Source organism: Ahaetulla prasina, chromosome 4 (genome assembly GCF_028640845.1).
Source record: "Ahaetulla prasina isolate Xishuangbanna chromosome 4, ASM2864084v1, whole genome shotgun sequence".
NCBI lineage: Eukaryota > Metazoa > Chordata > Lepidosauria > Squamata > Colubridae > Ahaetulla > Ahaetulla prasina.
The window spans coordinates 39,184,114-39,235,974 of NC_080542.1; the positions used below are offsets into that span (position 1 = coordinate 39,184,114).

At 42.7% G+C, this 51,861-nt stretch overlaps 1 protein-coding gene across 1 annotated transcript; it reads left to right on the top strand.

Annotated features, from left to right (window-relative positions):
* The first annotated feature begins 8,670 nt into the window (after positions 1-8,670).
* SOCS7 (suppressor of cytokine signaling 7) lies at positions 8,671-35,029 on the top strand. The gene is made up of 10 exons (XM_058181984.1): positions 8,671-9,907; positions 13,884-13,948; positions 18,475-18,579; positions 21,266-21,370; positions 21,546-21,676; positions 22,223-22,391; positions 22,634-22,762; positions 27,106-27,241; positions 27,976-28,132; positions 29,042-35,029. Exons 1-9 carry the CDS (start codon positions 8,814-8,816, stop codon positions 28,094-28,096), a joined length of 2,055 nt encoding a protein of 684 aa, XP_058037967.1. The 5' UTR covers positions 8,671-8,813; the 3' UTR covers positions 28,097-28,132; positions 29,042-35,029.
* Positions 35,030-51,861: the final 16,832 nt, after the last annotated feature.

The following is a 51,861-nucleotide window of genomic DNA, read 5'->3' on the forward strand; positions in this document are numbered from 1 at the left end:
ATGGTATTGAATGCTGAGCTGAAGTCTATAAAGAAGACCCTTGCATAGGTCTTTGGAGATTCAAGATGTTGTAGGATGTAATACAGAGCAGGGGTGGGTTCCTCTTACCTTTACTACCAGTTTGCAACAGGAGCATACACGCATGCTTCTGCGCATGCGCAGATCACCCATGATGATGTCGGGCGGGTGGGCGGAGCCTCCCACCGGTTTTACTACCGGTTCTATAGAACTGGACCGAACTGGGAGCAACCCACCACTGGTGCAGAGTCATATTAACAGCATCATCTGTTAATCTATTTGCTCAGTAGGCAAATTACAAGGGGTCTAACGGCAGATCCATGATGGTTTTCAGGTGGGCCAGCACTAACATTCCAAAGGTTTTCATAACTACAGATATTAGAGCAACCGGTCTGAAGTCGTTCAGTTCCTTGATGGAGGGTTTCTTCGGCACTGGGATGATAGTAGAGCATTTAAAGCAGGAAGGAACATAGTAGATCTCTAGTGGTTTATTAAAAATAAAGGGCGAAAATGGTCGGCACAAGGCTTTTAAACAAGGAGTTCTCTTGTCTGGGCCTGGTGCTTTTCCTGACTTTTGTCTGTGAAATAGACCTTGCATCTCATTTTCTGTAATCACCAGAGGTGGTGGGCCCAATGGGATAGGATCAGTTGCAGGAGGCTTGGCTGTTGTTGGTTTGTCTGAGGTGGGGATTGTGGAGATAGGTGGCAGTAGTTTTCTTTCAAATCTACAGTAAAACACATTCGGGTCATCTGCCAGTTGTTGATTTCCTTTAGCATGGGAAGGAGGTTTGCTGTAACCGGTGATAGATACATTTGCTTCTTTAAAAACTAGGAGCAAGCTAGGAATGCAAAATATCTTTAAGCCGTGGCCTGGTCTTCAAGAGAATGCCGTACAGGCTAGAGGTTTCTGTTTCTACTTTTCTACTGATGTTGTATATATTAAAGGATTATATATTGCTATGCAGATTAGATTTGTGTAGGTTGGATGAGAAAATTTGTACTTGCTGGTGGACATGTTCTTTCCAGTTTTAAGGCAATGGATTTTCCTTGGAAACAGCAGGACAAAAGGAAATAATTAAACTCTTCCCTTTACTTACCATGGTCATTATTCTGATTGAAAACACACACCTGTTATTTTGTTACTGTTAAAAGTCTTTTTAGCTGAATTAGGTTTAAATTAGAATTAAAAACAATCTCTGGTTATAGTCCATAAAGAAAATGTTTGAAGTTTCTGAATTTTACTGTACCATATGTTGCTGGCTTTAAAATGTATAGTTAGGGCAGTGTTGGTGAACCTTTTTGGCAGTTCCCTGGTCTTCGTGCGACGTGCTGGGAAGCTGAGCTTTCGGTTTCTGGCATGCACATTCGCACAGGTCACCTGGTCTTCTGGTTTCTGGTTCTCCTGTGCGCGCGAAGGCTAGCTGACCCGCGCACATTTATTTATTTATTTATTTATTTATTTATTTATTTATTTATTAAATTTTTATACCGCCCTTCTCCCGAAGGACTCAGGGCGGTGTACAGCCAAAAGATAAAAACATAAGAAATTAAAATTAAATACAATTAAAACAACAATTTAAAACCGAGCATATTAGAAAAAAGCCAAATAAAAGATTTAAAATTTAAAATTAGAAACCCTAAAATGATAAAACCCAGTTAAAAGAATTTTTTTTTTAAATTTAAAAATATTAAAAATATTAAGCCAGTCCCGCTTGAATAAATAAATGCGTTTTCAGCTCACGGCGAAAGGTCCGAAGATCAGGCAATTGACGCAATCCAGGGGGAAGTTCGTTCCAGAGCGTAGGAGCTCCCACAGAGAAGGCCCGTCCCCTGGGGGCCGCCAGCCGACACTGTTTGGCGGACGGCACCCTGAGAAGACCCTCTCTGTGTGAGCGTACGGGTCGGTGGGAGGCATGAGGTAACAGCAGGCGGTCCCATAAGTACCCGGGCCCTAAGCCATGGAACGCTTTAAAGGTGGTAACTAAAACCTTAAAGCGCACCCGAAAGACCACAGGAAGCCAGTGCAAGCCGCGCAGGATCGGTGTTATATGGGAGCAACGAGTTGCTCCCACTATTACCCGCGCAGCTGCATTCTGGACTAGCTGCAGCCTCCGGGTGCACTTCAAGGGCAGCCCCATGTAGAGAGCATTGCAATAATCCAAACGGGAAGTGACAAGAGCGTGAGTGACCGTGCATAAGGCATCCCGGTCAAGGAAGGGGCGCAACTGGCGAACCAAGCGTACTTGGTAAAAAGCCCTCCTGGAGACGGCCGCCAAATGATCGTCAAACGACAGCCACCCATCCAGGAGGACGCCCAAGTTGCGCACCCTTTCCGTTGGGGCCAATAACTCGCCCCCGACAGCCAGCTGCGGCTGCAGCTGGCTGTACCGGGGTGCCGGCATCCACAGCCACTCTGTCTTGGAGGGATTGAGCTTGAGTCTGTTTCTCCCCATCCAGACCCGTACGGCCTCCAGACACCGGGACAGCACTTCGACAGCTTCGTTGGGGTGGTTCGGGGTGGAAAAGTACAGCTGCGTATCATCAGCGTACAGATGGTAACTCACATGTGCATGCAGAAACCCAGAAGAGCAATGGGCGATGGCTGGCGTGCCTGGAGAGATGACTCTGTGTGCTACTTCCGGCACACATGCCATAGGTTCGCCATCACTGAGCTACGGGCTAAATGAATTTGCTAAAGACTATTTTTCTCTGAAGTTCAGGTATTTCCTATTGTTATGTATTCATGTATGTACCTTTAAATATTTGGGCGGGAAATCAGCACGTTGCTGATTGGACGAAGCCGCCAGTAGAACTGTATAAAAGGAGAGGTTTTCCCCCAGCCTGTTGCTGGGTTCACCCTATATTAAAGAGCTGTTGTCACTACCCTGGTCTCCAGCCTCGTTACTTCCAGAACATAACACTGGCGACGAAGGTGGGATCTCGAGGCTAAGGAGAACCAGAACCGAGCTGAAGCACGATAGACCCGAACCCAGCAAACACAGGGCAGAAAAGCGGAGATGGCCAGTTACACTCCGCCCGCACCGTTTGACCCGGCTAGAGAGAAATGGGGAACGTATGACCCGCTTCAAAGCTTAGAAGCCAACGAACTGCAAGGAGTTCCAGATAACCGCAAAAGGGCTTATTTCTTAAGCCACTGTGGTCCGGAGGTCATCGATATCGCTGAAGCCCTGGCAGAGCCAACGCCGATACAATCGGTATCGTGGCCAACTCTGCAAACCTTACTAAAACCACTTGGCCAACGCCGTCCAAATACGTGCGGCGGTTTGAATTCGGAGAGCGAAGACAGATGGAGGGCGAATCCATTGGTGGCTACATGGCCGCCCTAAGGAAAGCGTCCAAGGACTGCGGATACCGAGACCTAGACGAGGTGCTGCTTGAGCAACTCATCCGAGGGGTCAGAGACATCCGTTTGCGGCGACGGCTGCTAGCAAAGAGCAACCTAACGCTGGCCAACGCTCTGGACGAAGCCAGAGCACATGAAATGTCCACCCAAGCGGCGGAGACACTGCAAAAGCCTCTTCCACCAAAGGCGAGCACAAAGCCAATTCCAGTGCACCAGGAGGAGGTTCAGACCGAATCCGACGGTGAAGATGAGGAAGGGGTCTGCCGAACCGAGAAACGCGACAAAGAGGACCGAGATGAATGCGGGAGCTGCGGAGGTCAACACCAGCGCCAACGCTGCAAGTTTAAGGACGCAACATGTCGGCGGTGCGGAAAGAAAGGGCACCTAGCTCAAGTCTGTCGAGCGGCCCAACCTTCCCGCCGAAAATTCAAATCGGCCAATCAGAGCGCGGGATCGGAAAGGCGACCCGCGATTGGCTCAAACAAGAAAGGCGCGAATTCGAACCAAACGACTGTAGTCATAGGCCGCGCCTCAACCCGAGTGGAGAAGAAGATCTTCACCAAACCTAAAATAGAAGGAGTAAGGTGCCGACTCGAAGTAGACACCGGGTCAGCGATCACCATCATGTCGTGGGACACTTTGGCGAAGTCACTGCCATCAGTCGCGAAGCGCCACCTGCAAACTCAACGGCTACGGGTCCACGACTACCAGGGGAATCGAATCCCTGTTCGAGGGACCACCTCTGTCCGCGTCGAGTACGGACCTCACAAGAAGACCCTGCCCATCACGATCGTCGAGGGGACTCTGCCTAGTTTGTTAGGACTAGACTGGTTTCGTGCACTGGGCATGGGAGTGACTGGCATCTACAGAAGTGACTGTAACCTGAAAGACATTCTCTTGAACGAGTTCGAAGATGTCTTCAAGGACTGCCTGGGCAAGTACAAGGGGACCCCTATTTCCTTCAACTTAGACCCCCAGGTAGCTCCCATTAGGCTTAAAGGCGAGGAGAGTCCTTTGCCCTAAAACCAAAATTGACAAGGAGCTAGATAAGCTCATAAATCAGGGAATTTTGGTCCCAGTCGATCACGCAAAGTGGGAGACGCCAATCGTCACCCCAATAAAACCAGATGGGTCAATTAGAATTTGCGCTGACTACAAGGCGACGCTAAACAAAGCCTTACAGAAAAGCGCTTACCCGGTTCCCGTGGTACAACATTTGCTGCACTCTTTGGGGCAAGGGCAGGTCTTTGCAAAGTTAGACTTGGCCCAAGCCTACCAACAACTGCCCGTGAGCGCCAAAACACCCGAAGCCCAAACGATCGTAACTCACAGGGGTGCATTCAAGTGTACCCGATTACAATTTGGGGTGAGTGTGGCACCGGGGCTGTTCCAAAACTTAATGGAACGACTTCTGCAAGGGCTCCCAGGGGTAGTTCCCTACTTCGATGATGTTTTGATATCAGCGGAAAACGTAGAGGAACTGGGGGAGCGGTTGAGAAAGGTTCTGGGCATTTTCCGGGCAGCCGGACTAAAGGTTAAAGTAAACAAATGCCAGATAGGGGTCGAATCCGTCGAATTCTTGGGCTACCGGATAGACAAGAAAGGAATTCACCCCACTGAGAGCAAGGTCAAGGCAATCAGAAAGGCTCCAGCGCCCAAAAACAAAACAGAGCTACAGGCATTCCTGGGGCTAGTGAATTTTTACGCGGTCTTTTTAAAAAACAAAGCGACCGTTGCCGAACCGCTGCATAAGCTTTTAGGGAAAAATACTGTTTGGTCTTGGGGAAAGTCGGAAAATAGGGCTTTCGAAGCAGTAAAAAACCTGCTCTCGAGTGATAGCCTGCTCATCCAATATCATAACTCATTGCCCCTAGTGCTGGTTTGCGATGCCTCCCCTTACGGGGTGGGGGCTGTACTCAGCCATAGACTTCCAAACGGCACAGAAGCCCCTACAGCCTTCTACTCTAGAACGATGTCCTCCCCAGAGAGGAACTATAGCCAATTAGATAAGGAAGCGCTAGCAATTGTGTCAGGGGTGAAAAAATTCCACGAATATGTTTTTGGGCGGGATTTTGAAATTGTGACTGACCACAGACCGCTGTTAGGGATACTGGCTGGCGACCGCCCAACGCCTGTGGCACTTTCGCCACGTTTGACTCGATGGACTATCTTCTTAGCCGCTTATTCTTACAAGCTGCAGCATCGACCAGGAAAAGAAGTGGGGCATGCGGACGCGTTAAGCAGATGCCCACTACCAGGGGCGATCGAAGACCCCACGCCGGGGACGCCCATCCTGCTTATTGACTCCTTGGACTCTGGCCCAGTCACATCTAAGGAAGTGGCTCGGGCATCATACCGGGACATTATGTTAAGGACTGTACTCAGTTGGGTACAAAGAGGGTGGCCCGCCGGGCTTAACGTTTAAGGAATTTGTTAAAAACGTGATGAGCTCTCGCCTCAAGGGGGGTGCCTATTATGGGGCGATCGTGTGGTAATCCCGGATAAATTAAGGGGAAAGGTACTGGACCTCCTCCACGAGGGTCACCCAGGGATCGTAAGGATGAAGGGGCTAGCAAGAAGCTATGTGTGGTGGCCACTCATGGACTCAGAGATTGCTGAGAGGGTAGGGAAATGCCAGGCTTGCCAAGAGTCCAGACCCCTACCCCCAACGGCCCCAGTCAGGGAATGGGAAAAACCCCAAGGGCCCTGGTCAAGAATCCACATTGATTTTGCTGGCCCTTTCCATGGCCAAACCTTCCTAGTGGTGGTCGACGCATTCTCTAAATGGTTGGAGATAATACTCATGAAGTCCACTACGGCCGAGGCAGTAATCGCAGCCCTGCGCCACCTATTCGCAACCCACGGGTTGCCTGACACTCTGGTGTCCGACAACGGCCCGCAATTCACGGCAGCCCAGTTCGAAGAATACTTGGCAGAGGAAGGCATCCGACATGCCCTCTCTGCGCCTTTCCACCCTGCGTCGAATGGCCTTGCAGAGCGTTCCGTCCGGAGCGCTAAGGAGGCATTGTCCAGGCTCAAGCCAGGTGACTGGCAAACAAAGATAGATTTCTTTCTGGCCGTTCAGCACAGAACCCCAAGCACTGCTACAGGCAGAAGCCCAGCCGAATTATTGATGGGACGGAAACTCCGGTGCCCACTTGACCATTTGAATCCCCATTACACACCAGAGGGTTACAAGGGGGAAATAGACAAAACAAGGGAATTGGGCATAGGCGACCGAGTGTGGGCCTGCAACTATGGGGACGGCCCAAGTTGGCTCGCAGGGCAAATCATAAAAGCAACCGGTCCAAAGTCATACTTGGTCGAATTACAAGACAACCGAGTATGGAGGCGCCACATAGATCAGATAAGGAAACGAATAACTGAACAACCCGAGCCAAATGAAACAGATCATGACCACTCCTTATTTGAACCCACAGCTGACCATGACCCGGGGGAGGCGCAAGACTTAGCTGAGGTCCCGGAGGTCCAGCGATGCCATCAGGTTCCCGAGGGAAACGGCAGGGAAAATTACAAAAGTAATCCAAGGCCGGATGGCCAAGAAAAAGAGTCTGCAAGTAATCCAGGGCCCGTTGGCCTAGAGAAAGAGCTGGGAGGAGAAAACAGACTCTCCGAACAGCTCAAAACACCACCCAGGACTGAACCGCGCAGGTCTGAAAGAATTAGGAGACGCCCAGGTTATTTGCGTGACTACGTCGAAAAATAACATGTAAATAATATGTAAATAGAGGCAAAGTGTTTTCTGGGAGGGGAGGAGTGTTATGTATTCATGTATGTACCTTTAAATATTTGGGCGGGAAATCAGCACGTTGCTGATTGGACGAAGCCGCCAGTAGAACTGTATAAAAGGAGAGGTTTTCCCCCAGCCTGTTGCTGGGTTCACCCTATATTAAAGAGCTGTTGTCACTACCCTGGTCTCCAGCCTCGTTACTTCCAGAACATAACACCTATACATAGTGACTTTCTGAGGTATAGGTCTGAATTAAAAAACGGCTTTTTGTGTGCTATGAATTTAGATGCATAATTTCTTGGTAGAAATGGATGGTATGTGAAGTTACACTATGTTATTAAAATCATATTTTATCATGATTTCATCCTGTCTCTTAGAACTGTCCTGGGTACTCCAGGACCTAAGGAAAGGTCTACAACAACTCACCACGGCCAACTTCTTGTAGCCAGCTCACCACAGCCAACTTGCCACAGGACAACTCGCCAACAAGCCGCAGGACAAGAGTTACTCTAATATTGAAGAAATAGTGGAATAGAATAATTAAAGGATGCCAAAGGAGGGACAAAATGAAATGTGAATGACAAAAATTAAAATAGTTTTAATTATTATATAGAATTAAATTGAATTGTTGAATTGTCCCATGGTGAGTTGGCCATAGCTAGTTGTCCGGTTCCATTAAGGAAAGTTGCAGATCATACTCTTCTCATTGTGTCTTAATGTTATTTGAAAGCCACATCTATGCTTTAGGCAGGAAAGGGAACTGCTAAAAATCATTACATGACCACTTGATATTTTTTCCCTTTTAATTGTACTGGGACAGGAACAATAATATATAATCAGGAGATGTATTTTTATTTATTTATATTCCACCTTTATTACTTTTTTAAAATAAATAATTCAAGGGGATGAACATTATCTAATACTATATTCCTTCCTGCTTCTATTTTCCCACAATAACCATCCTATCAGGAGAGCTGATATTTCTTTCAATCTTTATTACATTGATCAGATATTCAAGACCTCTGGCCCTTAAAAAGATGTTCTAAACATGTCCTTTATTTCAAGAACATGTTCACACCACACATTAAATCACAAACCAGCAAAGGACAGCACAGCTCCTCAGCTGTGGAAGAGCTTTTAAGTCCTTGCTTCAATGTACTTTGCAAAAAGAGTATTCCAGCCAAACGTTATATTTTCTGCGCATTCTGCCACATAAACCCTCCGGTCCGTTTCTTAAAGCAACTTTTAAGTAAGGGGGAAAAAATCGAAAACATGATAACCCATTGCCTTCTGAAAGGCCAACCATGTGTAAGCATCCGAAGTTTGGGATAGACTTGTTAAAAAAGAACGGCAGGTGGAAGCTGAGCAGGAAGATTCTACCCAGATGCTGTGTGAAAGCGATAGGGGGCGTGGCTGAGCCCCTTTCGCTGAAAAAGAACAGCTGGGAAGGAGACGGGCTAGGGGGAAAGGCTGTGCAGTGCAGAGAGGGTTGGACGCCTTGGAGCTCGCATCATCGGCGCATCAGCGGAAAGGGAAGTCGGAGGGCGTGCACACCCCCTGCTCGGGCGGGCCCCTAAGCAAGCAAGGTGGAAGGGAAAGCTTTGAGCTCTGGATAGCCGATCTGGACCAGTCGGCCTCCCAGTCCAGGTTGCTGGCTGAAGACGCCTAGTCTTTTGCTCCATGCAATGCACCGCCTCCTTTAGCGCGATGCAACGGGCCGGAGGAGGAGGAGCGGCCGCAGCAGCAGCAGCCGCCGAGCCCGGAGGAGGCAGTGGGAGAGGAGGTGACAACGGCGGCGAAACGGTTGCAGCAGCGGCGGCCTCTTATCGGGTGCTGAGCCGCTTGCTGGGGTACGGCGGACCAGAGTCAGCCGCAGCCGGCTTGGGGCTGAGCAGAGCTGTTGGAGAGACTGCCGCTATTGCAACTCGGGATCGTGGAAGGGCGGGCGGGTTGCGGGGCTCGCAGCTTCTGGTCTTCCGCCCTGGAGAAACCGGAGAGCCCTCGGCAGGGTCCCCAGCCGGCTGTCTGCCTCCGCCGCCGCCGCCACTGCCACTGCCTCAGCCACCCCCGTCGGAGCTCCTGTGCGCTAGGCATCGGTGTGCTCTCCTGGATGCTCCGAAGGGCGAGCCGGGAGGGGGACGATGCTGGAGCGGAACGCCGGGTGGCTTCATTTTCCCTCCGGGAGCCGGCCTGGAGTTACAGCTGGCGGCTTTGGGGCTCCATCAAGCACCTCCGACGGTGCTAGGAGGGCTGGGCAAGCCTTCCGGCGATTGCTCCTGCATGAGCCTCTTGCCTCAGCCGGCGATGGCCCCGCCGCCCACTCTGTCCTTGTTGCCCCCGGGGGAAGAGACCAGCGACGCCCTGCTGGTGCTGGAAGCTCTGGGCCCTGACGAGGAGGATGAGGAAGAGACGGCTGCAGGGCAGGCCGAGCCCTCCAGTACGGAGAGCAGCCTCGTTCAGTTGCCCGCTGCAGCCGTCCCGGAGTTCGCTGGTGCTCCTCCTCCTCCTTCGGCAGGCCCGGCACCCGCAGTTGCTACCCCCCGTCCCAGCTCTTCGGCCCCCTCCAGGAAAGGTTCCTTGAAGGTTCGCCTCAGCCGCCTTTTCCGCACCAAGAGCTGCAGTGGAGCATCCTGCAACGCCGGGGCAGCCGCTGGAGCACGCCGGATCGGGGAGAGGGAACTTCTACATGCCACTGCTGCCCCAGCCCCCTCGGGCACGGCAGGAAGCCTCCCCGATGTGTCTCAACCTGGCTACCGGGAGCAGGACTCGAGCAGGTGAGGAAGTGCTGGACCATTGGAATACGGATAAAGGAAGGAGAGTTGAGCAGGCTGGTGTTCCGCTGCATCAATCTGGTATTAGGGGTGGGCAAAGTGAATACGGAAACTGCTGCCTTGCAAGCATCTCCATCCCGCTTGCCTTGTGCCTCAGTTGTGGAATTGTCAAATACTTGGAGAAGTGTTTGATGCCTTTTTTAAAAAAAAATTCAACTCAGTCTTTGAACTTTGAGGCTGCACCTTCAGATCTTTTGGTCTGTAGCCCCAGCTAGCATGGCAAGTCCTCAGTAGTGCAGATCTTGAAGGGAAAGTATTTCAAGGCTTCTGTATTTTTTACACCATTTTATCCAGAGTTTGAAATTGAAAGGATCCAATTGGTATTTGTGATGTATTCTCAAGCCTGTTGGAAGGAATTCACTGACCATATTCTACCATCACTTCTCATTGGTAGACATACTTTGCCTTGTCTCATATTCAGTCTTTGGTATCTCAAGTTAAAAAGATTCAGATTGCCCATAGTGCATTAGAGGATTTACTTGGGATTTTGGAGTATTGCTATTAATCAGTGTAAATAGCTTTTACAATTTAGTTGTCCAGTTGTAAAAAAAAATAGTAAAACCTTATAAAGCTTACTGCCTTACATTAAATTAAATAGAAAAATGGATAGTTACGACTCTGCATCTGAACACCAATTTCATTCTTGATGAAGTTTTCTGTTTAATCCTGTTCAATTCTTGGAGACTTGCCTGGACAAGTCCTTACAGTTTTCTTGGCAAGTAATTTGCCATTGCCTCCTTGGTTGAGCTGAGAGAAAGTGGTTGGCCCAAAGTCACCCAGCTGGCTCTGTGCCTAAGGCAGGACTAGAACTTTTCTTGTTTCTAGCCTCATGCCTTAACCTTTACACCAAACTGGTACTTTGGTTGCATGTTCCTTAATCCTTAGAAAATGGTCAGAGCCACTTTTCCCAACTGTATATAGATGTTGTCCTTGAGGGACTTAATATAAAAGAAATAGGAACCAGATGTTTTACCACCTCTGCCTGTGGGATTGTGAGTGCAGTAAAACTGTAGACTAGAGGACTTTTTCTTGCAAATTGCAGTATGTGTATGATACAAATCAGGGTGATAAAAAAGATGGTGAAACATATGTCATCACAGTTCAAATCAGCCCTTACATTGGGGATGTATACATAAGTCAGGTGGTTTATAACATGCATTTTTTTGTTATTTGTTACCTTCTGCAGATATCTCTAAAGTGTCTGAAGTTGGCTTCTTTAATAGAAGGACCTTACTGTGACAATTTTTAGTAATTTTTGGAAGGATTTGTGTTTCTGAGCTTGCTTTTTTTTTTTTAAAAAAAAAAGCATTCATTCAGAAAAAGTGTTTTGCTCATTATGTCTATGTCTGGTGCCTTCCACAGCTCTGAAATGTCAATAGATTAAGATTACTATTTCTACAGGATTTCAGATGGATTTTTTTCATAGATTGACTTTGCCTGGTGACATAGTATTGGTTAGTTTAATCTGTCTACTTTACAGATTGGCACTTACAGTTCTGTATTTTTGGAGGGAGCCAGGCTGGCAGAGACTGCAGTGTGTTTACATAAAATATTTTTGTTTTGTTTAGCCCTGATTTGATCTGATTTGTAATCATGCTGATTTGAAATAGGGTTCAACCTGCATCTCCCACATTAATGCTAAATACTTTGGCCCACCAGATTCATAAACTAATGTTCAAGTGCAAGAATTTGGTTATTGTGGCTGGTTAATGCACATTCAGGCTGGTCCCTTATAATTCACTATTAAATATATTTTACATGCAGAAGATCTCAGGAATTTCTGATCAGGCACCTGACCAGTACTGCTGTAGTGGTCAAGAAACCTATAGCTGAGTCCTTCTTGAAGAATTATTTCCAATTATGGCAGAAGGGATTGGGGAACAGCGGACTTGGGTAGCTCCCTTCTACTCCAGTCAGCATTGCCTGTGTTTGGAGCAGTGGTGGGTTGCCCCCGGTTCGGACTGGTTCTGTAGGACCGGTAGTAAAACTGGCGGGAGGCTCCGCCCACTGATCCAAACATCATGAAAAGTGATCTGTGCAGCAGAGTGTGCGAGCAGAGCGGGCACAGGGGCACGATGCAAACTGGTTGTAAAGGTAAGTAGAACCCACCCCTGGTTTGGAGGTGACAAGAATGATAAGCCAGAACCTCTTAAAAGAACCCTTTCCCCATATTGAGGAAAATGACCAAAGGGTTGCTGAGGTAATAAACTGACTTTGAAGGGACCATACTGCCATTCCTGTGACCCAAGATCTTTTTCAATTCTTGGTTTCAAGAATTGAAACAGGGACTGGCCCTGGTATAATCTAAGACACATAAATCTACCATAACATGGTTAGGACAAAAAAAAAATCCTGGTAAATTAATGCTGCAAAAAAGGCTATTTTCTTAATTGTCCTCACTTGTGTTTCAGTTCCCTTAGTCAATGACCACATTTATGGACATGCTAAACTATCTGATTACTACATCTAGCACATTGCCTGGGTTGTGGCTCAAAGATAGTTTACTCATTTCATTCTGGGGTGTTATCTGGATCTGAATTAGGCCTCCATTCTCCTTTCTGGACATAGAAGTTAGGAAGTAAAGCAGCTATTAAATGAATCTGTTACAGCCTTATCTCTTTTTCTTCTATTTCCTTTTTCTGATCTATCTCTCTGTCTCTCCCTCCCTGTGTATGTGTATAATATGATTAGCAGAGGCAAATTGACCTTGGGTGTTTTGCCTTTTTGACATGGATGTCATTTCCTCTTTTTTCTTAGATAGCGAAATATCTTGGGCTAGCAGTTTTGACTCAGAAGGCTTAGTGTTAATAAAAGTTTAAGCACTGGCTAAATAAATAATTTTTTAATGAAATCATCTATTAATAAAGCCATGCTTCTCTCTGAAATTGGACTTCCAGATTAGCTAAACCCATGGGTCTGTTCACCCACGACACTTTTTGGCTGTGTGTACAGGTCATATAAAAGTCTAGCAAAAATATTTAGTGTTTGTACAACCTGCTAAGTTTATCTTGTTTTTTTTTTTTTACTATAATTGTTTAGTGCTTGGGTTAGTTCGTAGCTTAGTATAACTTAGTCTGGCAAGCCTAAAAATGAATTAATTCTTAAAATGTGTTGTCTGAGATACTGAATTGGTAGATATTGTATTGGTGAAGAAGATATTGTCTGAGATACTGTATTGGTCGATATTGTATTGGTGAAGAAGATTCCCTCATGGAGCATTCCTTAGTAATCAAAATTACTAAGGTAAAAGACATGTCTCCATCTTACCAAAATCTGTTTTCTAGGGGAATGAACTGGATGTATATATTAGGAAAATGCATTTGTTCTGTCCTTTCTAGTTGAGGTGCTGTATCTCAGATGACATGTGAAGAGTGGGCAATATTATTTGGCCTTAGGTTTAATTATCTTAAAAAGTTTATATTTTTAATAGATAAGATGTTGAAGCATAGCTCCCATCCTTTTTCTCTTGAAATTCAGCAGTGCGGTGTTATTCATTTGTGATTTAACCTGGGCTTTTTTGACATTTGAGGGAGCTTAAAAATACTGTAGACTATACAGAGAAAAAAAAAGCCGCTTTTCAGTACATATGCTCAATCCACCCTTCCTCTCTCTCTGCATTATAGAGTTGGTGTTTTTTTTTAAAAAAAGTTGTTCTATAGGTTTTTCACTTTTTTTTTTTTTTCCTCTTTGGTGATAATAGAAAAATGGAACATAAATTGAAATAATAAATGGGCAGCCTGATGTCCAAATAATTGATTCCTTCAGAGCTAACCTCCTTCATTCTTTTTATAGACCAAGGGGAAATAAAGCGAAGAATTTATGGTATAGTTGAATCAGATCTTATTGTGGATACAGATAAGAGGAGAGGTAAATGCAATCATATCTTTATTTATAGACTCTTTTGTCTGTATTTTTGTAGAAAACAAAGACTGATGCGAACACAAAGTGCCTTTTCTCCAGTTGCTTTTGGTCCCCTCTTCACAGGTAAGTGTTGAACCTGATTCTTCTCTTTCTTTTCCACTATCATTGAAGGAAACCCTATAGTTTTACTCAATTTTGCATACATAATATATTGCTATTAGACCAGAGTTCCCCAACTTTTTTTGCGAGCGGGGGGGGGGGAAGGGATGATTTTATGGGAGGGCCAAGCGCATGTGTGTGCGTGCACGCCTGTGATGTTCATGGCGTATGAATTGGGCCACAAATGTCTGCAACGAGGCTCACTCAAGTGGGACCATGAGCACCCACAAAAGGCTTGCATGAATGAGGCCACGAGCACCCTCAGCAACGTTTGCACAAGTGGTGCTGTGGATGCGCACCAGCCACTCACACGGCCTGGTAGCAATTAGACCATGGCCTGGTAGTGGGCCATGTCCCACAGGTTGGAGACTCCTATATTAGACTATGAGTAATGGTGTTGATTTAAAAAAAAACAACCCTAGTTTTGGAGTGATTCTGATTTTTGAACAAAAAAAAATACCATGAATATATTATATATTTTCACATCCCCAATCAAAAAAGTCTTCTATAGACTAGCTTTCCCAGCCAGGTAATATTCATGTGTTAATCCTCATGTTTGTTAATCCTCAGATATCATAGGAAAAGCTTTCTCCTAAGAAACCTATCCTGGTGATCAGAAGGTTCACAGACTAAATTGAATGAGAGATTGTCTAACTGTCCATCATAAAATAGAAGAACATTAGTAGCTGTTGCTATGTATTGGATTAGGTCTCTTTCCTTAGAACCCAGAAGAGTCTTGTTGGCCAAACTCTGGTAGCAACCTCTCTATTAACATCTGATTTCTAATTAAGCAAGTCTTTGTTTTCAGCTGAAGACAAAAACCTAATTCTGAAATCAGCTGAGATTACACGGAATCCGTTCAGATTAAAATACATATACTAGTGTCTTGAAGACGTTAGCTTTTCCCATAGAATCCCAAATCTGCCATAGAGTTAGAGCCAAGGAAACATGAGAAAGAAATGTTATTTCTAATTTCTAAGTAATAAAAGCAAGCAGGGCATGTCTTAGTGAATTTGCAGAAAATTCCAACAATTTTAAGGTGAAGATTTTAAAAGTCTCTTTTCCTTTTGAACAGATGACATAGTTGGAACAGAGAGCATACTATAATTCCAGATCCTAGGGCCATGATGGCGAACCTATGGCACGTGTGCCGGAAGTGGCATGCAGAACCATTTTTCTGGGCATGCGAGCTATTGCCCAACTCACCTGCAGCTGTGCATGTGCACGTGCCCCAGCTGGTGTTTGGGCCTCCAGTGCGAATGTGTGCAATTCAGGGGACCAAACTGGTCTTTGGAGCTCTCCTGTGCATGCATATGCGTTAGTGCATGTGTGTGAGAGTGCTGGTGCACAGCATGCACATCCGCAGATGGTATTCACCTGTGTGCATTGCGTGTGTGAAAACCACATGCATGCACAGATGGCGCGATTGCATATGCAGTGCATCGGGGAGCAGCACGAAAGCTGCACGCATGCGCAGATGGTGCGATTGCATGCACAGCACACGGTTGGGCACGCATGCAAAAGCTGTGCGCATACTCAGATGGTGTGGTTGCACACACAGCGCACGGTCGAGGCAGGCACGGATGCTATGTGCATGCACAGATGGTGCAGTTGTGCACGCAACACATGGGGGAGGAGCCGTGCATTAGTGCGGATGGCACGCGTGTGCACAAAGCACGGACCTGTTCAGCACTCAGTGAGTAAAAGGTTCGCCACCACTGTCCTAGGACATGATTTGGTCACACAGTTTTGCATAAACAGCACACATTAATCTTCCCAAGAAACATTTTTTAAAAATGAATCAAATCTCACTGGATTTTGTTGTTCTCATTCTGAAATATCACAAGAATTTGATGCATTTAGCTGAAAGCTCACAAGATGTTGATATATCTGGGCAATATTGAGACCTGGCTTTGAAATTTGGAAGCTATCTGCCTTCTGTCTGTTATCCATTTAGCTATGGTTGTTCTTGAATCTTTCCTTCAGCTTTTGCATATGTCTGAGGACTTGGGAATGGGGAATTATGGTTAGGATGCTTGAAGTTTTGTACCTACTAAGTAGGGGTGGGTTTCACTTATCTTTGCCACCGATTCACTTGCGCACGCATGCGCAGATCGTATTTAATGACATCCAGGCGGGTGGGCGGAGCCTCCCACCGCCGCTGCTACCGGTAGCAACCCACCACTGCTACTAAGTATTTGGACCGCAGACATAAATCCAGAATCTGTTTTCAATATTGGACACTTTGCTATACCATATGACAGGAGTATCTTTTACTCAGTGTGAGGTAGAATACTATATAGGTCAGGGTCTCCAACCTTGGCATCTTTAAGCCTGGAGGACTTCAACTCCCAGAATACCCCAGCCAGCAGCTGGCTGGGGTATTTTGGGAGTTGTTATTATTATTATTATTGTTTCGATTTCTATACTGCCCTTCTCCCAAAGGACTCAGGGCGGTTTACAATCAAAGTAAAATCAATTAATACAAAGGAAAATTTAGAATTGATTGAAGAACTTAAAACCAATAAAACCCCTTATTAAAACCCCACTAGGCCAGTCCTGCACGGTGAAACAGAAATGTTTTCAGCTCGCGTCGAAAGGTCTGAAGATCAGGGAGTTGACGGATACCTGGTGGTAGCGTGTTCCAGAGGGTTGGTGCCCCCACAGAGAAGGCCCTCCCCCTGGGTGTCGCCAGCCGACATTGACTGGCCGACGGCACCCCAAGGAGAACCTCCCTATGGGAGCGCACTGGTCGATGGGAGATCGCTGGTAGCAGCAGGCGGTCCCGTAAGTAACCCGGTCCTATGCCATGGAGCGCTTTAAAGGTGGTAACTAACACCTTGAATTGAAGTCCTCCAGGCTTAAAATTGCCAAGGTTGGAGACCCCTGATATAGGTAGTTCTGGATTTACAATCACAATTGAGCCCAACATTTCTGTTGCTAAGTGAGATAGTTATTAAGTGAATTTTGCTCCATTTTACGCCATATGTTAAGTGAATCTGACTTTTGCTTGTCAGAAAGTCACTAAAGGTGATCACATGATCCTGGGACACTGCAACCATCATAAATGTGAATCAGTTGCCAAGTATCTTAATTTTGATCACAAGACCGTGGGGATGTTGCATTGGTTGTAAGTGTGAAAAATGGTTATAACTCACTATTTTTAGTGCTGTTGTAACTTCAAATGATGACTATCGTTCTATTGTAAGTCAAGGATTACCTGTATTTTCCCAGCCCAACTCACAAAGGCATTTTGTTTGATGTACAGAGGATTGACTTTGATATTTGTGGTTGTAAACAAAAATTTACTCGTGAAGACTGTGTTCTTTGCTCCTTAAAGGTTTTGGAGACAAGCTGTGGATATTCACAAACATGTATGAAATACAACACTGTTCTGTGCCTTCAGATACAGATTGAATACTATTTCATAGTGCAACATTTGGCCCAGATATTCCTTTAGCAAAACTTGTTTCAGCAAGTTTGAAAGTCAGCTGAATTCTTAAGTTTAATTATTCATAAGCAATGGAAGTGACCCTACTTATATAATGGCTTTTGGCTCTAAAAATGACCCACAAGATAGCTCATGAGACAAAGAGTATTAAAAGATAACGATCTTTTAAGAGTTCAGCTGAGTTAAAATCTTCTGTTTTCAGTTAAATTTCTTAAAAATGAGATGACACATGTGACTGTCCAAAATCAAAGTAACTTATTTTCCATTGGAAGGGAATTTCATAGTCATTGTGCTACCACAAAAAGGCTTTGTTTTATATTTTTATTTATTTATTTGGTTGATATAGACAGGTCTGTGAAAGATGATCAACTTCTTAAATCACTATCATCTGAAATACATACTCCAGAAAGAAATCTGTTTGCCACTCATTTAACTGTTGATAGTTTTGGAACACTTTTCTTTTTAAAAAAAATAATAATATTTTTTAACCAAAAAAAAAAAACACAAGACATAATAAACACTAACATAAAACATATACTCCTTCTTTACATCAGCTTTGTTTCGGTATTTCTCTATTATTTACATTTTTTCCCTTCTCGTTTCCTTTAATTATACTTATCTTTTTTGTCCCATTATCCCTTATTTCTGTATATATTCCATCATACCTATCATTATAACAAGTCATTTTCTTTCATGCACTTCCCTTTTTTGTATGTGTATATGTGACCCTTTCCCCTTTTTCGTCATTTACCATTTCTAATTTCTATCCAATTATACAATTTATTCCATACTATATAATATTCCGTATCTTCCTTTTCTTTTATCTCCTTTGTTAATTTATTCATCTCAGCACAGTCCAGGAACACTTTTCAAGAGTAGCCCATATGTCTACATTGTAACAAATTTAATTAGGAATCAATCATGATATATGCCTGGGGTCAGAGCATATATCAATAATGCTCAAATATGCTAGGTGAAGTTACATTTGTATTAGGCTCCAAAGCATTTTTTCTTTCTTTCACTCTTTCTCTCTCTCCAGGTGAGACAGTATCTCTGGTAGATGTTGACATCTCTCAGCGTGGCCTGACTTCCCCACATCCTCCAACACCACCACCTCCTCCACGGCGAAGCCTCAGCCTTCTGGGTAACTACTTGCTTCTTCATCTGCTTTCTTTCCAAACTGTATTTCCACTAGCTTCTTTCAGCCGAAGAAGACAATGGCCGTCTTCTTCAGCCTTGAAATAATACTTCTAAATACAGGTAGTCTTAGTTTAGCGACCACCCCAACGAAGCGGTCGAAGTGCTGTCCCGGTGTCTGGAAGCCGTACGGGTCTGGATGGGGAGAAACAGACTCAAGCTCAATCCCTCCAAGATGGAGTGGCTGTGGATGCCGGCACCCCGGTTCAGTCAGCTGCAGCCGCAGCTGGCTGTGAAGCAGTTATTGGCCCCGACGGAGAGGGTGCGCAACCTGGGTGTCCTCTTGGATGGGCGGCTGTCGTTTGACGATCATTTGGCGGCCGTCTCCAAGAGGGCCTTCCACCAAGTACGCTTGGTGCGCCAGTTGCGCCCCTTCCTTGACCGGGATGCCTTATGCACGGTCACTCATGCCCTCGTCACTTCCCGCTTGGATTATTGCAATGCTCTCTACATGGGGCTGCCCTTGAAGTGCACCCGGAGGCTGCAGTTAGTCCAGAATGCAGCTGCGCGGGTAATAGTGGGAGCAACTCGTTGCTCCCATGTAACACCAATCCTGCGCAGTCTGCACTGGCTTCCTGTGGTTTTCCGGGTGCGCTTTAAGATTCTGGTCACCACCTTTAAAGCGCTCCATGGCTTAGGACCCGGGTACTTACGGGACCGCCTGCTGTTACCTTTTGCCTCCCACCGACCCGTACGCTCTCACAGAGAGGGCCTTCTCAGGGTGCCGTCCGCCAAACAATGTCGGCTGGCGGCCCCCAGAGGTAGGGCCTTCTCTGTGGGAGCTCCTACGCTCTGGAACGAGCTTCCCCCTGGGTTACGTCAAGTGCCTGATCTTCGGACCTTTCGCCGTGAGCTGAAAACGCACCTATTTATTCAAGCGGGACTGGCTTAAAATTTTAGTGGGTTTATTTATATTTTAATGTTTTAAATGTTTTAAATTCGGCCACCTTATAATATGCTTGTTTTAATTTCTTTTAATGTTTATATTGTGACTTTTACATGGCTGTACACCGCCCTGAGTCCTTCGGGAGAAGGGCGGTATAAAAATTGAATAAAATAAAATAAAATAAAAATAAAATAAAATAAATGATGGCTTAGTCCCAGTCACTAAACTGCCACCGTGTTTATGATTTTACTTCAGCTTTCTTTTGCTTTACAAACTTGAGAAGGTTGTAAATGGAAGTTGTAAAGTTACTTTTTAATTACTGTCATAACTTATATGGTGGCTATATGAGGCAGTCACCGAATAAGGACTACCATTAAGAGGATTTCCTTGGAATTCTTTATACCATCTCCTTTTTTAAAAAACAGAAATTATTTCAAAGCAGTAACTTCTATATGTTCTCAGTTGTGTAACCATTCTGTTTTCTTTTTTCCTAGTCTCAAATCCACATTCAGAACTAAATTCCTCAGCTCCATAAATCATGTGAATTCGCATATTTTCCATAATTCTGTTTCTGCTAGCCATGGGAAATATGGCACGAAGGACTCTTTTACTTTCCTTTCTGAACGTTTGGCTCAGTTCTCCCTTTGGTTCCTCAGATTCCGTCTAACATTTTCTTTGTCTTTTTTTTTAATCCAATGTGAACAGTAAGAAGATCTGCTCATTTATGTCTTATGGTGGTTAATTCTGCGATAAAGTTATGTAAAGTGAATTATTTGTAAGCTTGTGCTTCTGCCTTTAACAACCTTCATTTCTGAGCATTTGAAGCCACCCAGGGAACATTATTTACTTATATTGGAATAGACAAACTTTTATAACTAGAGGCATCAATAAAATTTGGTTTGCCCAGAGTTATAGAAGCAGTAGAACTGGAATTACTCATTTTTTAAAAAAACATTTAAGGTAGGTAATGTAATGTAATATATTAATAATATAATATGTATATTATAAAATATTATATGTAGGTCTTTGGTTATTCGGGTTTTCTCCCGCGTAAAATTGGAAGTGTCTTGGCGACGTTTCGACGAAGTCTCATTCGTCATCTTCAGGCTAGGTGTTTACAGCTTCGTGCTTCTGGGAGCAATGTGTGATTGCAGCTGTTTCTTCCTTTTTAACTGCTAGTGGGGGTTTGAACTGATTGGGTGGGAGCTTGGCTGTGCTCTGATTGGATGGGGGTTTTTTTGTGCTCTGATTGGCTGGGTGTGTGTCCTGTTTATTAAATATTATAATATATATAATCAAATAATATATTTATTATATCATACATTTCATATAATATATAATATTATATAATATACAATAATTTATATTATATAATAATAATTTTATAATAATAATAATAATAATTAATAATATTATTTAATAATATAGTACAGTACAAATACAAATACAAATACAATACATAATCTAATATTCAGAATAATTTTTTATCGTGCATATGTTGATAGATGTAAGTAGAAGCAGCAGTGACAATATTTCTTTTTGAATGGTGGCATTTAACGTGATAGTCGGCAACTAGGTATGAATTACTTCCATAGGACTGTCTATGTGTATAGTTGTTTTGATGTTGAAGCCAGCAAAAATGGATGTTCAGGTGCTCAGAGAAAGAGCCTTTTATAAGCTGCCTTTTGGTCTGTTGCTTTGTGTATCTTCTGGACCGCTTAACCTTTTTGTTCCTTCTGTTTCCTAGACGATATCAGTGGGACACTGCCTGCATCTGTCTTAGTGAATCCGATGGGGTCTTCATCGCTCCAGTCTTTTCCTCTGCCTCCACCACCTCCACCACATGCCTCTGGTCAGTTTAGCTTTGCTCTTCAATTTTTCCTGAATTTCCATGGTAAATGTTGCCAGTTGCTGGGCTTTTAAACTGATTTGCTGAATTTGGGGACTCAAGACAGCATCCACAGAACAGAACACATAAAATAATTCCATGAAATGTCAAACTAAATACATTTTCTTTCCTTTTCCAGAGGCATTTCCCCGGATACTGCCCATCAGAGCATCCGAAGCAGTACACAGTCAATCTGCACAGCACCTTCAATGCCCCCTTTATCGGCCTGATTCAAGCAGTTTTGCAGCTAGCTTACGAGAGTTGGAAAAAGTAAGGCTTTTATTTATTTATTCAATTAAAAGTGCTTAAACTGCTTTTTCCCCCTGATGATGCTTGATCTCTTTGAACACAAAGAGGTAAAGCCAAGAGGACTGACAACTGAATGGATTTGCAGGATATGCCCTACTGGTATGCAAAATAAAAACTGGTTTGAATGGATAAACTACACATTGCCCTGTGGTTTTGCTGTTTATTTTATTTTTATTTTGTTTAGTACAAAAAAATTGCATATTCACATCAGGCAATGTTAGGTCAATGAATCTTGCTTCATTATAAAAATCTGTTCTGAAAAATAGAATGCTGTGTTTCAAAATGTCAAAGATGATTGTTAGTTTTTTGTCATCTGGAAGGATGTAAAGGATTACCAGTTGCCATGCTGGCTTGAAATTCTGGCAAGTCAACAACAGGTATCAGATTGGATAATTAGGCTATAGTTTAACATTCTGAGCATCTGGAGTTGATTCTTTCAAAAAAATTGCTCCAATGTCGGAATCAGATTCTCAGATAAATTATTGAATGCATATTTTCTTAAATCAGTGTGGATGGTACTGGGGCCCTATGAACTGGGAAGATGCCGAGATGAAGTTAAAAGGGAAGCCGGATGGATCGTTCCTGGTTCGTGACAGTTCTGATCCTCGTTACATTCTGAGCCTCAGCTTTCGATCACAGGGTATTACCCATCACACTAGAATGGAGCATTACAGAGGTGAGTGGAGCACTGGGCACCAAATTAGGGTGGCTTCCTACTTATTTTGAAAGGGAAGGATTTGCTTAGGCTTATTAAATGAATAGTTGCGGAATGTGATTTTCCCAAACCTGGATCTCTCAAGGCCAATATTGGGTCTGGTAGTTATCTTTTATTTAAGTAAGCTTGTGCAGTCTCCATAAACCATGCACTTCCACCCATATACTACCTTGTTCCTTAATGCACCTTTCTTTTTGGCTCAGGAACCTTTAGTCTTTGGTGCCATCCGAAGTTCGAGGACCGTTGCCAGTCTGTGGTGGAGTTCATTAAACGTGCTATCATGCATTCCAAAAATGGAAAATTCCTTTATTTCCTGCGATCAAGAGTGCCAGGTAAGTGTGTGTGTGGGTGGGTGGGTGGGTGCATGTGTGTGACTTTGTGTGTGACTTTGTGTGTATTGGCCCTGACTCAGGCAGCTCTTAGATATTCTTTTGTGGCATTTATTAATCAAGATCTAGAATGACCAGCAATTATTTTTAGCTTTTGTTGGAAAAAACATACCCCGCTAACAGTAAAATTATTCTGAAATATCCAACAGAATTGGTCAGAATGCTCTGATTTCCAGAAGAAATTATTCCAGGTAACAATTAAGTAGATGGAATAGAATTGTAAAGTAAAAGTGCTTCAGAGTGCTTGGAGATCTGTTTTATCCTATTCCTGAAGCTATTCTATCATTCTCATACATGCATTTCCATTGGACATTTTCAATTGGTCTGCTGGTTAAAATAATTTGGGAATGTGGAATTGTACAGTAATTCTTCTTCATTTGCTTCAAAGGCTGAAATATAAGTCAAGGATGAAGCACTTTTGGCCCTTCAATTGTTGGCTTACAGCTTTCATTCTCCTTGGCAATTGGCTACATTGCACTTGAATGGAAATTCCTCCAAATAACAGTGAATTAATCTACACCTTTTGACACAGAAATTTTATGTGATTCATTGACTCAAAAGTTGTTCTTCCAATTCATCTATAAAAATTGGCATCATAGACAGCTCAGATTATTCATTTAGAGAAAGGTGCACCAAGTAAGCAAGTTTCACAATTGTAAAGAACTTGAATGTGCAAGGGGAAAAGAGCAAAAGTCAAATTCACTGGATCCCATTTTATACATTTAAGTTCTCAACTTAAAACAGTTCATTTAGTGATTGTTGGAAGTTGCAATGGCACTGAAAAAGTGACTTTTTTCACACATGACTGTTGCAGCATCCCCATGATCACGTGATTTGCATTCAGATGCAACTGGTTCATATTTGTGATGGTTGCAGTGTCCTGAGGTCATATGACCATTTTTTGCAACCTTCTGACAAGCAAAATCAATGGGAAAGACAAATGCACAACAACCTTGTTACTAATTTAACAACTGCAGTGTTCACTTAACAAATGTGGCAAGAAAGATCATAAAATGAGACAAATTTCTCACTTAGCAAGATACATTCTGGGCTCAATTGTGGTTATAAGTGAAGGACTACCTATATTTAAAAACCATAATGCTAATAATAATAATAATAACAACATGACAGTAGCAACAGCAAATGCCACTTACACAATGAGAAAGATGAAATAGTGGATTACCTTATTTATCAGTGGCTGTAGCAAAATCTCACAAATTGATTATCTACAATGTCATGATCAACTTTTCAAAATCATATATTGGAAGCTTTGCCAGAAGTTTGGATTCGAATACAGCAAAAATTACTGGGAACACCAAATTGACAAAGCTCTTGAAAAAGAACAGGTCAAGATGTTGTGGGACTTTCAAATCCAAACAGATAGACATCTGGCCCACAAAACATCTGACATCACTATTGTGAAAAAGAAAAAAGTCTTGTTTCATTGATATTGCAATATCAGGTGATGCATGTATTGAAGAGAAACAACTAGAAAAACCAATAAAATACCGCGATCTGTAAATTGAAGTTGAGCAATTGTGGAAGAAGAAATAATATCAGTAGTAATAGGAGCTGTTGGAGCAATACCCAAAGGGTTGCCTAATTACATGGAAATTTTGAACTTATTAGACCTGAATATTCTGCCTTTGCAAAAAAACAACAAAAAAACAACCTTACTCGGAACTGCCTATAGAATAGAATAGAATAGAATTTTATTGGCCAAATGTGATTGGACACACAAGGAATTTGTCTTGATGCATATGCTCTCAGTGTACATAAAAGAAAAGATACGTTCATCAAGGTACAACATTTACAACACAATTGATGGTCAATATATCAATATAAATCATAAGGATTGCCATCAACAAGTTATAGTCATACAGTCATAAGTGGAAAGAGATTGGTGATGGGAACTATGAAACGATTAATAGTAGTGCAGATTCAGTAAATAGTCTGACAGTGTTGATGGAATTATTTGTTTAGCAGAGTGATGGCCTTCGGGGAAAAACTGTTCTTGTGTCTAGTTGTTCTGGTGTGCAGTGCTCTATAGCGTCGTTTTGAGGGTAGGAGTTGAAACAGTTTATGTTCGGGATGCGAGGGATCTGCAAATATTTTCACGGCCCTCTTGATTCGTGCAGTATACAGGTCCTCAGTGGAAGGCAGGTTGGTAGCAATTATTTTTTCTGCAGTTCTAATTATCCTCTGAAGTCTGTGTTTTTCTTGTTGGGTTGCAGAACCGAACCAGACAGTTATAGAGGTGCAAATGACAGACTCAATAATTCCTCTGTAGAATTGGATCAGCAGCTCCTTGGGCAGTTTGAGCTTACTGAGTTGGCACAGAAAGAACATTCTTTGTTGTCCTTTTTTAATGATGTTTTTGATGTTAGCTGTCCATTTGAGATCTTGCGATATGATAGAACCCAGAAATTTGAAGGTTTCTACTGTTGATACTGTGTTGTCAAGTATTGTGAGAGGTGGAAGTATGGAAGGGTTTCTCCTAAAGTCTACCACCATTTCTACGGTTTTGAGTGTGTTCAGTTCCAGATTGTTTTGGTTGCACCACAAGGCTAGTCGTTCGTCGGATTCGTCATTGTCTCGAATGAGACCAATCACTGTTGTGTCATCTGCGAACTTCAGTAGCTTAACAGATGGATCATTGGAGATGCAGTCATTGGTATACAGAGAGAAGAGAAGTGGGAGAGCACACAGCCTTGGGGCCCCCTGTGCTAATTGTACAGGTATTTGATGTGATCTTGCTTAGCTTCACCTGCTGCTTCCTGTTTGTTAGGAAGCTTGTGATCCACTTACAAGTCTGTTCCGGTACCTGTAGCTGGTTTAGCTTAGTTAGAAGAATGTCTGGAATGATGGTATTGAATGCTGAACTAAAGTCTACAAAAAGGACCCTTGCATAGGTCTTTGGAGACTCAAGATGTTGTAGGATGTAGTGCAGAGCCATATTAACAGCATCATCTGTTGATCTATTTGCTCGGTATGCAAATTGCAAGGGGTCTAACAGCGGATCCGTGATGGTTTTCAGGTAGGAAAGCACTAGCCTTTCAAAGGTTTTCATGACTACAGATGTTAAAGCAACTGGTCTGTAGTCATTCAGTTCCTTGATGGTGGGCTTCTTTGGCACTGGGATGATGGTAGAGCGTTTGAAGCAAGAAGGAACATAACACATCTCTAGTGATTTATTGAAAATATGGGTGAAGATGGGGGCCAATTGGTCAGCACAGACTTTTAAGCAAGAAGGAGTTATCTTGTCTGGGCCTGGAGCTTTTCCTGGCTTTTGTCTGTGAAATAGGTCCTGCACTTCCTTTTCTGTGATCACTAGGGGTTGTGAACCCAATGAAATGGGGTCAGTTGTAGGAGGCTTGGCTGTTGTTGGTGTGTCTGAGATGGGGGTTGTGGAGATAGGTGGCTGTAGTTTCCTTTCAAACCTGCAGTAAAACTCATTCAGGTCATCTGCCAGTTGTTGATTACCTTCAGCCTGGGAAGGAGATTTGCCATAGCCGGTGATATTTTTAAGAGTTTTCCACATGTTTGCTGGTTCATTTGCTGAAAACTGATTCTTTAGCTTTTCAGAGTAGCTTCTTTTTGCTGCTCTTATCTCCCTTGTTAGTGCATTTCTGGCCTGATTGTACAGCATTTTATCACCTTTTCTGTAGGCTTCCTCTTTGGAATGCCGTAGCTGCTTAAGTTTAGGTGTAAACCAAGGTTTGTTGTTACTGTGTATTCGCAAGTTCCTTGTAGGTATACTTAGATATATACTTAGATGTTATCTTAACAGCTCTTAGATCCTTGGTTAGGACTTGAACTGTTAAGTTTTTATCAGTCCCAGACTGTGAATTGAATTGAAGATTAAATCAATAATAACGATAATGCTGCTGCTGCTACAGGAAACTCTCAATGCTAAGAGTCACTTTTTAAGGTGGGAGGGCATACAAATTGAATAAATTCAAGTCCTAATTATAGTAACTCATATTTTAATCTTACTTCTCTCTCCCATCCATACAGCATAATGGACTTTTTCTCAGTGGGAGAAGCACCTTTGCCTTGTTATAGTAGTGGAATCATCGGGCCTTTTACTTCTGGCCTTCTTTATTCTAGCCCTCAATAAGTATAGTACATAAGACTGTATGGAGTCAGGTCTCCACCAGAGGGCAGTACAGTGATCAATTTAGAGAGCAGCTGTTTTCCCTTATCCTGGAAAATCATATTTCTCAATTGTTGCTGTTATATTTTCTTCTAACCTGATGTCCTGCCTATTTTTTTTTAATTTCCAGGTCTCCCTCCAACTCCTGTCCAACTTCTTTATCCAGTCTCTAGATTCAGCAATGTCAAGTCGCTACAGCATCTCTGTCGGTTCCGGATAAGGCAACTGGTCCGCATCGATCACATTGCAGAGCTTCCACTTCCCAAGTAGGTCTCCCTTTTGCTTTGTGCTCCTTTCAGATCCCGTTGGGTAACCAATAGGATTTGTTGCTTTGTCCAACTCATGGTAAAATTAGTAGTGCCAGTCAGTTTGGCACCACATAAAAAAAAAATACAATAGTGTTTCTTTGTATGAATGGAGAGGTTCTAGGGTGGTGTATACATAGAACAGAAGTCTTCAAAAATCCTGTTCAGGTGTTGGAACAGACTGTTTTGACCTTGCTGTTCGGAAGTTGTTTCACTATGAAACATTGTTAGAAATTTCACACTAGGGTTGAAGCACCTTCAGAAAGATTATGACAGCAGTTAAGTAGGAGAAAGAGAGACGATAAGTTTCTCGAGGAAAGGAGACCAGGAATTAAAGAGGTCTGGCTTCTGTATATGTTGCAAGCATCTGTATATGTTGCAAGCACTATCAGGTATCTTTTTTTAAAAAAAAAGTTTATTTCCTTTAAAATCTCCTTTGTCATAATTTCGCAAACGCTCATGTTAAAATGTAGAATGCAGTTGATCTTGGCCATTTGTATACACTCAAAACATCCCTGCACAAACTTTTGTTAGATGAAGATCTGTAGACATTGGGAATGTTGCAAACTCAATTTTTCTGGAGCCCCTAATTAAAAGAGGAAAAAGAGATTCATTTGCCTATTTATTGGAAATGTCCATTCTGTTTTCTTGGACCTCCAAAATTTACTGGAATCTCCTTCCCCTTCCCTGACCAGGCCTCTGATCGCATACATTCGCAAGTTCTACTACTATGACCCTCAAGAGGAAGTGTATCTCTCACTGAAGGAGGCACAGCTGTTTTCCAAACAGAAACAAGAAGCAGATTCCTCTACGTAGGGAGACTCCTTGTCTGTCATGCTGCTGTCAATGATGGTAATATAGTGTTGTAAATTAGAAGATTCCTGTTTTCTCTCTCTCTCTCTCTCTCTCTCTGAATCTTAAAGGGTTTTAGTTTGACTGTCCTTTCATGCCGTGTACTGGAAGCTTTGCATATACTCTACATTTAAAAAAAAAAAATTAGTGTCAGCTGTGTAGTTAAACACAGTTGTATACCTAGGTAGTCCTCGACTTAACAACTGACTTAATAATTGAGACCAGAATTTCCCTTGCTAAACAAGGCAGATTTTAAGTGAGTCATGTCTGATTTTACAACCTTTCTTAAGCAAATCACTGCAGTTGTTAAGTGAATCCAGCTTCCCATTAACTTTGTTCGTTGGAAGCCAGCTGGGAAGTTCGCAAATAGCGATCATACAACCCCAGGGTGCTTCAGCCCTTGTAAATACATGCTACTTGCCAAGGACTTAAATTTGGATCACGTGACTGTATGGATGCAGCAACTGTTAACTAAGTTTGAGGACTGGTGGTAAATTATTTTTTGGAGTGCTACTATAACTTCGAACAGACATTAAACAAATAGTTGTTGTTCGAGGGCAACCTATATTTGCTCATTTTCCATAACGGAAGCCTAGTCCTCTGCTTACCAAAAGTTTTTTCTTGAATCAGTATAATGCAAGCTTCCCTTGGTAACTTTGGATATGTTGAAAGGCTTACAATTATAAGAGCTAGAATGTGAATTTTGAATTTTAAAGCAAAGTGAATATTAGAATTCAAAACCAGTCCACAAGTACCTGTTATGAGTACAGACCACATCTAGCATTATAATTCCATCTTGGATACGCAAAAAGAAAGAAATGATACATTTTTGTCCTTAACTATGTCTAAATTTATGGGGGGGGAGGTTTTACCTTCCACCCATCTTTCTATTTCCCATCTCCAAATTAGGAAATGGGTCACCAGTATCCTGTAGCTGGGGAAGTTGCACTGGAAAAGACTCCTGGTGTTTCCTTTCTGGCTGTCTTGGGCCTCCGGAAAAGAGTCCCGGGCTTGAACAGAAGCACAACTGTGCACAGAAACGGGCACCATGACCCCATCTGGTTCCAAAAAGAAGTTGGAATCCACTGAAGCTGGACTGTAGGCTCCTGAAAGGATGAAGAATGTTATTTTTCTTGTCAAATTTCTATTTTTGGGGTGCTTTATTTTCTTTCCATGTTTTCCAACATGGGAAATTGTGAGCCAGTTTAACATTTTGTTTACCTTTTGGCATTTGGGGATGTGGAGGGTCAGATTGCCACTGTCTCAAGATTTTATGAGCAAAACCTGCTCCCCGGTTCCAGTGTCTTTAAGAATGCTGCTTTTGTAAGAAGGGTCTGAACTCAAGATGTATTGAGTTCAAGCGGTATAAAATAGTTGCTATGGGAGGGTTGAGCTTTTCTTTACTGGAGGTATGTCAGCTGAAGCTGGACGCCTGTGTGTCATGGGATTGCATTGTGGGTCCTGCACTAAGTTGGATTTCACATATTCTCCCAATTCCATTCCACCTTTGGAATGCTGGGAGCCCAGAATTTGGGCAGGTGGGAAAGGGAGGCAAAGAAGAGTGAGCTGAAATACAACTTCTTGCTCACTTAAAAAAAAGCTGGATAGCATTTGGCGGGGGGAATGGGGGGCAGGGGGATGGGAAGATACCAGAAAAAAAGTTTGATTAAGCAATGGAAAATTAGCCAGATTGGGGGGAAATTGCTTTTGCCTTCTGTTTGAATGCAAATGGGACACGGGTAGCAATGTGAATGGTTTCCACTGCAGGGGCCATCATCCATTGAAAATGGGCAGATCTCTCCCTTTTATTTTATTTTGCCTTTCTTTCCACCATCCTTAACACTGGAATTCATCAACACTGCTGTAGCTGTTGTAAAAACATTGGTATATTCCCTTTACACAGAAATGATTAGCTGAAGTCAGTCCCGGTCTTAACATGGGGCTTCAATCTATTGCCCTTCTCAAGAATGGAAAGCCAAGTTAGCAAGAGCACTTAGGCTTAGATGAGCCAGTAAACAAGTTATGGCTTATCAAATGAAAAGGAAGGCCTCTGGGATCTTCTTAATGTGAGGCAGTACATTTTGAAGCACTTTAGTCCTACGTCTTACTTGGAGGTTGGGATGAAAAAGTCAAGAATAGAAATTCATGATCCTCACTTTTTCTCAAAACCCCCCAAAAAATCACTTTTTGTAAGAAAGAATTGTGTGCAGGTTCCAAAGTTCATTTTGAAGAGCAAGATTTGCCCCAGCAAAATTCAAACCGTTTCTCCATTATTGAGAAGTATTTGCACCATCCACAAAATATATTGCCCGCTTTAGCAATAGCAATAGCACTTAGACTTACCGGTATATACCGCTTCATAATGCTTTTACAGCCCACTCTAAGCAGTTTACAGAGTCAGCATATTGCCCCCAGCAATCTGGGTCCTCATTTTACCCACCTCGGAAGGATGGAAGGCCGAATCAACCTTGAGCCAGTGAGATTTGAACTGCCGAACTGCAGCTAGCAGTCAGCTGAAGTAGCCTGCAGTACTGCACTCTAACCACTGCACCACCTTGGCCTCTTTATATGTGATAAGTCTCTTGCATATGTAGTTTAAGGTACTTGGTGTAAATTTCTTGCTGACATTTTTGAAAGCTGTGGTAACTTAATAATTTATTATGATTTATTTATTGTTAGGTTGAAAAGCTTGTTTCCTATTCTTGAACTAATTTGTCTTGGATTCAGCCTCTGTTCCCTGAAATTTGAAGTTTTGCATCTTGCTTAGGGCAGATGATGGAGTTTTGTAGCCATCAAATCTTTAGAATCTTTCTTTATACGCAGGAAGTTTAAAGTAGATGACTAATAAGCTGTTATTTAGAACCAAGTCTTGTAAAAAAACATGATTGTATCTGTTAGACAGATTTTAGAGGAAGCTACATCTCTCTTCCTCCTATTGCAACATTTGTGCTTCAAGACAGATTCCAGAATTTGTTTCTGATGATTATTTGTGGAGCACTTCTTCCCCTTATCCCTTCCATTCTTCTTTTTCTGATTTTGTCTGAACCTTTTCTTAATTGTTGCTTAAGTTTACTGACTGACATCCACTAAGCTGCATCTTATACCCAAAGAAGCTTATTGCCCAATTTTTAAGTTTATGAAATAAGTCGATTGAAGAGGCCGTGATCCATTGGAGTGCTTTCCTGAATATTCATTGCCTCACAATAGGCTCCCAAAGCTACAGTTGAACCTGTGAAGTTTTTGGATATATCTTATAGTAATAGAACAAGTGGCATTCTTGAAGATCCTTCTGCTACACTGGGAGAAAATGTATTCCTCTTGTTCCTTCCGCCTCCATTTTGGAACAAATGACTATACAATCCAATCATTTCAAATCTTTATTGTGAGTGCACAACGTATGTGCAATGAGATTGGTATACAGGTAGTCCTTGATTTATAACAGTTCGTTTAGTGACCATTCAAAGTTACAATGGCACTGAAAAAAATGACTTATGACCTTTTTCCACACTTACGACCTTTGCAGCATCCTCATGATCGTGTGTTCAAAATTCAGATGATTGGCAATTGACTCACGTTTATGATGGTTGCCATATCCCAAGTACACCTGATTTACTTTTCGCAACCTTTTTTTCAAACAGAGTCAATGGGGAAGCCAGATTAACTTAACGTCCGTATTGCTAACTTATTAACTGCAGTGATTCCTTAACAACAGTGGCAAAAAAGGTCATAAAATGAAGCGAAACTCATTTAACAAATTGTCTCACTTATCAAAATAAATTTTGGGCTCAATTGTGATCGTAAGTCAAGGACTACCTGTACTGGTTTCGAGACTGTATCCAATTAGCATCAAAGAAAAGCATACTTGAAAAGACTTGTTACTTGAAGTTAAAAAAATTCCAGGTAGTATTGAGTCTTAAACCAGGAAGACTCATCCTCCCAAAAGCCTCTTCCTGGGTGAACAGTTTCAAATGAAATGATATACTGCAAATGTAACAATATACTGAAAATTTCTGTGAATTCTCATGCCTTAGAATATATGACTGCAAGGGAGTGTTTAAAGATGCTGGATTTTAGTTGTGGGAAAACAAGCAAAAGAGAGTCAAGATGTTGCTGCTACCCACATAAAACTTTCTGGCTCCTCGGATAACAGATGAGCTATTCCCATAGTTAAAACTTAATTGTAAACATAGTTTCTCTCTTGCTTAAAATGACATAGATACTGATGTGTGGTGGGTGGACTTTGAGATTTCTTTTTCCTCATGTTTGGTTCAGGTAAGAGCCAAGATCAAATCCCAAAGTCCTAAAGTCTGCACTTGCTTTGATGGTGGGGAAATATTTTTTAAAATCTGGTTCAGACACGCACAAACCACATTCCTGTGATGGGCGCTCACTTTCTGTTGCTGACTATCTGCCATTTTGTTGAACTGAACTTCTCTGAGATTGTGTTACTGACTACTGAGTAGCAAAGGCCAATCATGTGTAAATAACTCCTAGAGGGCCATTTTGGCCTTCTTTGGCCATTGTTACATCCATGTTAGGTCTGGTGTAATGTTTTTCTGTGGAAAAAAAAAATCTTTGTCTCTTTTTTTAAATACCTACCCTATGGAAGCTATTTGAATTTCATTCTGTTTGAAAGGTGTGAATGACTGGATGAATGTTAACACCAAGAGAATTAAATCCTGCACTGTAGTCTTTTGGGTTTTCTGCCTTTGAACCTTTGCTTGGGCATTTTCTGATGTAACACCTGATACTACATCAGTACAATGGTCATACAAAAGATGGAGGGACTACTAACCAAGAATGAATTGGTAACATTTGAAATCATACCTAGTTTTATGGATATTTTTTCTTAAATATATTATTTTCAAGTGGGACCTAAGGCTTTCTCAACAGATTATTTCCTTTCCTTTCCCTACCTTTCCTTTTTATCTTCTTTTTCAAATCATGGCACAAATAATATCCCTTCCCTGAAAAGTGATTAAAAATAAATTAATTCAAGTTGCCTTCATTCTTTAAATTTTACATTACCAAAGGAGTTTTTAAGAAGGATTTCTGCATCATGCAGAGAGAAAATAAATTGTGACCCTGTTTGCCCTGGGTGAGAGATGCAGTCTTTTGTATGAATAAGGATGCACAATGCAAACATAGATAAATACCGAGCTTGAAATATTTCTGTTCTTCAAAAGTGCTTCTTTATTTTTGTCCCTTTAAAATAGCCTTGTTGGATCTCTTTCTGTTTTGTTTCCTGAATGGGAAGGTGAAAGAATGGTGAATGACCTGCTGAACAGTACACTGGTTCATACGTTGCACTAAGTCATGTTTCATTTAACTATATACTTCGATGAGCAAGCCATAATTGGCTCTATTCATGCATTATATCAAGCCATAAACCAGGGTTGACAAATATTATTGGCTTTCCCCCCTCAAGATGCTAAGCTGAAATGGAAAGAATCCATATTATGGCTTAGTGTTAGGGGTGATCCCTGTTTATAAATTTGTGGTAGATTTAACCATAGATGATAGTCCAGCTCCCAACTGCGCTCCGTATTATGTTTCTGGCCAATGAAATAATTTTCTCTCCTTACTGAAGTGAAATAAGGGCTTACTTGTGGGAGTTAGATTACAAGATATTTGAAATGTTGTTTTTTTTTTGCAGACTTCAAATTGATACTGCTTTATTTAGCTTCGCATCTGCAATGAATGTACTCCATTGTTATTCACCTGTTTATATAAACAGGTGTTACAGTTTATTAAATACTTATATAATGATTGGAATATACAAAGACCCAGGTCTATCAGTCCTCTTGGCTGGTAACTATTGATTAACTAATTCCATTTGGAAGTGATTCAGGACCTAAATCAGCCTTCCTGATTAGATCAGCTTGAGGAGTTCATTCCATTTCAAATTATTCCATTTGGGGATGATAGTAATCTCCTAGGAGGCACCAGATTAGAGAGGACTGATCTAATAAATAAATGGAGTAGAGATGTTGCAGATTCACTAATGTAAGTTCTATGTCATTTGTTCTATTTGGAGAGAATAAACATTTTACAAATCGTCTCTGGGCTCTATGGATATTAGAGTACATTATAGTTAATAAGGTTGTATGACACTGTTACAAAAGCATGTCATGTAGTACTGTCAATTACAGGGACCAATCCTTACAGCTTTTCTATGACCTAAAATAAAAGTGCTCATAAAACTGCCAATCAGTGAACTGATTTAAAACACAAAACTTAATTTGTATGCCTCAGCAACAACATACAAAAAGCTGGTGGTATATGCATTCAAGTTCAGTGTGACTCTAAATCTTGCTTATAACTCCCAACAAAGTTCATTTCACAAAGTACAATTTCACTGCATTGTAAGATGTTTTCTGATTCTGTTTTGATCCAATTTGCCTTTTTGTATGCATGTGTTTAATTTATTAAAATATTGCTGTAATTTATTTTCAGAATTGCATAACATAAATGGAATCCAGACTTGCAAGACAATTTTAAAAACTTGGGTCTGGGGAAAAGAAAAAAAAAGATGCTTTATAAAAATAAATGCACTTTGGTGTGTTCTAAGACATGTTTTAAGAAAGGCGAAGGCTGTTTTGTGGACTGGGTTCCGATTGATCTTGTCTGTATATATTGTATCAATAGGCACATTTTTGTTCCTTATTTGGAAGCATTGCTGCAGAGTCCTGTCTGGAAAATGGATGTATTGAATTATTTTGCCTCAATTTCCCCCCTCCTTTTGGGGTAAATTTTGTCAACCATGGGATGGAATTTTGCCCTGTTTGTATCTCATTCTATTGTGGGTTGATTTTCTTTTTTGTTCCTTTTGGCCTATGGGTGTCTGTTTCACAGGGTTGGTGGGGAGTGGATTTTGAAATAAAACACTTAAATTATTCCATATGTGCTCTGTCTTGTTTTTGCAGTAGAGATTTCTGGTAGCTCAATCAACGTTTGATTATAATATCTGGCAGCCTGATACCTTGGGTGCAATAGAGAAACTCTGGCTATCTGGACATTGCTGGACTACAATTCCCAGCATTCTCTTTCATTATCTATGCCTTTCATATCAGTGAGAGCTTCACCTAATGCATAGAGAGCCCCAGGTCTCCTACATCCTACTTTGAAGGCATTGCTGACATATTGTAATTGCTGTGTCTGTCAAACCTCCGGTAAAGCACATGGTGTACAAACCTACCCAACTCTCATGTGCTTTCATCTCTTCATATTCTGATGGTAGTGATGTGAGCAGTTAATGGTTGTATGCCATATTTTCTCAAAGATGTCTGCCTTTTCACTTTGAAGGGAAGGTCTTTGGGCATCTGGAAACATTTCTACAAGCTTACTTTGACAGCCACCTAAGAAATTATTTTAGATTCCAGGCACTGAGAACATTCAAGGATCCCAGTTTTTCCAAAGGCATACACCTCTGGAATGTACAGATAACCCTTGCTTAATGCCTGACCTGTTTAGCAATAGTTCAAAGTTACAATGGTACTGAGTGTAATTGACCAATCCTCACATTTACGATGGTTCACCATCTCTATGGTCATATGATCAACATTTAGTACTTTGCAACTGGCAGGTGTTTATGATGGTTATAGTTGCCTATATCATGATTGCCATTTGTGTACTTCACAGCAGGCTTCTGACGAGCAAAGTCAATGGAGAAGGCAATAGTAAAATCACAAGTTTCTGTCATGTGATAACTTCCTTAATGACCAGCTGTGACTTGCTTAACAACCAAATCGGTAATGTGCTGTGCTCACATGTTTTGTTTAGAAACTATCTCTCAGTGACCCTCAATTAAGACTAGTAATTCTAGTTTACTAGTCTTAATTAGTCTGTTTACTATTAGCATATCCCTTAAAGTGCTAAAGCCAAATGTTGAAGTCAACATCAAACGTGACAGAATCTGAGATTTTTTTAAAACGGACAAAATATACAAATTTTAAATTAACATTTTGGTATTACAAGAAAGAAGCCTGGATTTCCCTGTTCAAGCATCTTCCAATGTACTCCAGCTAGGAATTCAAAATTTTATAAACAAATTTGAAAGACGAAGCTTGGGTTAGTTCTTGTTAGTCCTTAAAATGGTTCAAAAAGTATAAAAACGTAATGCCAAAGGTGCATCATGAAAACATGTTTAAAGGTTTAAAACATGCATTTTTGGGAGCTTCAAATAGTAAAATAAGGAGTTGAAAGGAGGGTTAATCATTTAGGCCAGAGGTGGGTGTCCAGCTTTGACCACTTTTAAAACTTGGACTTTAATTCTTTCTCTGGCTGACTGGGGAATTCTGCAAGTTGGTCCACAAGTCTTAAAAGTTGTTAAGGTTTAGACTTGTCATCTTTTTCTCTCCACCGTTTCTCCATATTTTTTCCACCCATAGTCAGACACTTCTTTAGGATTTTGCTTCCAACTAGTCAACTCTACATAAGAAGGAATTGCCAGGATACCAGTCTAGTTTGAAAGCCAAAGGTGCCACCTTCAATTTCCGGATGGACTAGAAAAGTTTCCTGAAGCCCAGAAAATCAGTGTTTACCATCTTGGCCGTACTCAGAAGATAAATCAATAAAAGCTGATTTTAGCATTTCTAAGGAAGAACAATGACCTGTCGTAAATTGTACAGATTGGCTGCACCAGCACAAAAGCAATAGAATGACACTTCTTCCATTGGAGGGAGATAAATCTATTGTGAATAACTTTTCTCTGTTTTCCCTCTGATACTTGGCTCTTAATAATTTTCCAGGTTTTTCTGGAAAACAATACGCAATTATATTGCTGCAGAGCAAAGCAAAACTTGTATATGCTACATACAACACAAAACCTAATACTGAGATATATATACATACAATTTTGGCAAGTGTTTTCTATAGCAGTTTATAGAAAACTGCAGTCTATTTATTGGGGTTTTTTTTTCCCAATAGAGATGCCCATCCAAAAACCAAAATTATTTGATTTTTAAAAAAAATATATCCAAGGACCAACAATAAAGGAAGCAGCTTCAAAAACTGAATCTTGCTGAATTATTTATTCTTCTAGTGTTCTAATCACAAACCTAGTTTTCTTGCCAGGATAACATTGTATGATTTTTTTTTAAACAGAATTGGAAGGAAACTTGCAGGTCATCTAATCAACCCCTTGCCCAAGCAGGAGAGCCTACATCTGACCTCTAACTAGAATCGAACTCACAACCTCCTAATTGGGAGGCAAGAGCTCCATCTATAATTGATCCCTTATTTGTTTTCTGTCTTACATTTCTTCATCCTGCAACTGTGTGTGCAACCGTGTTGCATACGTTTTGAGTTGGTTTGCCTCTTTTCTCCAAGATCCATAGCAATCAGTGTCAATAGGGAGTGAGAGATCCAATCAACAGCTGCTCTTTTGTGGCATGTTGTAGGGCTCGGTAATTTCTCCACTCCTTTTTAACATTTACATGAAGCCACTGGGTGAGATCATCTGCCACCATGGGATGAGGTGCCATCAATACCCCGATCATACTTCAATTTACCTTTCAGTTCTGGGTGCTACGAGCGATGCTCGAATTGCCCCCTTGTGGAGTCTGGAGACTGTGGGGGTCTGGATGGGAGACAACAGACTGAATTCTGGTAAGACGAAGTGGCTTCGGGTACTTTGTGCTCTTGGTTCTGAGACTGTTATCATTAGTTCTGGATGGGGTTCCACTATGTCAGACAGACCCAGTGCACAATGTGGGGTTTTACTGGCCTTGCGACTCCTGCTCAGAGCATGAGGCAGGTGGAGGCTAGGAGGGTCAACTTCATGTTGTGTGCCAGTTGTGGCCTTTCCTGGATTGGGAGTCCCTGCACCAAATCACTCAAGCCCTGACAATCTCATGGTTGGACTATTGTAACACATTTTACATGGGGCATTCTGGCAGCTTCCACTGGTACAGAATGCAGGTATGTGGGCAGTTCTTGGGGCTCCTAAGGTGCTCCATGTTACACCACTGTTCTGTGAGCTGCCCTGGTTGCCAGTTTGTTACTGGGTGAATTCAAGGTGTTGACAGTCATGTTTAAAACCTTCCATGCCATGGGTCCAGGTTATATGAGGAAACATTTCATCTCAATGGGATTACTTTGCCCCACCTACACTGACAAAAGGGGTTTGCCGCGGACCTTGTCAGTCAAGGAATTCCAGCTGGCAGATGCAAGAGAAGAGCCTTTTCTACCATGGTGAAGATCAGTGATGGGATGCTGCCAGTTTAACCACTGGTTTGGTGAGTGCGTGCTTTTCACACACATGCATGCTTTGCACATATGCATGCTTTAAATGCTTGCACACAGCACTGAAAATGGAGCATTTAGAAGCTCAGCTGCTTATCTTCCAAGTCAGCAACGGTAAGTAGAACAGCGAGTGGCGGGGGAAATCAGCTGTGCCGTGTGATTGAGATGAGCTACAAAGTAGGAAATAAAGGACAGAATAGAGCGGGAGAGGTGGGCAGGGTCAACTGATTGTCGTACCTACCGGTTCGTCCGAACTGGTCCTAACCGGCTGAATACCGCAATATTCTAGAGTTGTATATCCTCTAGAATATTGTGCCCCTTGAGCTGAAATCCACATCTACTCTTTTGGCCCTCTAGGCTTGAACATCTGCCAAATGGTCTGACACCCCAATTAAGAGAGAGGGGATGGCATCTTGAAAGTGATTAATGGATTAGACAGACCTTTGCTCCCTTCCTATCCATCTTAATCAATTAGAATTTTACTGAATTTTAAATTTATGGTCTTCATTTTTTCATGTTTTATGTTTCATGTTTTATATGGTCTTTTATAGAATGATTGTAAGCCACCTAAAGTTGGCAAGATGGGCAGCATAGAAGTTTAACAAACAAATTGGCCAAATCAGTATCTGTCGTGCTAACACAGAAACACTGTATGTTTGCTTTATATCTCTCATCAATTCCCCCCACCCCCAGATTAAATCTCTTTCTTATCATTTGGAAAAACTAGCTGAGCTTCTGCTTTTTTGAAAAAATGGGACAAAGTGATTCCTCCACTTGGCAAATCTGGTATGGGGAACCAAAAGAACACAAAACAAAATTTCTACAATGTTTTTATATAAACACTGAGCACATTATTCAGTTATGTGACAGCCAATGCAGATTGGTTTTCTTAATTGAATAGCTTCAACTAATTCCATTAACTTTGGACTTCAATCTTTAAAAATCCTGAGTGTAAATAAGCTGGAAAAAATGTTGGAGATATTTGGTCACTCTGTAAACATGGAACAATTTTTCTTCAAATTACAGAAGGTCTGTGTAAACGGATCAGTGAAGTAATGCTTTCTACAACAGTTATGAAACCTAAGGCTAAACTGAATAGATTACTGTTGTATTATTATGCCATCTTGTGTCCAAGTTTTAATACTGCAGAGGTTTTGGTTGACTTGCCATCACCGTATTACACTATTAGTATAAAGTACATAAATGTTAATGGGCATATTTTTAAAGAAAACAAAATATTTTCATATGAATTTCTTTATTACCAAGGAAAGTCAGCTGGGTGGATGAGAACATCCACCTCTAGCATTTCCCCAATCCGAATTTTAAAATATGTGTTGGTTGTCAATATTCTATTATACCTATGGTGGAACAATCCCTTGCATTCCTTAAAGGATACAATAATTGTGGAATATTGATAAACATTTCAACTGGGTAGGAAATAAATCAATCTTTTGGTTTTGGGAGGCTGGGGTTGGAAAGCTCAGAAAAATATTTAGGTTCTAAGATTAGAGTTAGCTTTTAGGCCTGAAATTTAGCCCTAATGAGAAAGTTGAAAGGCAGCCTGGAGCATTGGAGAGAAGATTAAGGAACTGAGTTGCATGTACGGAAATATTTATTTTTTGGTGACACTTGCTTTGCTTCAGTGCAGTGGTGAAATCAGGCCAGATCTATATGGCTCGCACAAACCAGTAGTGCTGGCGGCGAGAGGCTCCGTCCACCCGCTGGGACATCATTACATCCCGTTTTTGACCCTCTGTGCATGCGCAGAAGGCTCTGTGCATGCACAGAAGCGCACGCGCTCATACTCCCGAATCGGTAGCGAAGGTAAGTGCATTTCACCGCTGCTTCAATGTGATTGTATCACTAATGAAACAACAAGGCTATATTTTACACACCAATGACAATCTAGTAATCAATATTTTTTCTATTGGCTTCTAGCAGAAATACAGTAGAAGAGAAGGTGAGGAAACTTGCTTTCTTTCCTAACTAGGGTTTTGTTGGATGCACATACAAAGACCCAGATTTATTTTTTTCATTTATCACTACATTTGTCTGATTCTAAATTTTGCTACAATCCAATGTACAATTTTCTGAGTACTTAATTTACAGATTAGGAATATAAAACATGGGTTATTAAGTTGATCATGTGACTGAAAATCTGTATTTTCAAAATAGGGTTCAATATACTGTATGTATGTGTGTGTGTGTCAATTCATACACGTTTCTGCCTGTGGTTGTTTTGCATATGATCAGTTATCTAAATCAGAGGTCTCCAACCTTGGCCACTTTAAGACTTGTGGACTTCAACTCCCAGAATTCTGGGAGTTGAAGTCCACAAGTCTTAAAGTGACTAAGGCTGAACACCCTGATCTAAATACTATTATTTTCTACCTGTGGGAATACTGAATTTATTATATTATATATTTATACTTGTTAAGTTCGGGTATTGACGAGGCAGGAGACCAGGTTAGTGACAACAGCTCTTTAATATAGTGTGACCCAGCAAAACTCTGGAGAAAAACCTCTCCTTATATACACTTCAGCCTGAGGCTGCAACCAATCAGGAACGAGATATTTCCCGCCTAAAACTCCCGCCAAAACTTACAGTAATACATTACACTCCTTCCCTCCCAGAAGGCACTTTGCCAATATTTGCATATTACTTCTCTACGTAGTCCTGCAGGTACGTGGGGCGTCTCCTGACTCTCCCGGACCTGCGCAGTTCACTTTCTGGAGTTGAGTCGAGCTTGCCGGAGGGACTTTTCGTTCCTCTGAGCTCCTCCTCCCGCCATCCGGCCCTGGATTATTCGCCGGCTCGGACCTGCTGTCCTCTAGAGGGACCGGAGGGTGTCGCTGGACCTCGCCTGACTCAGATAAGTCTCTGTTTGGTTCTATGCTTTCTGTTTGTTCTCGGCTCCAGTCAGCTGTGGGGTTAATTAAATCATAGTCAGGGCTGTTCTCGCCTAATTCTGCCTTATCGCTCAATCTGTTTCTTAATTGATCTATGTGGCGCCTCCAGATTCTGCCATCGTCTATTTCCACTAGATAAGATTTGGGGCCCGTTTGTCTATGACTATCCCCTCTTCCAGTTTGGGCCGTCGCTGTAATTATGGGCCCACACTGAGTCTCCTATGTTTAATTCGGATTCTATCTGGTTTTGTTTTGAACCCGTCCTGCACGTAGTTCGGTGTAGCCGGTCTAGCGGGCACCTTAGCTTCCGCCCATTAATAGCTCGGCTGGGCTGCGGCGGTGGCCACACAGGGGTCCTGTGTTGGACGGTTAGGAATGCGTCGATTTGTGCCTGCCAGTCTCCGGGCCGCTTCGTGATAGCGCTTCTTTGCACTCCGAACAAAACGTTCAGCAAGGCCGTTCGACGCAGGGTGGAACGGCGCTGAGAGGCATGTCGGATGCCCTCTTCAGCCAGGTACCCTTCAAATAATGCTGCAGTGAACTGTGGGCGTTATCGGACACGAGGGTGTCCGGTAGCCCGTGCGTGGCGAATAGGTGTTTTAGTGCTGAAATGACAGCTCCAGCGGTTGTGGATTTCATTAGGATGATCTCCAGCCATTTGGAGAATGCATCCACCACAATTAGAAATGTTTGGCCGTGGAAGGGCCGGCAAAATCAATGTGAATGCGGGACCAAGGGCCTTGGGGTTTCTCCCACTCCAACACTGGGGCCGTGGTGGTAGTGGTCTGGATTCCTGACATACCTGGCATCGGCCAACCCTGTCACTGATTTCCCTGTCCATTAGGGGCCACCAGACATAGCTCCTAGCCAAACCCTTCATCCTTACAATTCCTGGGTGACCCTCATGCAGTAGTTCCAGGACTTTTTCCTCAGCTTCTCTGGAACTACCACCCTATCCCCCAGAGCAGGCACCCCTTGCACAGACAATTCCCTTTTTCTTTACAAATTCTCTAAACGGTCGCCCGCGAGCGGGCCATCCCTTGAACCCAACCGATTACAGTTCTTAAGACAACGTCCGGTAGGAGGCCCGAGCCACTTCCTGCGATGTGACTGGCCCAGAGTCCCAAGAGTCAATTAGTAGAACGGGGTGCCCGGAGTGGGGTCCTCGATTTCCCGGCAATGGGCATCTGCTCAATGCGTCCGCATGCCCCAGCTCTTTCCAGGTCGATGCTGTAGTTTGTAGAGTAGGCGGCCAAAAATAGTCCATCTGGTCAGTCTAGGTGAGAGTGCCACTGGCGTTGGGCGTCGCCAGCCAGTAAGCCCAATAGTGGTCTGTGGTCAGTGATAATTTCAAAGTCTCTCCCAAAACGATTCGTGGAAATTTTTCACCCCTGACACTATTGCGAGAGCCTCCTATCTAGCTGGCTGTAATTTCTCAGCCGGGACATCGCTCGTGAATAGAACGCTATAGGGGCTTCTGTGCCGTTTGGGAGTCTGTGGCTAAGTACAGCTCCTACTCCATAGGGGACGATCACAAACCAATACTAACGGCAGTCTGTTGTTGTATTGTATTAACAGGCTATCGCTTGATAGCAAACTTTTACTGCCTCAAATGCCCTATTCTCTGACTTCCCCACGACCAAACAGTGTTTTTCCAAGCAATTTATGCAGCGGTTCAGCAACGGTTGCCTTGTCTTTTAAAAACACGGCGTAAAAGTTTACCAGACCCAGGAAAGCCTGGAGTTCTGTCTTGTTTTTGGGTGCTGGGGCTCTCTTTATCGCCTTGACTTTGCTCTCAGTGGGTGAATCCCTTTTTGTCTATTCTATAGCCCAAAATTCAACAGATTCGACCCCTATCTGACACTTGCTTGCTTTGACTTTTAATCCTGCCGACCTAAAATGGCCAAAACTTTCCTTAATCGCTTCCCCAGTTCTCTTAAATCTTCCCTGATACCAACACATCATCGAATAGGGCACGACTCCGGTAACCCTTGTAGGAGCCGCCCATCAAATTTTGAATAGCCCGGGGCCACACTCACCCCAAACTGTAACCGGGTGCACTTAAAGGCACCCGGTGCGTTACAATGGTCTGGGCTTCAGCTGTGCTAGCATCTACGGGTAGCTGTTGGTACGCTTGTGCCAAGTCTAATTTGGCGAAAACTTGTCCGTGCCTAGTGAGTGCAATAAGTGTTGCACTACTGGAACTGGGTAGGCGCTCTTTGCAATGCTTTGTTCAAGGTAGCCTTGTAATCAGCGCAAATTCTTATGGACCCGTCTGGTTTTATAGGGTGACGATTGGCGTCTCCCATTTGGCATGGTCAACTGGCACTAGTATCCCTGGCTGACTAATTTATCTAACTCTTTGTCGATTTTAGGTTTGAGTGCAAAGGAACCCTCCTTGCCTTTAACCTAATGGGAGCTATTTGGGGTCTAAATTGAAGGAGATAGGGGTCCCTTGTACTTGCCTAAACGGTCCTCGAATCGTCTGCGAATTCCTCCATTAGGGCGTTTGCAGGTTGCATCCGCTCCGGTGGACGCCAGTCACCCCCATTCCCAACGCCCGGAACCAGTCTAGCCCCAGCAAGCTTGGCAAGGTTCCCTCGACTAACGTGATGGGCAGGGTCTTTTCGTATGTTCCGTACTTGACCTCGACGGTCGTTGTCCCTCGAACAGGGATGCGGTTGCCCTGGTAATCCTGCACCCGGAGCCGTTGTTTCTGTAGCTTGCGCTTTGCGATGTGCGGCAAGGCTTTCACAAAAGTGTCCCAGGACATGATTGTGATAGCTGATCCTGTGTCTACTTCCAGTCGGCACGGTACGCCTTCAATTGTCGGGTTTGTGAAGATCTTTTCTTCGATGCGGGTAGCTGCGTGGTCTATGGTAACAGTCATTCGGTTTGACTTCGCGCTCTTTCTTTCCTGGCCAATCGCGGGTCGCCTTGCCGATCTCGCGCTCTGATTGGCTGGTTTGAAATTTCGGCGGGAATGTGGGGTTTGCATCTCTGACTCAGAGCCGCTCTGATTGGCCGATTTGAATTTTCGGCGGAAGGTTGGGGTGCTCGGCAGACTTGAGCCAGGTGCCCTTCCTTTCACACCGCCGCAAATGGCGCCCTGAACTTACATCTTTGGCGCTGATGTCGCCCCGCAACTTCCGCATTCCTCCGGGTCTTCCTTGTCGATTTTCCGTGTAGTGGACTTCTTCCTCCTCTTCGCTGGTTGACTCACGATAGGTTTCTTCGTGGTGGACTGTGCTCGGCTTTGCGCCCGCCATCGGCGTGAGTCGCTTTGTAAGGTGTCTGCTGCATGGTTGGACATCTCATGGGCTCTGGCTTCGTCCAGAGCGTTTGCCAATGTCAGGTTGCTCTTGGCTAGCAACCGTCTCCTCAAACGGATGTCTCTGACCCCCGTATAAGTTGTTCCAGCAGCTCTTCGTCCAGATCGCGGTACTGCAATGCTTGGAGGCTTGTCTCAGGGCTGCCATGTAGTCGCTGATAGACTCGCCTTCTTGTTGCCTGCGCTCCCCAAACTCGCATCCGAACGTATTTGGACGGGCTGGTGCGTAGTGATTCTTCAGGAGGGTCTGAAGGGTCTGCCACGACACGGAGTGTAGCGGTGTTGGCTCCGCCAGGGCTTCTGCGACGGCGATGACTGCGGACCCACAGTGGCTTATGAAGTAAGCCCGTTTGCGGTTGTCGGAGACTCCTGTAACTCGTTGCCTCCAGGAAACTTTCGAAACGGGTCATATATATTCCCCATGTTTCCTGGGCAGGGTCAAACGGAGTGGGTGGCGTGTAGCCGGTCATCGCTGCATTCGCTATCACCTTGCTGGGTTTGATTCTCGTAGTGAGTTCAGCTCTGTTCTGGTGCTCTGCCTCAAGATCCCATCCTCGTCGCCAATGTTAAGTTCGGGTATTGACGAGGCAGGAGACCAGGTTAGTGACAACAGCTCTTTAATATAGTGTGACCCAGCAAAACTCTGGAGAAAAACCTCTCCTTATATACACTTCAGCCTGAGGCTGCAACCAATCAGGAACGAGATATTTCCCGCCTAAAACTCCCGCCAAAACTTACAGTAATACATTACAATACTGAATTTATTATATTATATATAGTGCATATTATAATTTTATTATAATACTCTGTGCATTGCATTGCTTTTTGAATCAATTGTACCTATTTGTTCTACAACCGTTTCCTCTACAATACACCTTTTAGTCTGCTTGTGACATCTTGTGGTTTGCTTTGTATAGATTGATTCAGTAAGGGGCCTGGCATTTTTTTTTAACAGTGAGTTAATCAATATTCCTGTAATGTCAAGTTTAGATTCATCATAGGTAGAGCCTTATTTCTTCAAACTTTATCCTGTAAGTATTTCATTGAAAGGAACTTTATTAAATGTGAGTGTGATGCAGTGAGAGTTTGACGTAGTGATTAAGACTAGAAACTAGTCTATGAGGTCTAATCCCACTTTAGACATGAAGTGAACTGGGTGATCTTAGGCCAGTCTCTCCCTATCAGCCCTAGAAAGTAGGCAATAGCAAACCTGAAAGCTTGCCAAGAAAACTGCAGGGATTTGTCCAGGTAGTCACCCAGGAGTCAATATTGATTCAGCACAAAAAAGTCCCAACACTTTATTACCTTCGTTTTTAGAGGAAGCCCAAAGTGCCTGTAGAACCACAAAGTAAGCCAGAAATTAATAATTGCTTCTGCCTTTTCTTCATGCATGTTCACTACCAGGTTCCTCCCTAATTTGTATTTTTTTACATTCTTGGCAAGTATTTTGGCTGGTTAATCAATTGAACTGAACCAAATAAAAGGATTCCTTTTTTATATTGGATCTGTGTGTTTTGAAAATCTAAGTGGTATGTAACTGATAAAAGAAACTCTATAAAGAGGGTAAGAAAACTTTCCTCTAATTTTTTTTTTATCTGAAAGAGATTTAGTGCTCCAGTTTGCATTGTCTTCAAGCAAACCAAATTATCCAGGTAGCAGCAATAAGAGTAAAGCCCCTCCATTTGTCTCTGAACTGAATTTTAACCTTTAAAAAGATTGACAGGTTAAAAACTCAAAGAAAGACAGATTAAAGCTAACAGAATTGATCGCTATTTACTTTGTGTTTGGCCTGTGAAACCAGCTCCTAGTCACTCAGCAATACAGAGACCCTCTGCACCAGTAGGAAAGAATCAGTAGGGAATGATTAAAGCTATTCTTAGTCTTTCTCCTTGAAAAGAAAATAGTCCCGTCCTATTCCAAAATATAGTGTTATTTTGTTCTGATTGTTGTTGCATTTGCAAAATGAAAACACTAAGTGATCATAGCTAATCCTCTCTCTGGTTGGGTTTGAACATTGTGTTAAACTATGGTTGGTTGAATTAATGAGAATGAATTATTTTTTATTATCCTCTGCCATGCATATTTGAATTAATGAAATGAGTGTATGGATCATTGAGCCTTTCCCCATTTGCAACCAGTCACGGAATGAAAATGTCCCAGCAACCTCTCTTTCTGTGCCATTCCCATGATGTTGCCTTTCCTCTTCCTCAGTCTCTCCCTAAGATACACTTTAGTTCCAATTAAGCTGATTTAATGCTAATGGCTATGCACAAGAATCTAGTCTAATGGTCAGCTCAAAACTGGTACTAGATAATAGTTAATGGAATTCAACGGACTTTGGATGGCTTGTGGAAACGCAAGGGCTCCAAGCTAATTCCTCTCTTGACTCTGTGCCCTGTCAGGCTCTGTCTCTTCTTCTTCTACAAAGATACTGTTAGTTGTGTTGATGTTAAAGTATAGCTTTCCCAGGAGGGGGGCATGAGACGACCCAATTGCCTTGGGTGTAAGGTGTTTCATCAAAACCATTTGGTTAGTGTCACAGTCTTGTGGCGTCTACTCTTAGGCTAGTTTAAACATAGTGCATGCCCTCCTGTCCCTGAGCACTCACTTCAAGGGATATTTTACTGGCCTGCATCTTTCTTATCAGACTTTCCCTTTTTATTGCTCTCTGAGCTAATTCTCACTCTGCTGGAATAGCAATAAACGCATGGAGAAAAAGAAGACTCTCCAGTCAGCAAACAGACTCACTTTGAACTCATTACGCAAAACATTACTACATGGAGCAAATTTTAACAGCACATTGGCCTGGCCATCTGTCAAAACGTACCTCTTGTCCACTCCTTCCAGCCCACTTTAAAAAGTGTGGGTGTGGGGTGTGTTTTTTTCCCCTGCTGGCTTGTGGCACTAGGTTGAAAGGGAAGGAAACAAAACTGGGGAAAACCACCAGTTTCTACCCTTAATGTGCACTGTATACAAAAATAAGGAAAGCACAGATAGCTGGCATCATTCTGTGGATTGAGGGTAGAGATCCTGCAGATGACATCATATTATGCAGGTAAATAGCAACTTGGCTGCTCCCAGAGATTTCTTAAGAATTCTGGAGGTTATCATCAGCTATACATGAAGTACTAATGGGGAAAAAGATATTTATGAGTGCTTCATTTAAAACATCATTAACAGGCAATGCGTTTATGCAGACAAATCCAATTAAGTGAACGTGTATTTTGCTTTTTACAACTCTTATTATTTCTTAGGCTAAGACATAGAGTAATTATTTTTTCTAAGTGAAAACAATATATAGCTCAGTGCAACTGAAGAAACTTGCCTATACAGATTTCCAGCTTCTAGTTCCTCATCTTTTATTAGAATAGCCAAGGAAATCTAGGAGTTAACAGGCAGGGATGCAGGAGATCATTTGCTAAGGTCACCACCAATGGAATATTTTTCTGTGTTTTGTTGTTGTTGTTGTTGTTCTTGGAGTAGGAAAGAGGTAGAATTGGAGGAGGGCGAGGGGTTACTTTAGGGGTGAAATGCTACTGGTTCAGTAGCAGTGATGTATCACTAGTAGTGATGGCGGCGAGTGATTCGGAGAACCAGTAACAATGGCAGCGTGAGGCTCTGCCCACCCACCCGGTCGTTGTTAAAACCAGGAAGTAACTTGTTTTTTACCCTCTGTGCATGCACAGAAGTGTTTATGCATGTGCAGAGGGTGTGCGCGTGGCACGTGCACTTCCGCACCAGTAGGGAAGGTAAGTAGATTTCACCCCGGGTTACTTCATTTCCAGCCCTAGAGGTGTCTCATGTTCATACTCTTAGCACTTTAGAAACCAGGCCATGCGGGCGGGGGTGGAGTCTTGGTGGGTTACTTGGGATTGTACATACAATTGGTGCTTCCTCTAAAAGTAAAGCTAATACAATTGGGTTGTTGGGTTGGGTTTTCTTTTATTTATTTATTCTGTGTGCCTTCCAAAGCTTAGTGACACCCACTCCCTAAAAATAAAAGCTTGCTCTAGCAGAAGCAGGAAAATTGCCTTGAAAGTGAGAGGTGGGGAAGAAATCACTATTTAGCTGTCTATTGTTTTCTCCTATTACTCAACAGGCAGAAAAAGGGGTTAGTCAAATCTCCTTCCAATCCTGCTCTTTGGGGTTTCAGGCAACCAAAGAGATCATGAGGTGGCTAAAGTCACTCCAGGCTTGTAAAATGCAGTCTGGTGGGAAGAACATTCAAAGAAATCCTTTGTTCCCGGCTCTATCATCATAAATATGCATCCAGGGAAATAGGAATTCAGCAGTTAATTCGGTATATTCTATGACATGAGCTGACCAACCCACTGAAACAAAACATGCTGCGTTCAGTAACCCATCTAAATTGTGCATCCAGTGGCCAAATTGGCTTTGAGAAACTTACAACCAGAGCAGGATGGTGGCTTTGTTGCTGCTTTTCTTACATCTGTACTTGATCAATCTGGCCATAGTCGGTTTAATCAAGTCATGCTGTTAATGTTATTTGGAGATCAGATTTAATGCTTGCCTCTGCTCTAAACAGGAATATTCCTCAGTGGGATTCCATCCCTACCACTCTTAGGAACAAGAGTCATTAGATTTATTTTCTGTTACTGAGAGCCAATCCCTGATCAGCTGTGCTGTTGAGCTTTGCCATTAATTTTATTTCTATCCAGCCGTTGTATTAGTATCCTGGGTACAATGTTCACTTGTGCAGCCCAACATAATGTGAAAGCAGTCAATATAGTTGGATTCTCACTTTGAGTTTGAAAAGCCTGGAGAGCTTTTGCTATGGTTAACTCTAGATTGCCAGTCTTCTCGGATGTGGGAACAGCAGTTGATGTCCTTGTCAGCTGGAACAGCCCAACTTATACTTACTGAACAATCCAATCCAGCTGGAGGACATAAAATTGGTGAAGCTCCTTTGGTGGGTCATTAAGCAAGAGTGGATCAGAACTGGGATCATGAGAATAAAATGTCCCATTTCTCTGGCTTAAAATGCCTTATTTTATGCAATAATAAAAAGCTGACCGCCAACTCTGGAGCAAAACTATTTTGAAGATAGGTAAAATATCTGGTGGTTGACAATTTTAATCAGATTTAGCCAAGAAAATATTGTACTCAAGTATTTTATGATTTTTTTGTTCCCAAAATGTGAAATAGTAGTTCTGTTAAAAATAAGATTTTGGATACATCAGCCAGCAACATCAGGAAAGTAAAGGCCAAAGTGGCTCCAGCAGTGATAGGGGTACTCTGATTCCTAAATTCCAATAGATTCCAAGAGTAACATCAGCACTGTCTATCTAGAAGAGTGCAGTGCTAGGAATAGCTAAGATCCTGCGCAGAAAGATCCAGGCCTTTGGTAGAGGATCCAAGACTGAGGAAGAATTAAACCATCCATAGCAGAGGTGGGTTTCAGCAGGTTCTGACCAGTTCTGGAGAACTGGTAGCGGAAATTTTGAGTAGTTCAGAAAACTGGTAGTAAAAATTCTGACTGTCCCCCCCCCCATCCATTCTCTGCTTCCCAAGTCTCAGCTAATTGGGAGGAAATGAGGATTTTGCAGTAACTTTCCCCTGCCATGCCCACCAAGCCACGCCCACCAAGCCACAGAACCGGTAGTAAAAAAATTTGAAACCCACCACTGATCCAAAGGGATGAAAGAGCAATTATATATATTATAATATATATTACACACACACACACACACACACACACACATAGAGAGAGAGAGAGAGAGAGAGAGAGAGAGAGAGAGAGAGAGAGAGAGAGAGAGACTAGATATATATTAAAATGCATTATCTATTTTCAATAGACTGTCTTAGCTATGGACTGGGGTGGGTAAGGGGCTGCTATTTGTGGGAGTATGACTCTGAGATTTAGGCAGCAGCCGTGGGCCATAATTGCTCTGTCAATTGGGAAGGATTAACTTACCTTTCAAATTGTATACATGACCTTGCATATACATGGAATCTTCCATGCATTGCATGGAATCAAAATATTCAGTGCTGACTTGAGAGTAGAATTGGGACACCGATTGTTGGGTTCTTAGCTGTGGAGAATAAGGTACATGAATAAGAAGGATGGTTCAAAACAATCATCCAGTCTCATATGGGGTAAGTCTAGAGCCAATAGAGCTTTGTTGTAATATATATACAGGAGCTGAATGGTATATTTATTGCTACTCGCCTATCGACAGGAATCTTGCCAGATAAAATGCACTCCCAATGGAAGCTACTTGATAAAAACTATATGAGGCTTTCGGCCAAGGTTGTCAAACTCGTGTTGTCATGGTGGCGTCACATGACGTATCACAAGTTTTCCCCCTTTGCTAAACTGGGTGTGGGTGTGGCCTGCTGGCTACAAGTTTGACAGCCCTGCTTTAGGCAGATCACCTTTCAGCCTTTCTCCATGTCAGTAGTTCAAGGCTAGCCAGTTTTTTCTTTCCTCCCTTCAACTCAGGTCCAAATTTCACCAATATTTTCTGAATATTTTTGTGTAAAGTGACCAGATTTCAGCAATGGCAAAGCGGGACACCATTGATGGGGGAGAGGGGGGGGCTGCGGATGCGTGCTGAATCTTGCCACCTGCCTGAAGGAGGAGGAGCGGCTGCTGCTTCTCTGCTCTTCCAGGCAGGCTCGGCTCTCCTCTCCGCTCTTCCAGGCAGGCTCGGCTCTCCTCTCCGCTCTTCTCTTCCTCTCGGGTGAAGTCAAGCAGCGTCTCTCCTCCCTCTCGGCCCCCCTCTCCGCCACTCCCCCTTCGCCTCCTCCTCTTGCGTTGCCGCCTCCCATTTTCAGAATGGGAGTGAAACAAAAAAAAAATCGGGATTTTTTGGAATTGCCGCGGGACGCAGGACAAATTATTAAAAAGCGGGACTGTCCCGCCAAAAGCGGGACGTCTGGTCACTATATTTTTGTGGCTCAAATTTGACAACTCTAGGCTAGCAGGCCTCAAAACCTCTTTTTGGGGGTACATGAAATCAAGTGTTTTAAAATTTCTCAGTTTTAATTTCCAGAACAGAAATATTGATAGATATAACCCAGTTAGACTGAAACTCTTTAAATTGTTTTGTGTTACAACAATTTATCAGTTAAACAATTAGAGCAATTAATCAGTGGAACAATTTGTTTCCAGAAGTTGTGAATGCTTCAACATTGGAAGTTTTTAAGAAGAGATTGAAGAACCATTTGTCTGAAATGGTGTAGGCTTTCCTGCCAGAGCAGGAGGTTGGACTAGAAGACC

Excerpts from the sequence above, each read along its gene's own strand:
- SOCS7 (XM_058181984.1), top strand. The coding sequence starts at position 8,814 with ATGCAATGCACCGCCTCCTTTAGCGCGATGCAACGGGCCGGAGGAGGA. Across the intron at positions 21,677-22,222 it reads GCTTACGAGAGTTGGAAAAA|TGTGGATGGTACTGGGGCCC; the intron begins GTAAGGCTTTTA and ends TTCTTAAATCAG. Across the intron at positions 22,392-22,633 it reads TAGAATGGAGCATTACAGAG|GAACCTTTAGTCTTTGGTGC; the intron begins GTGAGTGGAGCA and ends TTTTTGGCTCAG.